This window comes from Coregonus clupeaformis, chromosome 24 (assembly GCF_020615455.1).
Source record: "Coregonus clupeaformis isolate EN_2021a chromosome 24, ASM2061545v1, whole genome shotgun sequence".
Taxonomy (NCBI): Eukaryota; Metazoa; Chordata; class Actinopteri; order Salmoniformes; family Salmonidae; genus Coregonus; species Coregonus clupeaformis.
In genome coordinates, this window is record NC_059215.1 from 51,258,338 (window position 1) to 51,330,426 (window position 72,089).

The following is a 72,089-nucleotide window of genomic DNA, read 5'->3' on the forward strand; positions in this document are numbered from 1 at the left end:
TGATTGAGAGGGGGTCAAATACTTATTTCCCTCATTAAAATGCAAATCAATTTATAACATTTTTGACATGCGTTTTTCTGGATTTTTTTGTTGTTATTCTGTCTCTCACTGTTCAAATAAACCTACCATTAAAATTATAGACTGATCATTTCTTTGTCAGTGGGCAGATGTACAAATTCAGCAGGGGATCAAATACTTTTTTCCCTCACTGTATATATAGTTGAAGTCGGAAGTTTACATACACCTTAGCCATATACATTTAAACTCAGTTTTTCACAATTCCTGACATTTAATCCTAGTAAAAATTCCCTGTCTTAGGTCAGTTAAGATCACCACTTTATTTTAAGAATGTGAAATGTCAGAATAATAGTAGAGAGAATGATTTAGTTCAGCTTTTATTTCTTTCATCACTTTCCCAGTGGGTCAGACGTTTACATACACTCAATTAGTATTTGGTAGCATTGCCTTTAAATTGTTTAACTTGGGTCAAATGTTTCGGGTAGCCTTCCACAAGCTTCCCACAATAAGTTGGGTGAATTTTGGCCCATTCCTCCTGACAGAGCTGGTGTAATTGAGTCAGGTTTGTAGGCCTCCTTGCTCGCACAAGCTTTTTCAGTTCTTCCCACACATTTTCGATAGGATTGAGGTCAGGGCTTTGTGATGGCCACTCCAAGACCTTGACTTTGTTGTCCTTAAGTCATTTTGCCACAACTTTGGAAGTATGCTTGGGGTCATTGTCCATTTGGAAGACCCATTTGCGACCAAACTTTAACTTCCTGACTGATGTCTTGAGATGTTGCTTCAATATATCCACATAATTTTCCTTCCTCATGATGCCATCTATTTTGTGAAGTGCACCAGTCCCTCCTGCAGCAAAGCACCCCCACAGCATGATGCTGCCACCCCCGTGCTTCACGGTTGGGATGGTGTTCTTTAGCTTGCAAGCAACCCCCTTTTTCCTCCAAACATAACGATGGTCATTATGGCCAACAGTTCTATTTGTGTTTCATCAGACCAGAGGACATTTCTCCAAAAAGTAAGATCTTTGTCCCCATGTGAGTTGTAAACCGTAGTCTGGCTTTTTTATGGCGGTTTTGGAGCAGTGGCTTCTTCCTTGCTGAGCGGCCTTTCAGGTTATGTCGATATAGGACTCGTTTTACTGTGGATATAGATACTTTGTACCTGTTTCCTCCAGCATCTTCACAAGGTCCTTTGCTGTTGTTCTGGGATTGATTTGCACTTTTCGCACCAAAGTACGTTCATCTCTAGGAGACAGAATGCATCTCCTTTCTGAGCGGTATGACGGCTGCGTGGTCCCATGGTGTTTATACTTGCTTATTATTGTTTGTACAGATGAACGTGGTACCTTCAGGCGTTTGGAAATTGCTCCCAAGGATGAACCAGACTTGTGGAGGTCTACAATTATATTTCTGAGGTCTTGGCTGATTTCTTTTGATTTTCCCATGATGTCAAGCAAAGAGGCACTGAGTTTGAAGGTAGGCCTTGAAATACATCCATATGTACACCTCCAATTGACTCAAATTATGTAAATTAGCCTTTCAGAAACTTCTAAAGCCATGACATCATTTTCTTGAATTTTTCAAGCTGTTTTAATGCACAGTCAACTTAGAATTGTGATACAGTGAATTATAAGTGAAATAATTTGTCTGTAAACAATTGTTGGAAAAATTACTTGTCATGCACAAAGTAGATGTCCTAACCGAGTTGCCAAAACGTTTGTTAACAAGAAATGTGTGGAGTGGTTGAAAAACGAGTTTTAATGACTCCAACCTAAGTGTATGTAAAATTCTGACTTCAACTGTATATACACATATATTTAAATTGAATATTAAAACATACAATCTACTTGCAGTGAAGCCGCTCAACATTTACATTACATTCAGTCATCGAACAGACTCCCATCCAGAGAGACCCACAGAAGCAACAAGGGTCAACGCTCTGCTCAAGGGCACGTCGACAGATCTCTCAAAAACAGGGACCCGAACAAGCGACCTATCAGTCACCGGCCCAAGCTTGAAACAGCCAGGCCACCAGCCCTCCAAGGCTCCCCGAGAGTTGCCCTTCAACCATCCAATAACCCCCCCGCCAACCCACAGTCCCCCCGAGAAAATAAATCACAATAAAATCAAACAAAATAATTCCATACCCCAGAGACCCCCCACCAACCCAAGCCACCGTCCCCCACAACCAAGAAAATTAACAAAAGAGAAAAAAAATAGATAAAAAAGAAAACAGAAAACAAAAGACATTAAGGAATCAAAATTCATAACAGCTGAATACATTTGAGTGCATGTATGGCACTATTTACGTGTGTGTGTCCGTGCATGTGCATGTGGAAAATAAATACATGTGACTGCATGACAACATGTTTGTTTCCAACATTAGGGCTGTTTTCCTAAAGATGTTCAAGCCGCTTCACGTTTCGTTTCCTTGTCACAATACACTAACGAGCATCACGAAACTGTTATCGTCCCGGCCCTAGTATAAAGTAATCTGCATTACTCAGTTATTACTACGATAGTCTGAAATATTGAATCCAAATGGATGACATACGGCGAGCTACTGGTGACTTGTAGAGGTCCCGTTTCTTGCACAGGAACCTATGATGTATTACATAAATTAGGATTGCTATAGCAACTAAAACTGACTAAATGACAATAACAACATTGAATTCTTTAGCCATAAAATGAACAATTTTTCACTCACTAGAAATCATTTTTCAGGAAGAACTAACTTTGACAGTGGATTTGCTTTCATAAATGTTATAAGAGGGTTTTATACACTGCTCAAAAAAATAAAGGGAACACTAAAATAACACATCCTAGATCTGAATGAATGAAATAATCTTATTCAATACTTTTTTATTTACATAGTTGAATGTGCTGACAACAAAATCACACAAAAATTATCAATGGAAATCAAATGTATCAACCCATGGAGGTCTGGATTTGGAGTCACCCTCAAAATTAAAGTGGAAAACCACACTACAGGCTGATCCAACTTTGATGTAATGTCCTTAAAACAAGTCAAAATGAGGCTCAGTAGTGTGTGTGGCCTCCACGTGCCTGTATGACCTCCCTACAACGCCTGGGCATGCTCCTGATGAGGTGGCGGATAGTCTCCTGAGGGATCTCCTCCCAGACCTGGACTAAAGCATCCGCCAACTCCTGGACAGTCTGTGGTACAACGTGGTGTTGGTGGATGGAGCGAGACATGATGTCCCAGATGTGCTCAATTGGATTCAGGTCTGGGGAACGGGCGGGCCAGTCCATAGCATCAATGCCTTCCTCTTGCAGGAACTGCTGACACACTCCAGCCACATGAGGTCTAGCACTGTCTTGCATTAGGAGGAACCCAGGGCCAACCGCACCAGCATATGGTCTCACAAGGGGTCTGAGGATCTCATCTCGGTACCTAATGGCAGTCAGGCTACCTCTGGCGAGCACATGGAGGGCTGTGCGGCCCCCCAAAGAACTGCCACCCCACACCATGACTGACCCACCGCCAAACCGGTCATGCTGGAGGATGTTGCAGGTAGCAGAACGTTCTCCACGGCGTCTCCAGACTCTGTCACGTCTGTCACGTGCTCAGTGTGAACCTGCTTTCATCTGTGAAGAGCACAGGGCGCCAGTGGCGAATTTGCCAATCTTGGTGTTCTCTGGCAAATGCAAAACGTCCTGCACGGTGTTGGGCTGTAAGCACAACCCCCACCTGTGGACGTCGGGCCCTCATACCACCCTCATGGAGTCTGTTTCTGACCGTTTGAGTAGACACAAGCACATTTGTGGCCTGCTGGAGGTCATTTTGCAGGGCTCTGGCAGTGCTCCTCCTGCTCCTTCTTGCACAAAGGCGGAGGTAGCAGTCCTGCTGCTGGGTTGTTGCCCTCCTACGGCCTCCTCCACGTCTCCTGATGTATTGGCCTGTCTCCTGGTAGCGCCTCCATGCTCTGGACACTACGCTGACAGACACAGCAAACCTTCTTGCCACAGCTCGCATTGATGTGCCATCCTGGATGAGCTGCACTACCTGAGCCACTTGTGTGGGTTGTAGACTCCGTCTCATGCTACCACTAGAGTGAAAGCACCGCCAGCATTCAAAAGTGACCAAAACATCAGCCAGGAAGCATAGGAACTGAGAAGTGGTCTGTGGTCACCACCTGCAGAACCACTCCTTTATTGGGGGTGTCTTGCTAATTGCCTATAATTTCCACCTGTTGTCTATTCTATTTGCACAACAGCATGTGACATTTATTGTCAATCAGTGTTGCTTCCTAAGTGGACAGTTTGATTTCACAGAAGTGTGATTGACTTGGAGTTACATTGTGTTGTTTAAGTGTTCCCTTTATTTTTTTGAGCAGTGTATTAACTTATAATTACTAAGATTTGGATTTCAAAATATTTTAAACAAATAGAAATGTTGAAGTAAAATGACTTACCTCACAGAATTCATGCACTCTGAAAGTTCAGTAAAAAGAGTCATTAAGAGGAAAAACAAACTAGTTAACATGGTGAGGAAGGTATTAATGAAAATAAATTGAGACTGACCTTTCCTACGTTCAGCTGAAAACACAACAAGCGTAATCAGATTAGTAGGGGTAAAGACAACTCACCATTAATTGCATGTTTATGTATTACAATTGTAAGTTACATGACAATTACATGCCTTTAGAGAAGCGACTAATTTAGAGCAATAAAGTTAAATAAATAAAAGACTAACCTCTTGCCAGGTAGAAACAAAACAGTGTTAGGACTAATAATGGTGGAGCTATTAGAGTTTCACGACTCCTTGATGGAACTTTGTTACAGGGTTGTGGGTTCGATTCCCACAGGGGGTAATGTATGCACTAACTAACTGTAAGTCGCTCTGGATAAGAGCGTCTGCTAAATGACTAAAATGTAAATGTACAAATAACATCTTGTCTAGAATTTCCGTCTTTAGTCTTCACGTGTCCCATCACTGCACAACTGCAGAGTAAGCAACACATAAAAACGTATTTAATTAGACAGGTCAAGTACAGCATATTGTAATGTCAAGTTGTATATGGGTTAAGGGTAAATCCATTTTGAATTCAATGTTTGCCTATAGAAGAAGTGGTCAGAAAGTTATTTTTTGGACCTGAATGAGAAAAAAAACACAGGAGATAAAGGTGCTCAAATTTGACCGATTTTGCAAAGCCCACCATACCATGAGACATCCATGGCTTCATCACTGGAAAAGTTAAACCGTTGAGTTTGATATAATTTAAAAGCTTACAAACAGGGTTGTTAAACTATTTTATAATTTCTTGAAAAAGTTATTTTATTATAATAATTGACATTTAACGTCAATTATAAAAATGCGTACACTCAGATTGTTTCCATATTTGCATATATTGTAGCCTAGACCCTACTTGTAGCCTGTTATCAGTGGAGACTGAATATGCTCTTAAACAGGGTGGATGTTACTTCAATAATACAAATATAATTGATAGGGATAGGACCTATCCCTTCAGACCACTGTAATTCAAATTTTTTATTTTATCTTTATTTTATCAAGGAGTCATACTGAGACCAATGTCTCTTTTACAGATGAGCCCTGAATTATATTAAGTACAGAAAATACACACATCAAAATACATTCAAAATGCAAGTAGAAAGAAAAACATGCTCATAAAGAACAAACACATTTATCAGTAATAAGGACCTCATTCAGCTTTCTGAATTATCCTAGAGACACCAAAACATCACATTTAAGAACATTTTGAAGATTGTAACACAAATAAGGTGCAAGAACTAACAGCGGATTTACCTAACTGCGTAGAGACCAAAGGAATTTCCAGAGTTAACCATCCCTGAGATCGGGTGTGGTAACTCGTATGTCTAATGTTTAGTAAAGATGTTAGGTACTGTGGGACTTTTTGTAAAAGGGCTTTATAAATGAAAACATAGCAATGTATCAACCTACGTGACATCAAAGAGGGCCAACCAACATTCTGAGAGAATGAAGTAATGAGTACTAATTACTAACACAAAGATGGCCGCCGGTCCACCCACCGTCAAATGTCAACTTAAACGGTCATGTCTATTCTATGATCTATATTTCTATGATTTCAATAGGTTTCCTATGGAGGATTGACAGTGTAATTTAAAACAGATATTCCCATTCAAATCAACATTGTCACGGATTCAGCCGAGGCTGCCCCTCCTCCTTGCTCGGGCAGGCTTCGGCGTTCGTCGTCACCGGAGTACTAGCTGCTACCGATCCATGTTTCCATGTTCGACTTGTTCTGTCTTTATTGGTTACACCTGTTTCCCATTTTGTAGTATTGTCTTCCCTATTTAACCCTCTGTCTTACACTGTGTGTTGTGTGTGATTGTTTTATGTTTTCGGCAGTCGTTAGTGTGCGGGTTATTTCCCTCCCTGTGTGGAGGTTGTTGTATCTCAGAGTACCTTCGAGTAAAGTACGTTTTCTGTTCAGCTCTGTGTCCTGCGTTTGACTTCGCCTACCGCATTTCACTGACACCCTTGACAAACATTCACTGATGTGTGGACCTCCAACCATCTTTGTGGTACCATTTGAAAGGTGAAATTTCAATTGTATTCAGTATTTAAGTATATTTATTAGGCAAAACATTACACTCACCTTGTATTCAAGAACATGTTGAGTCTCACCCGATGGAGGGTACAACACATAAAACCTCATGACCTAAAATAGGGTCTAAACTATATGCGTTTTTAGATCATTTATGTTTTCTAATAAAACAAAAAAATATATAACGTTTTTTTTCTTCAAACAATTATCAAATTGTTAGACAACCCTGTTTTTAAGCTTTTAAATGATATCAATCTCAACCGCTCATCTTTTCCAGTGATGAAGACATGGATGTCTCATGGTATGGTGGGGTATGCAAAATAGGTCAACTTTGAGCACCTTTATCTCTTGAATGTTTTGGCATTCAGGTCTAAAAAGTCACTTTCTGTGCACTTGTTTTTTGTTCAAATCAAAAGAGGTGCTGTCAAGAAGTGAAAGAATTCAAATGGATTTACCATTAAGCCAGCCTGTAATTATATTGTCAACCAAAGCTATCTAGAGCCCATGCTATATTCAATTATCAGAATTCTGATGTCCTGTACGATATTTAGCCTCTACTTCATACTTACCAGGTGCAGTAGTGCTCTGGCCCGGTGAACATTGTGTATGTGCCACTGCAAAGCTACACTCTGAGTTGGATAAGTAGCTTCTACAGTAGTATCCATCTAGAACGTCGCAGACTGTGTTACTTGTTGTTGTGCACTCTGTCTGAGTGAAAAGGCCATGTCCTGGAAAATATCAGGGTTGATTCATTTCAGTCAGAGGACTACTTGTGAGAAGAAGGCACCTCATACCGTTTTCACACTATTGTGGTGACCTGAAACGTACGACACTGGCTTAGATATTTTCTTTTTTACATTGTACTTTCCAATTGGTGGATGCAGAACCCAGCCAGTGCAATACAACTCAGCTCAGCAGTGAAAAGGGTATGATGTGCGCAGCTAAAAGGAAAGATGGGAAGGTTTGGAAGAAAATTAAATGTACCTGGGTCACAGGGAGTGCAGGGAAAGCACTTGGTTAGACCATTGGCCTCGTTCATGAAGGTTCCTCTGATACAGGGTATGCAAGATGTGCTGGACTCCAATGTACAATCTCTGCGGACCACCGAACCTAATCATAGAAAATACAATTTAGTAAAACGTATTGAGACGTTATATTTTCTTTAAGTAGCCTAGTTTTGTTGTTTGGCTACTTGAAGAGAATTAGGGCCTATCACTCGCAGCCCACCTCTTCCAATGCATTATGGGAAAGTGTGCATCGAATTCTACTAGATGAAGAGTCAATTAGTATAACATCCTGGCATTTAAACCATACTTGATTTTCAAAAATTCACATACTATAAAACATGCGATTGAGTTGTTTCCCGCTATTGATTTCGGTAGGGTATCCCCATATCTAATTGATCAGCTGTTGTCAAAGCCGAAATGACTGACATCTGGCCATTTGAAGTATACTAGATTATTTAAATATCACATACTATATGTACGAAAGACTACTGAGAGTAAATATCAGTTCATCATAGGAGCCCTGTTTCTCCGCCCACAAGTGTTGTGGAGCACAGCATGCGGGCCAATCTTTAACTGAGAAGGAAGTAACTAGAGAAAGTACACAAACCGTGATAAGTTCCAGCCATCTCCTGTGATGACCTTCAGTTAGCATTCTTTAATTTAGCCAAGGCCAGTGTATGTCCTTCAGAAATGTGAGTTCATATTTCTTACAATTCATGTGTTGTGGACGCACTCCGTTATGCTAATTATCGTTTTTACCGCAAGTTAGCAACTGTAACCCTGCTAACCCTGTTGTTTGTCATCTCATTTCAGACATTTAGCATTTCAGTGTCGAGTGTTGATAAAACAAGTTTACTGGAGAACGGAGACCAAGTAGAGACTTTCGGACTAGGTGGATGATTGTATAATATAAGGCAGTTTATTCAGAGGTAAAGATATCTGTAAATAGCGTGCACGGACCCGTTCGTCAACCTCGTAGGGAGATATCTGAGAGCGCGCCCTAAACATTGTGTGCTGACATTTTATACAATAAAATAAAGTAGGTTGATTCTAGGAGTTCTGATCTTCTGATTGGTCCTGATGAGTTGGTCGAGGTCACTTCCATTGCATTGGCTCTGAGTCGGGTTGTCTGTCTTCAGATGTTCAGCCTAAAAGAAGGGATTTTGTGTGTGCGTGTGTTATCAGTAATAATGTGTGTGTGTGTAATAATGTGTGTGTGTGTGTGTGTGTGTTTTGTGTTTGTGTGTGTCATAGGAAAATGTTCAGCCGAAAGAGGGGATTTTGTGTGTGCGTGTGTTATCAGTAATAATGTGTGTGTGTGTGTGTGTGTTTGTGTTTGTGTGTGTCATGGGAAAACTCGTGAGTTGGAAGGACTGAGAGACCTATGGCGTGGGTGTTGTTCTTAGCCACCTGCTGACAAGGCCGACAAGATAGAAGTCTTTGTCCATTGTATTAAATCCGAAGGCCCAACACAAGATGGGTCATGCACAAAATTTTAGCCAGACCAAGCTATAACATAATATATTTACTACGACAAATCCCTCTCTTCACGTCTCCCCAGAGACGTGACCAAGTAACAGTAAAGAAGGAAAACTTAAGACGTGACACAAGCTAACAGTGTAATTGGCAAAATAGGGAAAACTTTATCAGAAGATAAAGTTTTACATTCCCCCTCTTCACGTCTCACAAGAGACGTGACATAAAGCTTAAATGCTGCAATTTGGCAAAATAGGAAAACTTTATCAGAAGATAAAGTTTTACATTCCCCCTCTTCACGTCTCACAAGAGACGTGACAAAAGCTTAGATGCTATTCATCATCCAGATATCCTTGGTCAGCATCGTCAATAGCAAGCAAAGGAAACATCTGACCGTTATCTGCAGGATGCGGATCAATAGCGGTGGTTATAATCCTGGTTGTCAGCGTCCGTATGCATGGAATGCAACAGCATCCACAAAGCACTAGAATTGCAGCAAAAACAGAGATGGATACAAGTATAGAAGAAACAAGCGTTTTATATTTACCAAACGCATCCATCCAAGAGTCCCACATTGAAGTATCCACCCCTGAGTGGCTCTTCATTTTGCCATTAAGAGTTCAGTAACCCTTCCAGGGCGACAGTCAAGCTGCCATCTGTGGCTGTATTGTTGGGAATAAAGGTACAACATTGTTCACCAAACATAGCACATACTCCTCCTTTTTCAGCCAGGAGCATGTCGACAGCAATACGATTTTGGAAAGCCATGAGAGAGGTCGCAGCCAACTGGCCATGCACCGCCTCAAAACCTTGTTGTGTCCAATTGCCTAATTTTTGAACATTAAAATGGACATAATTGATTCTGTCAACATTTTTATTAATTGTGCACCACCAGCAAAATGAAGATTCAAAACCTGCGGCTACTTGGTCAATCAATTTATACTCATCTGGTACCCCCTAGGGACCCCAATTGCATCAATGTAGGTTGGGTCCCCATGAGTAGGAGCCCACAGCGCGCCTGGTCCTGGTAGGAATTAAGTCAGACACATGGGTCACCAGCTCCTGAACACCTGTTGGATACACAGAAATTGGTAGCAAAAGAGAGACTAGTGCACAGGTGCCTGTGGCATTTCCAGGCAGTCCATCAAACAGATGAACGCCTCCACACCACCACCAGACATCAGCCCTGGAAACAGGTTTAAACTCAGCATTAGGCGTATAGATAAACCGACACCATCCAACAGGTACCATACCCAACAATGGTAGACCTTTCGTGAGATTAACACAGGTAAAGTTAGCTCTAGCCACCTGATAGGGAAAAAATTGGTTTCTTAGTTGCTTTAGTAACCAAGGGATGAACTACGTCCCCATAGTGTACAATTGGCGGAAGGGTTGTCATGTTTCATGACAGACAGGAAGCATTCTGGCGTAATGGCGGCAGGGATAATGCGAAGCAATGGCCGTGCCTCCATACAAACCACACAACTCTGATGAGTCACCTTTGCCGCTTCCTCAGTCAACAAGAGCCAGTTGTTAGAAAGGCCGGAGACACCTGTAGCGGTCAGGATTGCATCATCCAAAGTAGGTGGAGTGGTAAGTAAAATAATAGAATTATTCTTATTACCATTTTCATTAATAGCCTGTGCTTTTGTGTTATTAATATGACAAATTCGAACATTCCAATGGACTGGTGCAGTGGTACAGCTTACATAAGGAGCAAGTCTAAAGTCCTGGCAGCCTAATGCAATACCAGGATAGATAGTAAATTTGAGTCCTTTAGAGCTTTTTGTCAAAGTCAAGAGTTTCCTCCATTGTTTTCCTAATGTAGTAGAGGTGCAACTGGACCAGTCATAATTAGTCTCACATACCAAGTTTGTCCAAGTCCAATCGCTATGGGTGTCCCCCACTGTCATATACCAGTCCCAGTCACGGTAGTAGGAAAGGTCTCTGAAGTCTACCCACGGCACTGTCGCAGTAGTGGTAACATTAAAGGGTATACATAATGTGGTGCTTCTATACAATTGTCTGGGCCCACAGGAAAGGGTGTTAGAGACAACTTGTCGTTTATTTACGTGGTGGCTGTGGCTTACATTCTGATCTGGGCTCAATGTGTCGGAGTGCAGGTTGATCGGACGTATGGTTGTGGCATTGAATGTGTCGTTAGGTTTACTAGTGGGTGTAATGGGTGTCTGTGTCATGTGCTGTACTGACCAGAGTATGATTCCTAGAGTAACCCCAATAGTTACAATCAGCAAAACAAGGAGTGGAGCAGAGCACCCCAGTCTCTCCCATGGTGGTCTGTCCCTCCTCTGTCTTTCCCCTCCAGTATCTGAAGATGGGAGTCTCCTCCACATATTCAGATAGTGTTGGTGTCAAGAATTTGATCCGAATTTAATGTGATTAAATCACTTCTGACTTCAGTCAGGGTTCTGGAAGGAGTTGGTGCTGGTGTACAATGTGTCAAGTGGTGCCAAGGTGCGCCTGATTTACCCTTGACCTGGACTGAGTGTGAAGTAACCTCCTTCACTTCGTACGGTCCAGTCCACCTGGGATCTTGCCACTTTCTCTTGTGAACCTTGATCCTTACCCAGTCGCCAACTTTTACCTTCAGCAGCGCCGGATCTCCCGTCAGCTCCCCCTCTTGGACCTTGTGAATCTGTTTGGAGAGAGCTGCAGAGAGTTCCGTTAGTTTTCTCACATATTCAGACATTACAATTTGTTGTACATCAAGGGCGGGCATATGACCTCCCTCCTTGGTGGACCAGGCATGACTCTACCAGTCATAATCTCATGTGGAGAGAGATGGGTGCCTGCTCCTGGAGAGGCTCTCATGGCCATCAACGCCAGGGGCAGAGCTTCAACCCACGTCAACTTTGAACCTGCACATACCTTGGCTATCTTAGCCTTCAAAGTTTGATTGGCGCGTTCCACGAGGCCCTGAGATTGCGGCCGGTACACAGACCCAAACTTGTGCACAATGCCGAACCTCTCCTCCACCTGTCTCAGGTGTTGGTTACTGAAATGGGACCCGTTGTCGGATCGAATTTGTCTTGGAACCCCATACCTTGGTATGAGTTCAGTCTGCAGCCACTTAATGACCGACCTAGCATCCTCACGTGCTGTTGGTATTGCCTCAACCCATTTGGAGAATCGATCTACCATTACCAATAAGTACCTTTTCCCATTAGTTACATTATCAGCCCCCCATGTCAGTGTAATCTATGCTAATGTCCTGAAAACATGCATTAGGTACTGGGTATGAACCCATGGGTGTTTGGAAAGGTTTCTTTGGGTTGTGGCTGCCACAAATGCTGCACTCATCACAAAACAAGTCTGTCATGTCCTTAATGTGTGGGTGCCACCAAATATGGGAAACCTTCTGTAAAGTTTTGAGTTTCCCTTCATGGGTGGGCCCATGAGCCTCACGTATCAGCTCGGGACAGAGATTAGCTGGGGCCACCAACCTGCCGTCATGGCATCTCCAAAGTTCATCAGGTCCTTTGGTGGCTCCCATCTGTCCCCATACCGAGTGCTCATACGGGCCCGCTGTGAATTGTAGTTCCTTTATGTGTTGGTCTGTGAGTTCTGTTCTAGCTGGTTGAGTCTGCAGCACCATCTGTCTTGGAGTGTAGCCCCCAGCTTTCTTGGCTGCTTTGTCAGCTGCGTCATTTCCCTCGCTGACTTTGTTCTTGAGTTGCTGATGTCCTTTGCACTTCATGATGGCCACCTGCTCAGGTAGTGAGACTGCTTTTATCAGTCTCTCCATTTGTGCCTTGTGTTTGATCGGAAGGTTTCCTGTTGTGGTGAAGTTACGTCTGACCCATTGTGGTCCATCTGTATGGACTGCTCCATGAGCATATGCTGAGTCAGTGTAGATGTTCACAGTCTTTCCTTCAGCCTTTTCCAGGGCTTGAGTCAAACCAATGATCTCAGCTAGTTGGGCTGAGGCAGGTTGTGGGATGATGTCTGATTCCAGGGTCACGTGTGACCCGTCTGGAAGCTGCTGTACCACTGCATATGCTGCTATGTTCCCTTCTTCTCCTCTATAGCAGCATCCATCGGTGTACAACCATAGATCAGGATTGGTAAGGGGGTTCGTTTCCCAAGTCTGGTCGCAGTTTCAGTTCCTGTGCCGCCCTCTCTTCGCAGGAGTGTGCCAACCCTTCTTCTGCATTGAGTGCGTCTGCCATGTTTTTGTCGGTGTTGACAAAAGTAATGTGTGATTGGGTGCATTTATTCTGGATTTTGTTCTTTCTTTCAGCGCTGAACGTGAATTCCTTGCTCATCAGATATGCTGCAACCCCATGGTGCGTATGGATTTCCAATTTGTGGCACATTACCAGGTGGGCGGTTTTTTCAATAGCTTTTGCCACTGCAGCCACGTACCTGGAACATGTTGTCTGACCTGCTTCAATATGGTCCAACTTAGAGGAATGATACATCAGTACTCTTCTCTCCCCCTCTTGTTTCTGAAAAAGGATGGAAGAAGTGAACCCCTCCTTTTCAGAAACATCAAGATGAAATTTGTTTTTGTAGTCGGGTGCTGTCAGAGCTGCTGCCACCGAGAGATCGGTTTTTAGGAGAGCAAACGCTGTTGATGCTTCAGGTGTCCAGGTAACTCTCCTTCCTGTCCACACACTATGGTACAACATCTGATTGTTGGTGTCAGGTGCATCATGTTTTCATCCCAGTCATCGGTATATGGGTTGACATCATTATCAGTCACATTAAGTGTACAGTGTATTTCAGCTTGAGGAGTCTTGTATGGGTGAAATGTGTAAATGAGTTGTCTCAGCTGGTTGAACTTGAATTGAACCTCAGGGGTTCCTTGGCCGGATTCGATGCACTTCAACCAGTATATTTCTTGGGTCAGGGAGAGCACTGGGGTTGGGATGATGGGTAGCATCAGCACCTAACTGGATGAACTGGTGTGGAGGTAATGGGATCAATGGAAACCTCCACACCCTTTTCGGTAAGGTAGATTGAACATTTCAGTTTGCACAATAGGTCCCTTCCTAATAGGTTGATTGGACAGTTGGGACAATATAGGAATTGATGCTTCAAATTGGAAGGGCCCCATTGGAAGAGCAATGGTATGGTCTTGTTTTGTGCTTCGGGTGTTCCTGATACCCCCACCACCTGTATTGATTCCGAAGAGAGTGGTTGACGAGATCTTATGGCAGAGTACGTACATCCTGTATCCACCAAAAATTGGTGGGTAACTCCCTCCACTTCACACATGACAGTTGGTTCAGTATGAAGTGGAAAATGCTGACCCCCATTCCCGTTCTGTGGTGGTGGGCAGCTTCAGGGCCAGGGAGGATATTCGTCTGACATGCCCTGGAAGGTAGGAGCTGGCTGCTGGTTAGGCTGTTGGTTTGGGTCTTGTTGTGGGTGGTTATATGCTGGTAGGGCAGCATGTGGCTGGTACATCGGTCTTGGGCCTCCTCTTGATCTGAAGGCATAACCTCTACCCCTGTTTGCCAGCCAGTGTTGCTGTTGAGGACTAGGTGGTAATGGACACCATCTGACAGAGTGGCCATATTGATGACAATTGTAACAGGCCCCCCCATTACCTTGTGGCCTTGGCCGTCTCCATTGAGTCTGGTATTGTGGGGGTCCTCCCCTTCCTCTACCTCTCCATTGTGGTGTACCTCTGCCTCTTCCCCTCCATTGGGGTTGATGGTTAAATTGTGGGTATTCCTTACAATCACGCCTAAAATGTCCAGCTCCTCCACAATTGTAACACAGGTAGTTCCCTCCTTTTGGAGGACCTAATGGGGTGCCCTGCTGAGGCCATGGTCGTGGTTGTGGGCCAAAAGTCATGGTGCCTGTTAGGCTGTATAGTGAGGTGGGGCCAGGAGTGGTGCTGGCACTGGCCTCTGGGGAAGCTGCTTCAGTGGCCACACACATCGTATCTGTTTTCTTTGGTTGCACCCTCCTGCTCTCCACTATTGCCCATGTCCCTATTCTCAGCTCTTCCTCGGCTTTCTCAACTGCCACCTCTAGTCCTTTCTTCATAAAGGTGAGTTGCCCTTTAGGCGGGGCACCCCCGCTAAAGTAACCTGCCTGTGTCCATTTGAGTTTCACTCCCTCCCACACTTTCTTTACTGTCTTATACTGTTCTTTCCCTCCCGCTCTATCCTGTATTCTTTGATCTAGATATTCATTAAATTTGAGTTTTGGGACGGTAGTGGTTGCCATGGTTATACAGTTTATTAGACTATCTTGGTGCTCTTAGCCCGTCACTGGCCGAATCCAGCAATGTATTCTTGGCGCTGACTGAGATTTATCTCTGATGTCCCACCCTCGTACACAAAAAATGTTCAATGCTTTATTATTAGGAATTATTTTGCAAAAGGTATTATTGTTTTTCAATTATTCGAATTATTATATATTTTCCCAAAAGGTATCAGAACCGCCCTTTTGGAACAATATATTAACAAACTCGAGCGCTTCCAAAATAATTATCAATTTAATTTTAGGAATTATTTAGCAAAAGTTATTATTGTTTTTCAGTTATTCGAGCTATTATATATTTTCCCAAAAGGTATCAGAATCGCCCTTTTGGAAGAATACATTAACAAACCCGAGCGCTCCCAAAACAATCATCAATTTAATCCCAGGAATTATTTTGCAAAAATCATTGTTGTCTTTCAGGTACTCGAGCTATTATATACTTTCCCAAAAGGTATCAGAATCGCCCTTTTGGAAGAATACACCAACAAACCCAAGCGCTCCTAAAATAATTATCAATCTAATTCTAGGGATTTATTTAGCAAAAGTTATTATTGTTTTTCAGGTATTCGAGTTATTATATATTTTCCCAAAAGGTATCAGAATCGCCCTTTTGGAACAATATATTAGCAAACTCGAGCGCTCCCAAAATAATTATCAATTTAATTTTGGGAATTATTTTGCAAAAGTTATTATTGTTTTTCAATTATTCGAATTATTATATATTTTCCCAAAAGGTATCAGAATCGCCCTTTTGGAAGAATATATTAGCAAACTCGAGCGCTTCCAAAATAATTATCTATCTAATTCTAGGAATTATTGAAATACCAACACCGCAAGAGGGAAAAAGTTCAAGTCAGCTTTTAGCGCAGCGGCTACATAACAGGCAAAATAGGACTCGGTGGTCCTCTTAAAAGTTATCAACTAGTTAGTCTCATGAAACGGCCAATCTTACACAACATTCAGGTTATCATTTCAACAATTACATTTTTCATTACATATCAGCATCAACACGAATTCAGTTTAAGTTCCTCACAGTACATATAGTTGAGTGCCACGTCAACCAAATTGCCCGACTATCTGAACTTGTATTTTTATTATTATTTTTTGATTCTCCTCAAGGAGACTCCCAGTCGTTTAAACCATTCAACTGGCGTCTAGTCGGGAGAACCTTTTCTGGACTTGGATTCTCACGGAATTAACTCAACCCGACTATCTGAATCTTTTTATCAAGTCACCAGATCCTTCTCTTGTGGATCAAATAAAAGGGTCCATCGCTTGTGAACCAAAAACTGTAATAGGCTTCTCACTAGAAAGCCGCATTTCAACAGGAAATAAAACCACTGTAACTAGACTTCTTCTCTTAGAGTCACATTTCAACAGTAAAAACCTAAGATTTCAGATATCAACAGCAAAAAATAAAAGGGTCCGTCTCTCGTGAACCACAACCTGTAACTAGACTCCTCCCCTAGAGAGTCACATTTCAACAGTAAGAACCTAAAAATGCAGATATCTTTACATATGTGCCTTTTGAGTCATAATAGATATGTTATAAATTTATCAGTAATCCATACTCACGCCCAGTACTACTGATCATAATTTGGGTTTATCCTACAATACAATATGCAGATTTTGTTTTAACAGGTTCTGCTTACCTTTGTATTGACGGCCGTCTAGATCAGTTTCCTGAGGCGAGCTGGATTCCCGGCTGCTCCTGCGGACAGGTCACCCGTCCTTTCAGATCCGTCTCTTACTTGTCTCCTGTCTCTATCAACTTTTATGGACCGAATTCAGAGTTAGAAAACCCTCCTCTGCTACCAAGTTTTGTTGATAAAACAAGTTTACTGGAGAACGGAGACCAAGTAGAGACTTTCGGACTAGGTGGATGATTGTATAATATAAGGCAGTTTATTCAGAGGTAAAGATATCTGTAAATAGCGTGCACGGACCCGTTCGTCAACCTCGTAGGGAGATATCTGAGAGCGCGCCCTAAACATTGTGTGCTGACATTTTATACAATAAAATAAAGTAGGTTGATTCTAGGAGTTCTGATCTTCTGATTGGTCCTGATGAGTTGGTCGAGGTCACTTCCATTGCATTGGCTCTGAGTCGGGTTGTCTGTCTTCAGATGTTCAGCCTAAAAGAAGGGATTTTGTGTGTGCGTGTGTTATCAGTAATAATGTGTGTGTGTGTAATAATGTGTGTGTGTGTGTGTGTGTTTTGTGTTTGTGTGTGTCATAGGAAAATGTTCAGCCGAAAGAGGGGATTTTGTGTGTGCGTGTGTTATCAGTAATAATGTGTGTGTGTGTGTGTGTGTTTGTGTTTGTGTGTGTCATGGGAAAACTCGTGAGTTGGAAGGACTGAGAGACCTATGGCGTGGGTGTTGTTCTTAGCCACCTGCTGACAAGGCCGACAAGATAGAAGTCTTTGTCCATTGTATTAAATCCGAAGGCCCAACACAAGATGGGTCATGCACAAAATTTTAGCCAGACCAAGCTATAACATAATATATTTACTACGACACGAGTCTTATATATCCTGTGGTTATATGGATGTATTCTGTATAAATTATGTGGGTATTTTGTTAGCAATGAGCCGTGTGGATGCATTATACATTCAAGTTCATGCACGCATGACTGTAAGTCGCTTTGGATAAAAGCGTCTGCTAAATGGTGCTGCTCAGTAGTGCTGTGTGGTTGCACTCCTCTGACCACTCCCTTTTTCAGAACCACACACAAACTCTTGGTTAACACAATTGTCAAGCCATACACTATCTACATTCTTCCAATAAGAAAGCTGTTAAAACAATCAATATGTGTGTATCTTTTAAGGTATTTGTATAATCTGTAATTTGTTATACAGGCTAGCAAATGTTATCATTGTCTGTTTGTATACTTCTTGTAGGTATGCTGATGTTTCTGCAATAACAAAATAACAAAATATTAAAAAGGACTACTGTTGCCAGGAAATGTCCCGCCATCACATGATCCTTCTGAGCCTGTGTAGTGAACTGATTAAACAAAAAAGCAGGTTGATTTAGTTTAATGAACATTTCGTCACTGATAGTTTGTATGGAGTTTTTATTTTTTTAATCCGCCAGTACAGTAGGTGGCGGAATGCAAATATAATTTTTGCAAACGCCATTACACCAAATAAGGAGAAGGTGGGAAGGGTTAAAAAAATCTGAGCACTAACCATGGAAAGGCCCTCATAATCAAAGTGTAAACTAGTCCGAGTTCATCAGGACAGGTAAGACTTCTCTGTTACATGTGTAGGAAAAGTGTATTCAATATTGATTAAATATGTGTAATATCGTATTTTGCAACATGATTTTCGTGTTCGAAATGAAACGTTAGCTAAAGTAGTATTTAACGTTGAAGTTGGTGCTAGCCCTAAAGGACACACGCCACGGTTCATTGAAGTGCATGCACTGTCCAGACGTTTGTGTAGCCAAGACAAATGGTAGTTTATCAAAGTTACATTATTGTACCTTCATTATGCTAACCTAGCTACTTTATTGGCTATCTACATACATGATAAAATACAAACACCAAGAGGCTGGTCAGCGTTGTTTTTTTTAGCTACATACAGGCTTAAAGGGTAACGTTAGGTAGCATAAACGTAACTACATGTAACATAGGTGACCCGACCGGCTCGATTCGGTCGTATGCAGTGGTGTAAAAAGTACGCAATGGTCATATTTGAATAATTGTAAATATACCTTAATAGAACATGACTCAAGTAAAAGTCAGCCAGTCAAATACTACTTGAGTAAAAGTCTAAATGTATATGGTTTTAAATATACTTAAGTATCAAAAGTAAATGTAATTGCTAAAATATACTTAGGTATCAAAAGTAAAAGTAGAAATGATTTCAAATTCTTTATAATAAGCAAACCAAAAGGCACCATTTTCTTTTTCTTTTTTATTTACGGATAGCAAGGGGCACACTCCAACACTCAGACATAATTTACAAATGAAGCATTTGTGTTTAGTGATTCCGCCAGATCAGTGGCAGTAGAGATGAACAGGGATGTTCTCTTGAGAAGCATTCAAAATGTAATGAGTACCTTTGGGTGTCACGGAAAATGTATGGAGTAAAAAGTACATTATTTTCTGTAGGAATGTAGTGAAGTAAAAGTAGTCAAAAATATAAATAGTAAAGAACTACTTAATTAGCGATGGTGTAAAGTACTTAAGTAAAAATGCTTTCAAGTACTACTTCAGTAGTTTGTTGGTATCTGTACTTTTACTATTTTTATTTTTGACATCTTTTACTTTTACTAACCTACATTCCTAAAGAAAATAATGTACTTTTTACTGCATAGATTTTCCCTGACACCTAAAAGGACTTGTTACATTTTGAATGCTTAGCAGGACAGGAAAATGGTCCAATTCATGCACTTATCAAGAGAACATCCATGGTCATCTACTGCCTCTGATCTGGCAGACTACTTGAGAGCTCTTCTTTGTCTACACCCATTCAGCATCATTCACACCCTCATAAGCCTTAGCCCCACCATTTCTTTAAATGTGCTATACAGAGTGAGTACAGTAGTGTATTAAACAACCAAAGATTGCAAGACTAAAGGCTGGTTTATACTACGTCTATCAACATATCTGTAGACAGTTGTCGCAGTGACATCATGAACATTCTATTGTGGTCCAACATCAAACTTGTTGTTATGAAAAAGTATAAACACAAAAAACGACAGGCTGCATGACTGGTGTATTTTAACACCAATAAACCCATCCATATTTAAAAATGAATTTGGTTTATGTCAATCTAGCAAACCAGGCAACTAAAAGCAACTTTCTAAACAATTATTTGGTTAGTTTGTAGCTTGTTGGCTAGCTAGCTAACTTTAAGTTAGCTGGCTAGCCAGTTCAAATAATGACCATATTCTACTGTATACCTGACATCTTAACTTTAACTAATTTGTATTTGTTATTACGTAAAATAAACTCACAAGATCATTATTTACAAGTTAATGGCGAGCTAATTACAGAAAATAGCTTACAGTTGTGAGTTTTACGAAATAAAAGCAGGGCATTCTACCGGAACATTTTAGAACTTGGACACTGTCTCGTTGGCCTAACGTCTTATCCGAATTTGACTTTGGTGCAGGTCATGTTAGCTAAAGCTAACCAACTAGCTAGATTAAATGTTAGCTAGCTAGCTAACATTAGGCTATAATTAGCAATGCAAATGGCTCTGAGATACGAATAATATTACTACACAGATCATACACGTAATGTTAGCTAGTGAGCCAGCCAGCTAATGTTAGTTAGCTAGCTAACAGTACACTTTAACTTACAATTACAAAATTAGAAACGTATAATATCTGAAAATGTAGCTAGCTAGACTCTCTTACCCGTATACATGGATGAACGCTTCTCCCTCTCTGTCATGGATGCCATGGTTGCCCTTAGTTTGAAGATGTAATCCGGAGACAGGTGTTTTATACAACAGCCTTCTTATGTGTGTTCTCTTTTCGACTCCCTCCGCATTATTTGCAATCAAACGGCTGAATTTTCTCCATCTCCTTAGCTATCATACTCTGCTTCCACCGGGCATTCAACTGATTTCAAAACTCGGTCCTCCAGAAAGTGGAGCACATTAGCAACACTTATGCAGTTCTTCGTGATATCTTTCAATATAGCCGTGTAAGAAAGGATTACCTACACATACTGAGCAGGTTCATGTTATAGACAGAAGCGTGCTACATGGCAGACCAATCCGAACTTATATCACGGCATGTCCAGCCCATCCATTATCTCAGCCAATCATGGCTAGCAGGAAGGTTCCTGTCTTTTTCCGTGGCTAAACCAACTCGTAATTGAACAATTTAATTCGTATTTACAGATTGCATACAAGTTTGTTATTGAAAGTTCACATGTTCCAGCAGGCATTTCTGCCAAAAACGTATTTCGATAAAAAATAAATGTTTACATTCAAATGCCTCTCCTGTGCAGTAGTGTCGAATGACATTGGCCTAGTTTCCTGAAACAAGTCACATATGGCTTTGCGTTAGTATACACATCAAAAGTCCCAACGCACCACTCAGCCCGTACTCTGCCTGCGGCATAACCAATCAGAGCTGCAGTAGGCCTATATGCAGATGGTCCTGTGCCATTTACTTTGAACTGGACTGTTTACACTATGAGCCGGTTGTGAGTAGATGCAGCTCTCGCTTTAATCTCAAAACAAGCGCATGTAGCCACGTGTGCACATTTAGTTCATATCCTTTACTAGTTAGTGAGTTATTAGCCCAGTTATAGATAATTTGCAGTCAGCAATATGGGAGTGATGGCTTTCTACAAGAGCACAAAATGTGTACATTTCTAGACATCTTTGAAAAGCAAGTCAGTTAAAGTTTTTTTGCCTTAAAAGGGGCAGTGTTGTATTTTGAGACAGGCTTGAATAAGCCAAGTAGCCAATTGGCAGAGGGTAGCATAATTTGTCTGATTCTCTGTAATAATAGTGCATTTTGTAAAGTTGTTTCTTGCATCAAATAACACATTTTCAGTCACCTCTTTGTCTGAACGACAAGTGGATAAACAGGTTAATGTCAAGCCCTGAATGCTTTTTTCCAAAGTCTAATGGAATGTAGGTCTACATTGAACACCACACATTGGCTGCTACTGTAGGCTGAATGATAACAGCTATTGCCATGTTAAAATGTTATGGGATGCATTTTCTCCATTGTTTTTGATGGTAGGCCATTCTGGTAGGCCTACATTATGATCAAATAGCCACAGTAGCCTACGTGGCCACTGTTAAAACTGTAACTGAAAGCAGGTACAGCCTCAGTGTTGCACAGAATTTTCACAACGTTAAAGTTTGCGCTCAGCAGACCTGAAATTAGTTCAGTGCCGAAAAGTGAACATTGGTGTCAACATACGTTGTGTGTGTATATATAGTGTATCTTTTCCATAACCAAAAATATTGTATTTTCAGCAATTTGAAGCTGGTGTACAAAAACGAAAGTAAAATACGCAAAAACTAAACTTAAGAACGGGAAACATAGAAATAGCTCTTCTTAGACTTCTGTTCAATGAGAATGACAGATCTATAACTCACATTTCTATGTGAATTTGGTCGGGTCACTCAAAAAGTTACATATTGCAGCTTTAAAAGCGTGCAGACTGAGTTAGCGAACAAAGCCAGGGGGAGGCGGTGCTTCACTGGCCGATGACGTGTCGGGGTAATCCAAAACAGATTCTAGATGTCAGCTAGCGTGCTAGCACTAAGCCAAGGTGGAAAAAGTTACAAAACTCCCGTAGCCTACTTCACAGAGAACATCCCGAAAAGTTGACAAAACAAAAAAGACGAGGTACTACACAATAAGAGCAAGCAGGTATGATTTTCTCTTTCGTTTTGAGCCCACTGCAACAAGGCACCAGAGCCTGCTGTGCTAACAGGTTCCCACTAGATAAGTGACAAAGTCTGAAGAGCATGCTGCCAAAGATTTTTATAACTAACCAAGATGGACCACATCTTGTCATTTCCAATGGAAGCAAATTAATCATAGTGGGCAGAACAAGCAGGGAGGTGGGCAGAGCCAAGCACGAGCTAGCGAGATTCTATTGGCGCGTTCGAGCATGTATTTGCATATTTCTGTTAGGGAACGCCTACTCTGTGAAGTGCACGTGTGCAATAACTTTCACTCCTTCTGAACAACGCAATTAAAAAATAAAATAAACTTCGGCAAAGGGTAAAGTCTACAAAACGTAGTCCACTCTGTTCATAATAGGTTCTAGTTTTGGGAACAGAAAACTGTATTGAGATCAAATGTTTCATTGATGAGAAAATTAGCAGAATGTCGGCCAAAATCCATCTCGCTCCATCTTCTCCCACTGCCGGCCACTGGGTTTCCTCTCATCACCATATTTGGTAGTGAGTGGAAATGCCAACCGGATGCTTCAGATTTATACATCAGGTAATTAATCTGGCTCATTGTTCTATCTGTGATGCTGCCTGGCCGAACGTGCTCCTTGTTTACATCACACTTCCTGTGATTGATGGATTACCTGATGTATATCTTGCTCATCACCGCCAACATTTGGTCTGGAATGTAATTACATGCTAGCATGGCTAGTGGCTACTGTTAGCCAACTTGAACTAGCATATGAACCAAGGGGCCAGGGTTCCGGTCTAGAAGGACGGTTTCGACTGCTCCTACAGTTTTGCTTTGGTACTGCAGTTTAACTGACGCCCGGCCCAGAAAGACAATTTCCATACACGGCCGCATAGAGATGTCAGATTAGAAAATTCCTAATGAGACACTTTATTCATCACCTTTGTGCACAAAACATCCCATTGAATTATTCAAATAATTGTTGCTGAGGCCGTGTTTTTTTTTTTCATCACTCAGATATTAACATATTGCGTTCATCCAATGTATGCCATGTTTTTGGATGACGTGATGACATCGGCGCTGCTCCCGAATGCTAGTGCCATGTGATGTTGGTCCGTATAAACTGGATGCAATCCGAGTATAGACGGTCCATGAATTGGCGTATGTGAATGTGAGTAGATTACCTTGAAAACAACGGGCGGACATCTTGGACGCAGTCTCCAGTTCTTATTATACTTCAGTGATACGAACTATGTAGTTTAAATTAGTGGATTCGGCAATTTCAGCCACACCCGTTGCTGACAGGTGTATAAAATGGAGCGCACAGCCATGCAATCTCCATTGACAAACATTGGCAGTACAATGGCCTTACTGAAGAGCTCAGTGACTTTCAACGTGGCACCGTCATAGGATGCCACCTTTCCAACAAGTCAGTTCATCAAATTTCTGCCCTGTTAGAGTTGCCCCGGTCAACTGTAAGTGCTGTTATTGTGAAGTGGAAACGTCTAGGAGCAACAATGGCTCAGCCGCGAAGTGGTAGGCCACACAAGCTCACAGAACGGGACCGCCGAGTGCTGAACCACATAAAAATAATCTGTCCTCAGTTGCAACACTCACTACAGAGTTCCAAACTGCCTCTGGAAGCAATGTCAGCACAATAACTGTTTATCGGGAGCTTCATGAAATGGGTTTCCATGGCCGAGCAGCCTAAGAACAAGCCTAAGATCACCATATGCAATGCCAAGCGTTGGATGCAGTGGTGTAAAGCTCACCGCCATTGGACTCTGGAGCAGTGGAAACGTGTTCTCTGGAGTGATGAATCACGCTTCACCATCTGGCAGTCCGACAGACAAAATAGGTTTGGCGGATGCCAGGAGAACGCTACCTGCCCCAATGCATAGTGCCAACTGTAAAGTTTGGTGGAGGAGGAATAATGGTCTGGGTCTGTTTTTCATGTTTCGGGCTTGGCTGTCCTGCACAGAGCCCTGACCTCAACCCCATCGAACACCTTTGGGATGAATTGGAATGCAGACTGCGAGCCAGGCCCAATCGCCCAACATCAGTGCCCGACCTCACTAATGCTCTTGTGGCTGAATGGAAGCAAGTCCCCACAGAAATGTTCCAACATCTAGTGGAACGCCTTCCCAGAAGAGTGGAGGCTGTTATATCAGCAAAGGGGGGGACCAACTCCATATTAATTCCCATGATTTTGGAATGAGATGTTCAACGATTAGGTGTCCACATACTTTTGGTCATGTAGTGTATGTAATAACAGCAAAACATAACTATGTTTGTACTTATAGGTAACCAGATCGTGACTACAACTACGTCTTTGACCACATTGTGTTGTTACACTGGTGAGTAAAAACTCATGCTTCCTACCCTTTAAATGACATTGCATTCTATATTGTTGGCATTACATTCTATATTGTTGGCATTACATTCTATATTGTTGGCATTACATTCTATATTGTTGGCATTACATTCTATATATATATACGTAAAAATGTATGCGCACATGACTGTAAGTCGCTTTGGATAAAAGCGTCTGCTAAATGGCTTATTATTATTATTATATTATTATTATATTGTCATTACATTCTATATGTTGGCATAACATTGACATATACGATAAAATTCCCTTGAACCAAAAATGATCAGTTCTAATTTAACATTTTGTTAGATATTGTACGGCAAATATTTAAATATTGTATGGTATTAAACTTTTCCAATAATTGTATTAGTGTGTGACTCTCAAGGTCTACATGAGGAAGGACGACAACAGAGATGTTGCCATTGTGATAGTTAAAAAGTAAGAATCCAGGGTGGTGGACCTTCTTCCACTGAGATGTTGAGGATTGGAGAACCATGGCTCGGTTTCAAAGCTCGATATGGACGGTAAGTTAAACGTTTTTGGTTTTGTAAGCTTAGTAGCTTGGCATCATTTCACGCTACAGCAGTACTTGGCACCAGATAGGATACACCAATGATGTAGAGTGGGGAAAAAAGTATTTAGTCAGCCACCAATTGTGCAAGTTCTCCCACTTAAAAAGATGAGAGAGGCCTGTAATTTTCATCATAGGTACACGTCAACTATGACAGACAAATTGAGGGAAAAAAATCCAGAAAATCACATTGTAGGATTTTTAATGAATTTATTTGCAAATTATGGTGGAAAATAAGTATTTGGTCACCTACAAACAAGCAAGATTTCTGGCTCTCACAGACCTGTAACTTCTTATTTAAGAGGCTCCTCTGTCCTCCACTCATTACCTGTATTTAGGCACCTGTTTGAACTTATCAGTATAAAAGACACCTGTCCACAACCTCAAACAGTCACACTCCAAACTCCACTATGGCCAAAGAGCTGTCAAAGGACACCAGAAATTGTAGACCTGCACCAGGCTGGGAAGACTGAATCTGCAATAGGTAAGCAGCTTGGTTTGAAGAAATCAACTGTGGGAGCAATTATTAGGAAATGGAAGACATACAAGACCACTGATAATCTCCCTCGATCTGGGGCTCCACGCAAGATCTCACCCCGTGGGGTCAAAATGATCACAAGAACGGTGAGCAAAAATCCCAGAACCACACGGGGGGACCTAGTGAATGACCTGCAGAGAGCTGGGACCAAATTAACAAAGCCTACCATCAGTAACACACTATGCCGCCAGGGACTCAAATCCTGCAGTGGCAGACGTGTCCCCCTGCTTAAGCCAGTACATGTCCAGGCCCGTCTGAAGTTTGCTAGAGTGCATTTGGATGATCCAGAAGAGGATTGGGAGAATGTCATATGGTCAGATGAAACCAAAATAGAACTTTTTGGTAAAAACTCAACTCGTCGTGTTTGGAGGACAAAGAATGCTGAGTTGCATCCAAAGAACACCATACCTACTGTGAAGCATGGGGGTGGAAACATCATGCTTTGGGGCTGTTTTTCTGCAAAGGGACCAGGACGACTGATCCGTGTAAAGGAAAGAATGAATGGGGCCATGTATCGTGAGATTTTAAGTGAAAACCTCCTTCCATCATCAAGGGCATTGAAGATGAAACGTGGCTGGGTCTTTCAGCATGATAATGATCCCAAACACACCGCCCGGGCAACGAAGGAGTGGCTTCGTAAGAAGCATTTCAAGGTCCTGGAGTGGCCTAGCCAGTCTCCAGATCTCAACCCCATAGAAAATCTTTGGAGGGAGTTGAAAGTCCGTGTAGAGGAGATCTGCATGGAGGAATGGGCCAAAATACCAGCAACAGTGTGTGAAAACCTTGTGAAGACTTACAGAAAACGTTTGACCTGTGTCATTGCCAGCAAAGGGTAAATAACAAAGTATTGAGAAACTTTTGTTATTGACCAAATACTTATTTTTCCACCATAATTTGCAAATAAATTCATTAAAAATCCTACAATGTGATTTTCTGGATTTTTTTTCTCATTTTGTCTGTCATAGTTGACGTGTACCTATGATGAAAATTACAGGCCTCTCTCATCTTTTTAAGTGGGAGAACTTGCACAATTGGTGGCTGACTAAATACTTTTTTCCCCCACTGTACGCAAGGTAGATGGATTATTTTAAATATGTTATTGGACCATAAACAGTTATGGCTCATTAACCTTTACGGACCAAATAATGATGATCCACACTTCTTTGACAATATATAATAAATTATCAACCCTGCAAGCAATTCAAGACAATATTATTATGGTGGGGGATTATAATACTGTTTTAAATAGCTCAATAGACCGTAAAGGAAATCACACCACAAACAATCACCCTCATGCTCTTAAGGAAATTGTGAATGTCATGGATACATTAGAACAAGTAGATATATGGAGGCTTAAATATACTGATCTAGTGAGATATACATGGCGGAGACTCAATCAAGCTAGTCGTATTGACTTCTTTCTTATCTCATTCTCGTTGGCACCAAAAGTTTAAAAAGTGTTGATAGGGGACAGAATGCGGTCGGACCATCATATAATTGGCATATACATTACTCTTACTGAATTTCCACGTGGGCGAGGATATTGGAAATTTAATCAAAGCCTATTGGATGATAATTTATTTATAATTAGCATGTGCCTTTAGAGGCCATGCAATTCAGTACTCATCTCGAAAACAAAAGCAATTTAGGTCAAAAGAGTTTATACTAACAAAGGAAATAGAAAGTCTAACAGAACAGATAGATGGCAATAAAAACTGTAACATAGAGGCTCAGAATAAATTAGAGGAAAAACAAAAAGAAATGGAGAAACTTATTCAAGAAAGATCAAGTGTAATATATTATAAAAATAAAGCAAACTGGATGGAATATGGGGAAAAATTCACAAAATTATTTTCTAATCTTCAACATAGGAATGCTACCAAAAATAACTTAATGAAACTGGTTACAATTGACGGAGTCACCCATGATTCACCAAATGATATTTTGAAGGAGGAAACAAAGTACTTTAAGCATATGTTTTCTTTTCAGTCGCCTCCATCTCCTCTAACTGAAGCTAATTGTAGAGATTTTTTTCTATTGATAATGTAAAATTAACAGCCATACAGAAAGACTCATGTGAAGGTGAAATTACAGAGGAGGAACTTCTGGATGAAATTAAAGACTTTAAGTCTGGGAAAACTCCAGGGTTGGATGGCATACCAGTCGAGGTATACCAAACCTTTTTTGATATACTAAGAGGACCGTTATTAGCATGTTTTAACCACTCCTATGTAAATGGTAGATTATCTGACACTCAAGAAGAAGGTCTGATCTCATTATTACTGAAACAGGATACAAGTGGAAAATATAAAGATTTCGAGATGAGTACTGAATTGCATGGCCTCTAAAGGCACATGCTAATTATAAATATATTATCATCCAATAGGCTTTGATTAAATTTCCAATATCCTCGCCCACGTGGAAATTCAGTAAGAGTAATGTATATGCCAATTATATGATGGTCCGACCGCATTCTGTCCCCTATCAACACTTTTTAAACTTTTGGTGCCAATGAGAATTGGAGGTCCCTTAAAAAATTGGAGGCCCCTTACACTTCAGTGTTGTGATGCAAAATGTATAGCGCATAGAATTAAAAAGGTATTGTCGGATATTATTCATTCTAATCAGACAGGTTTTTTACATGGAAGATACATTGGAGATAACATAAGGCAAGTATTGGAAACAATAGAACACTATGGAAAATATGGGAAACCAGGCCTGCTATTCCTAGCAGACTTCGAAGAGGCATTCGATAAAGTACGACTGGGGTTTATATATAAATGCCTGGAGCATTTCAATTTTGGAGAATCTCTTATAAAATGGGTCAAAATCATGTATAGTAACCCTAGGTGTAAAATAGTAAATAATGGCTATTTCTCAGAAAGTTTTAAACTGTCAAGAGGAGTGAAAAAAGGTTGTCCACTATCGGCATATCTATTTATTGTGGCCATCGAAATGTTAGCTATTAAAATCAGATCCAATAATAATATCAGAGGATTAGAAATCCAGGGCTTAAAAACAAAGGTGTTATTGTACGCTGATGATTCATGTTTTCTTTTAAATCCACAACTAGAATCCCTCCACAGCCTCATAGAGGATCTAGATACATTTTCTAACCTATCTGGATTACAACCAAATTATGACAAATGTACTATATTACGTATTGGATCACTAAAAAATACAATTTTTACATTACCATGTAGTTTACCAATAAAATGGTCTGATGGTGATGTGGATATACTTGGAATACATATACCAAAGGAAATAAATGATCTCACTTCAATAAATTTTAATAGAAAGTTAGTAAAAATAGATAAGATCTTGCTACCATGGAAAGGTAAATACCTGTCAATTTGTGGAAAAATCACCCTGATTAACTCTTTAGTATTATCCCAGTTTACCTATTTGCTTATGGTCTTGCCTACGCCTAGCGAACAGTTTTTAAAATTATATGAGAAAAAAATATTCAATTTTATTTGGAACGGCAAGCCAGAAAAAATTAAAAGGGCCTATTTCTATAATGAATATGAATTCGGAGGACAGAAATTATTAAATATGAAAGCATTAGACCTATCACTAAAAGCTTCAGTCATACAAAAGTTATACTTAAATCCGAACTGGTTCTCAAGCAAATTAGTAAGAATGTCTCACCCAATGTTCAAGAATGGCCTTTTTCCCTTTATTCAGATTACAACCTATCATTTTCAGTTATTTGAAAAGGAAATCATCTCCCAAATATCACTATTTCTAAAACAAGCCATAGAAAGTTGGTTGCAATTTCAATTGAATCCTCCAGAAACGACAGAACAAATAATGCAACAAATATTGTGGTTAAATTCAAATATACTAATTGACAAAAAACCTTTTATTTTTTAACAGAATGTTTAAAAAAGGTATAATCTTCGTAAATGATATCATCAGTAGGACTGGTGGAGTTATGTCGCACATGCAGCTAACAAAAATATATGGAAATGTCTGCTCTACCCAAAATTACAACCAAATAATTGCAGCCTTACCGCAAAAGTGGAAGAGGAAAGTGGAAGGGGGAGAAAGTAAGGAACTTGTCTGTCGGCCTTGCATTAAAGAACATAAATGGTTAAGGAAAACTGTGATAAATAAAAAAAGTATATCAGTTTCACTTAAGGACCAAATGATTGACAGCCGTCCCATATAAATTGCAAAATAGTTGGGAAGAGATTTTTGACGTACCGATCCCATGGCGTAGTGTTTATGAACTGACACGCAAAATGACACCGGATTCAAAAATTAGAATCTTTCAATTTAAATTATTATATACAATTCTTGCTACCAATAGAATGTTATTTGTACGGGGGATACAATCTTCCCAGCTCTGCAGATTTTGCTGTGAAGAGACAGAATCATTAGATCATTTGTTTTGGTTCTGTCCATTTGTAGCTTGTTTTTGGACACAGGTCCAGGAATGGCTAAAGGATTGCAATATTTACCTGGAGCTAACCTTGCAGATAGCATTACTGGGTGATCTTAAAAGTCATAGTCAATCGATCAATAATATAATAATACTTTTAGCAAAAATGTTTATTTTTAATTCACAATCTGTAGAAGCAATGAGAATAGAAAGGTTCAGAAGTTTTGTAAAACATCACAGTACGGTTGAAATATATATGGCAAATAGAAATCCTATATGGATGGTGTTAGATAGATGAAGATAGATGGGAGGTATTGAATGGAGTTGAAGGATGGGACTAATAACAAATAACAATAAATAATAACAAGATAACTAATAATGTAAGCATACTGTGTCCATAATAAGTATATAGGAAGTATATAGGTTGTATGTTGGGAGCTTTTGGGAAAGAGCACAGTTAGAAAGATATGGCATTTAGAAGCAAACCGGATGGACATCATGAAAATGATCGGAGAGGTTGAGAGTAGAAGAAGTTCAGGAGCAAAACAAATAAAATAGAATTATTGTAAAATTGAATGTAAGGTGTAGATAGTAAGTATAGGCTGGAAGTAGAGGCCTGGGCATTGTTGTTCACTAATTTACTCCAAGTAGGGAAAGGATGGCGGGGTTGAAAAGTAATAAAGGGGAGTATATATATAAAAAACACGGGGGATTGGAAGTGATGCAGACAATTACATTGATGGAAGTTACAATCTTTCTGCAATATTAAGCTGATCTATCCCCCCCAAAAAAAAAATAATAAGAATAAGAATAAAACATTTATTTCCTGAATAATAAAAACATGGAAATCTTAACTATGCTTTCTCTCAATTTGAAACTGTCAATCGCTCCTCAATCTGAAATCTCCTCCTCTCACATCTCTACTCTAACCCCAAACTCTCTTCAACCCTGCTTTGCCAATGTGTGACCCCTCCCCCATTTTTCAACAGTGGTAATGTGTTACATTTACATTTACGTCATTTAGCAGACGCTCTTATCCAGAGCGACTTACAAATTGGTGTTAATTTTCTCTATTTACAGATAGACCTACCAATCATGTTGACGCTTCTAAACATTGAACTCTCTATCGCATGTGGTAGAGCAGAGTACAGAATAGTTGATAGGTGCTGTCCTATGTGTTCGCCAGGTAAGGACCAGTTCTGTATACTATATGGATTATTATGAAGAAAATACATTGCAATACCAATCAATCCATGACACTGACCTTCTATCCCACAGGAAACCAGGTACATAAACACTGTACAGAATTTACAAGTACTTCCTGTGTCCCCTGTACCGACTCCACTTTCCTTGATGAACCCAATGGTCTTACGGCATGCATACTGTGTACCAACAACTGTGACCCAGGTTTTGGCTTAACGGTAAAGCAGCGATGTACACCTTCATCAGACACTGTCTGTGGGACACTGGAGGGGTTCTACTGTCTAGACCCAACTAAGGATGGTTGTAGAGCAGCCCAGAGACACAGCAGCTGTAAACCTGGTCAATACATCAGCCACACAGGTTGGTCTTCTGTCTCACTCATTATACTAATTGTGTTGTCATAATTCAATTGAGTCAAGTTGGTAACTTGAGTGTGAATAATCATTACAGTGAATGGAATTAAATAAAAATGAATTTTTCATTAACGTTTCAACATGTATTTGTGCAGGAACAACATCTACAGATACTGTGTGTGTTGACTGCCCTGGTAAAACGTATTCAGATGGATCATTAACATCTTGTCAACCACACACAGAGTAAGTGTGGACATTATTAGTTAGTTGAAATGGTTATTCCACTGAAGATATAAAAATACAATCATTATTATGCTCAAATAGAATCTTTAAAAAACTATATTTATGTCTTTGACATAGATGTGAATTCTTGGAAATTGAAGCAGGAACTCCTTGGTCGGATTCAGAATGCGGAGTAAACTCACTTCCCACAGCTGGAATCATAGCTGGTGTTCTGATATGTTTCCTGATAGCCACCATAGCTGGTGTTTGTTTATTTATAGTGAGAAAAAGACACAATTTAGGTAAGATTACTGGAATTAATCTGTACCATTCATTGTTTTCATTGCCTGAGATATTCAGTATACTCTGTAAATGCTACATGTTCTACTTCTCATAGTGTAGATTACTGTTTGTTAACGTCATGGTTACATATGTTTATTACAATATTGGACATCTTGACTTTTTTATAGGCCCCCAAATACTGACACAGGTATGTTTGGAAATCTATTAATATCTTTCATCACATTGTGTTACTAAGTGATCTCTTCTGGCTGTGAGATTTGAATTTAATGGGCCAGTTTCCCAGGCATAGGTTGCGCCTAGCTTTGGACTAAAAAGCACTTAAAATTGACCTCCAATGTACGTGCTTCTTAGTCCAGGTCTGGGCTTAATCTCTGTCTGGGAAACTGGCCCAATGTGGTTTACTAATTACTGATTCTGTCTGATAGGCATTCCCAGATCAGGAAATACCAATGCTGTCTGAGGAAACTGTAAAAGGTAAGGCAAACTTTCAAGGTTTTCTAAATATGTGTACGGAATAGTTTTTGAGTTAAAAGAATTTCAAACATATTTATAAGTAAATGTATATGGTTTATTACTTCATCAAGTCATCAATGCAAAGACATGATATGATCCAAGAATAAATTACTCTGGATACAAGCAATTGTTCTACAAATCATTGTCCAGAACGTAAATTAATTACTGATGAATTACAAATGACTTCTCTCCCCAGATTCAAGCCCCCATCACAGTCAGGTGACTCAACATTCTGTAATATGTGGTCCGCTGGCTGGTCCAGCCATCAATGGTGTATCTTAACACTACATGTTAAATGTGATATTGTAGAATCTGGTTGGTATAAAAACAGGATTCTACAGCACGTTCAAAGAATATGACCTCTGGGTAGAGGATCACTGTGCATTGACAATGACTATTATGTGGCTTAGTGTATGAATCATACATTAGCTTCCACCCACACTGGAACATGGCCCCAAATCCCTCAAAGTACAGGCTTGGTTGAAGCTCAACATTCTACATGTGAACAGAAGCCAAACTGAAGCCATACCAAGTTGTCACCCCACACTTTCAAGTGCATCCACAGCCTGATTAGCCAAGAATATTCCAGAATGCACTATATTAAATCTGGTCCAAATAGCTATAAAGTGCCTTTCTGTATGCTGTCCTCTCTGTTCTAGACTGATGATGTAAAAAGGGCTTTAAAAATATATTTATTAGGCTTTATAAATGAATTTGATTGATTGTCCTTTATTTTATTTACCCATAGCTAGAGCATTGCGTTACCTCTAGGCCGATACAGCGCCTTCTCACATAATGTGTGAAACAATTGTAACGTCATTATCCAATTAGTCAAAAATAAGTTCCCAACCATGTTGATTGACTTCAAATTAAATGTCTGCCGAAACTCACAGCATCGTTCTCATCAGCAGGCTACACTAGGACCGGACACAACCTCTAGCCACATAGGGCCTACAATGTTTTATCCATCAAAATAAATACCATCGTAAAAATAATGAATTGATTGTGTTAAACGCACATATCTTTTTCCAACATGAGGCATTAATAAGTAGTATTTTTAAATAATCAATGGGTATTCATTAATTTATAAGTCCAAAAAAAGCTGTCATCTATTTGATAGATCACGTAGATTCAATTGACAAGTCATCACATCCGTCATTCAGTGGATCATACAGTTCAACATGTTGCACTTTATATACAGTTGAAGTTTGTCCAATTATATCAGTACGTTACTGTACTGTGTTGCACTGACTGTCCTCAAACATGTGAGGTAAAAGCTATCACGTTTACTATGTCCCAGTTAAATCAGTTCAACTGAAGAGGCTAGTTGACGAGGAGAAATTAAACTACTGGTTACAAATAGATAATCATATTTCTGGCACCATTTAGCCAAGATGATTGTCCATCACAGTCTTTATCAGTTAACTTTACTACAGGTTTCGCTACAATCTTTTGTATCCCCAACTGTTTACAGAAATATGAGGTAGGCCATAAGATACACTAGAGCTTCTGCTGTGACTTCAAAATCACCAAATGACCTGGGAAGATGTCAACATTATCCAGCAAGTTCTTTACAGAATAAAAAGTGGTATAACCAAAGTTTTACACTGTGCAATACTCCCAATTGGAATAATATCCATTTTATTTAGAGATGAATGTTGTCTAATGATGAGGGATTTGTACAAAGACTGAGTCAATTTTAGAGGCCAATTTGTCCTGGAAATGAACACGACAAAAAGGAGTTGGAAAAATTGGTAATATGATCTCACAAATGTTTATGTAATGGATGTACTTGAAGGTTGAATATAATGCTGTTAAATTCAATGCAGTTTTGCTAAACAATGTATGTGCTGTGTTTATTATTTAAAATGCATGGATGACATCTACAAAACCAAAACAGCAATATTTCATGCAATGTTTTAAAGCTTCCAAATTGTAATGCCCACCGTTCATGGGTAAAGGCTTCCATTAGCATGGGAAATTACCATTTTTATTATTTTAGTAAATATTGTCAATAGCACATTTTAGAGCTCTACTGAACTGTAAATTAAAGTACAACTATTACACCAGACTGCTATAACATTATTGACCTCATGACCTCCTGAATGTCACTATTCTATGAATCCAAGTAAGAGGGTTATTAACCGAGACTCATTCTGCAAAAGCATTTTAATGTCATTCTATGTGTACTAATAACAATACATGACTGCCCTCTAGAGGTTACCGCAAATGAAATCAGTGGTAAATAACAAGGCAGGAGGCATGTGAAAGACAACCGTTTAGAATGGCCTGGAAGAGATGGATAACTAAACTAAACGGGTGTCAAGATATGTTTGGCAACCAAGTTGCATGTTAGTTATTGTACACTTACACATGAAACCCAAAACCCTACGTAAAGACAGCACTTTAGTTAAAGTGTATAGGCTACCGAGATATTGAGTTTGATGGTATGACTGGTACATTGTAAATTAACTGGTTTTACTCAAAAAGTGATTAGGTTTTTAGTTTGTAAAAAAATGATTTAGCTGTGTGACTTAAAGGTCACCTAATCACCAATAAATATGTCAACAGTTGCGCTATAAGACATAAGAAAATGGAAATAGGGGACTATTGTAAATCTCTCAGTTACCCAGTAAAGGAATGTAATAGATGTACATTTCGTTAGTGAAGAACTGGATAAAACAATGTGCAGTTGCTGTGTTTATTATTTGAAATGCATGGAGGACGCCATTAGATCATCTTCTGTGGTGTTGAAGATTCTGCTTTCTCTCATTAGATCTTCTTCTGTGGTGTTGGAGCTGCTGCTTTCACTCCCCCCAGTCTCCGCTTTAGCTCCTTGTACCTCACAGAGTCAGAGGAGGGATGTTCTCTCCTTTCTGCTCCAGTTTTTGGTAGAATTTGAACGCTCATCAATGATTTTCTAAAATTAATACAAATATTTAACATATAAAGCTCCCAAAATGGAATGTCCACAGTTTATGGCTATATGCTAGGAAAGGCAACCATTAGTCAGGGTGTCATAAAACGTGGGTATCTGGTAAAGGGGTGTTTCAACAGTGGGTAGCTTATCTGGTATTCCGTTGATTCAAGGGTTTTAACCTTTTAGGAATCTAGTATCTACAGGGTACAAAAAAATGGACCTGGACATATACACAGCTTGTTACACAGTGATTTGTCCCAAACTGTCCCCAGACCGAAACTCCCCAAAGGTACCTGCATGGTGGGGGGAAGAGCCTGATCACTGACTTCAGTCTGGGGTTGTTTGGCTCCAGGAGAAGAGAACACCGCCTGGATGATCTTCAATCTCAGCCTCTCATGCTGGAAGACATGGAACCAGGTTTAATTATGACTTAATAAACAATAAACCTATAATTAGTAGTTGATCTACTTAACTCTTTATAAATCCTTCATTAAGTATGCCTTACTATTAATACCTTACATGATTGCTATAGAAACGTTTGTGGTCATACACACATCCTTAAAAAGGTAGGTGCTGGGCTAATAAAGTATAGATAAAAACAGGATTGAAACGTCATTAAAGGTGGTAGTAAAGAGCATATACATTGTTAAGGCCATTCTGTTATTTTTATAACTACATCATTGGTGACTACATCATTGGTTACTACATCATTGATCACTACATCATTGATCACTACATCATTGGTTACTACATCGTTGGTGACTACATCATTGGTGACTACATCATTGGTGACTACATCATTGGTAACTAGATCACTGGTGAATACATCACTGGTGACTACATCATTGGTGACTACATCATTGGTCACTACATCATTGATCACTACATACAGAACCAGTCAAAAGTTTGGACACACCTACTCATTCAAGGGTTTTTCTTTATTTTTAATATTATCTACATTGTAGAATAATAGTGAAGACATCAACATGATGAAATAACACATATGGAATCATGTAGTAAACAAAAAAGTGTTCAACAAATCAAAATATATTTTATATTTGAGATTATTCAATGTAGCCAACCTTTGCCTTGATGACAGCTTTGGACACTCTTGGCATTCTCTCAACCAGCTTCACCTGGAATGCTTTTCCAACCGTCTTGAAGGAGTTCCTGTGACAGGTTAAAGGACATATTCATAGCCTGTTATACACTAAAAAGTATTAGTAAGTTCATGGTATGTAAGGATCTTAAAATATCTAAGGTTAAAAAGATTATGCATCCAGTACTAGTTCATAGAGATTGATAAAATGCATAAATGTGTTTAAAATCCGTCAAGAGTCAAAGGGTTAATATTGTAAGAGGAATGTGTAAATGTTATATTGACTACTTTATTTTGTGGTGCCTAATTTAAGGGTAAAAGTGTTCATCTGTGATCTACTAAATGCTCTTAATCTATGAGCCTGAGATCGATTGCTCTGGTCTCCACCCAACTTCCTGGGGGAATCGCGGTCTTTTTCTCATTACACTAAATTTGTCAGTGAGGAAACATAACTGCGTCACGTTCGTGATTATTTCTTCCCTTTTTCAGGGGTGTAACATTTTGGAGGCTCCGCTGAGATTGCTGCTCAGATGTCCGGCTTCCACATCCTGGTCGCTGAATTCCGAGCCAGCTAAATCCCTACATAACAACCCAGGCAGGCTGCAGTGAGGAAAGTGTTGCTGTTCGAGGGGAGCTGGAAGTTGGGGGGTTAAGTACGTGTCAACTGAGGCCGTTGAGAGACCATCAGAGACAGTAAGGACCATCTAATTCAGAGTCAACTCCTGCACAGTAAAGGTTCCTCCTGTCCTGTCAACATGACAACCGCCTTGGAAGAACTACAGGAAGAGGTAGTAGGAGAATTGCAAACCCTGACTAAAGACAAGTTACTAGACGTATGTGATTTCCTTGACATATCAGGCGAACAGAGAAGAGTTGTTCAAGACAAATCCCGCATATCATTGATGACTCACATTATGATGTTCCTTGAAAGAGAGGAAGTTGCAGAGTTAGAAGATGGCGGCATGTCGGAATTATTGTTACTTAAAGACAAAATGACAGAGATGATCAGTGGCATAGATAGCAAGACAGGGCAAACTGACCATGATATTGAAACAGCCAGAACACATCACAGAATAGAGGGACTGAGAACTGTAACCCCACAACAAGGGGTGGGAAATGAGCAGAGTACTGCAGACCAAGCCAGTGATTCTCTGCGCCAGCCCCAACCCCTGCCCATCTTCAGAGGAGCATGCAGCTCTCACCCAGTGCACAGCCCGGCTCATACTGGCGCAAAGAGTTAAAAATTTCTGGTCAGATAGGTGAACCGGGCCAGAAAGATAAACTGACTTTTTCCAGCCTTGCCCATCAGATTGAGAATGGACTTAACAGAGGCTATCCTGAGGTAGAAATAGTAGACGCAGTAATCAGGGCTATTTCTCCAGGCTCACAGCTACGCAGCTACTTGGAAGGTAAACCCCAGCTAACTCTTCCCACACTTAGATGCATCCTGCGTTCCCACTTCCAAGAGAAGAGTGCAACAGAGCTTTACAAACAGCTAGCTTCAGAAGCACAGCATAGCAAGGAGACCCCTCAAAGCTTCCTGATGCGCGTCTTAGATTTGAGGCAGAAAGTACTATTTGCGTCCCAGGAGTCAGAATCAGGGCTTAAGTATGACCCTGCCCTAGTCCAGCGCATGTGTTTACACACAGTCCTTACAGGTCTCCAGAGTGACAGTATCAGGATAGACATGCAGCCTCTCCTGCTTGATAGCGAAACATCAGATGAGGTTTTGCTAGAGAAGCTTAACATTGCTTGTGCTAATGAGTTAGAAAGACGAAACAAAAAGCGTTTTAATGCCCCACAGCCTGCTACAACTGTAAGTGTAGTTCAGTTAGAAGATACGCCATCTGCAAAGTGTCCTGTGAAGGAAGCCAAAGCTAAGATACCCGCAGAACTGTTAACAGAGTTAGCTGAACTTAAGACAGGTGTAGCTTCCCTAAAAGGTCTCAGTGCAGAGATTGCTCAGATTAAGGAGACATTACAGCAGCCTATGTTTCAGTCATCGCCTTATGCCCATGCCCCACTTCCAGTTAGGAGGCCAGATAGGGACCCCCAGCCACCTGTTTCCCAGCAGCAGTATTACCGCAACTACAGTCAGCCCCATGCACCTGACCCTGCGCAGTATCAATATGCACCTAACCTGTATACCAACCGCTCTGCTCAAGCTCCAAGGAGGTGTTTTGTCTGCCAGCAGGCCAGAACAGATGCACGCTGCACACACTGCTTCCGATGTGGGAGTGGAGAACATTTTCAAGCTGGATGTAAAATCCGGGGAGTCAGACCATCCAAAGAGGCCCCTTTAAACGGGAAGGGTTACCGCTGAGGGACAAGTGTTAACCGTAGCTACCAAAAAGTCCCAGAAATGTGCAAATTGTGCCAGAGAAGATTCATTTGAGAACCTGAAACAATGTTCATCATGTAAAGAGACACTGTACTGTTCCAAAGGATGTCAAAACCAACATTGGACTAAACATAAGGAAAAATGCACTCACCTGAAAATTGACTCTACCTGTGAAAAGCTTTCCTGTACAGCAGAAAATGCCCACTCTTTACCATCCCTAGCTCAAGGTTGCCACCCCCATAAGGTCACCTCGCTAGTCGGTAGACAGTGCCTTGTTGAGTGTCACCTGAATCGCCACCACCTCCAAGCTCTATGGGACACAGGCTCTCAGGTATCGGTCATTGATGAACGATGGAAAGCGGAATCTCTCCCAAACGCAAGGCTGAGGGATGTTTCAGAAATTCTGGACTCACCTGATGATCTAAGATTGACGGCAGCAAATGGGACTGAAATGCCGTACCTGGGATGGATTGAAACAACTTTTCGGCTAGCCTCTGAAACTGACCAAACGAAGGAACTGATCATCCCAGTGCTGGTAATGAAAGGCTGTCACCTATCTCATCCCATCATAGGTTTCAATGTTATTGAGCACATCCTGACAAGGACCGAAAAGACTAAACGGTACAGCACAGTGAAAAAAGCTTTCCCAAGCCTCAAAAGAAATAAGGTGAGGGCTTTTATACAGGCTGTTAGCGCAGAACAGACAGATGAATACGCAGTGAAAACCAAGAAAGAGAAGGTTGCTGTACCAAAACACAGTAGCATTCAGATTGAGTGCCGTGTAGCTTCCCAGCCTTTCAAAGACGACATGACAATGCTTTTCCAGCCAGACCTGAACCCGCAGTGGCCAGATGAACTTGAGTTCTTTGACACACTAGTCAGAGTTAAGAAAGGTGTTTTTCCAGTTATCATGCTTGATGTCTCTAACCCCACTGACCACGACATTGCCCTGCTAGGACGCACCATAATCGGTACAGTACAAACCATTATGACTGTGTTACCTGCCCAAGTCTTTGAAAAAGCAGCCACAGTGAATCACACCAGTGTTCAAACCCCATGTACTGCTACTGAACAGTGGGATCCACCAGTAGGTTTAAGTCACCTAACCCGAAGAACAGAGAGAGGTTGTTAGGAAAATGCTTAGAGAAGAGTGTCACTCCTTCTCCAGATCAGACAATGACATTGGCTGCATTGAACGATTGAAAATGACTATTTCTCTAAAGGACTCTGAACCAGTCAAGCGCACATACATGTCAGTGCCCAGGCCACTGTATCAGGAGATGAAGGGTTACCTTCATGACCTCATAGCCCAGGGTTGGGTTAGGAAGTCAAACTCTTCATATTCTTCACCTGTCGTGTGCGTTAGGAAGAAGGACGGGACCCTCCGGTTGTGTATAGATTACAGAGACCTGAACAGAAAGACACATCCCGACCGCCAGCCCATCCCTCGGGTCCAGGACATCATGGACAGTTTAGGTGGTAATTCCTGGTTCTCCCTTTTAGATCAGGGAAAAGCATATCACCAAGGGTTCATCTCTGAAGAAAGCAGATCACTGACAGCATTTGTGACCCCATGGGGACTCTATGAGTGGATACGTATGCCATTCGGCCTCATGAACGCTCCTGCAGCTTTTCAGCGTTGTATGGAGGAATGTTTAGAAGGGCTCCGGGACAACATCTGCATTCCTTATCTGGACGACACGCTAGTTTTCAGTAAAACTTTCGACAGCCATGTGAATGATGTGCAAAAGGTTTTGCAGCGTCTCAGAGAGTATGGCATCAAACTCAAGCCAAGTAAGTGTGATCTCTTTAAACCCCAGGTCCGTTATTTGGGCAGAATAGTGTCTGCAGACGGCAGCAAAGTTGACCCAGCCGATTTTGAAGCAGTAAGAGCATTGAAAGAGATCAGACCACAGACTGTGGGCCAGCTCAGAAAAATGCTTGGTTTACTCACTTACTACAGACAGTACATCAAAGACTTTTCTAGGAGGGCCAGCTGTCTGTATGACCTCCTGAAAGCAGATTCAGAGAAAATACCTGACCACCCACGGAAAGCAAAAACAAAGAAAGTAAGTCATGTGGTGCCCTCAAACAAGCCAATCCTGTGGACTGACCAGCATCAACAGGCACTTGAACAGCTGATTGAGTGTCTGCTTCACCCACCAGTCTTAGGTTTCCCTGACTTCACTCAGCCATTTGTTGTACACACTGATGCGTCACACCAAGGCTTGGGAGCAGTTCTTTATCAAGAGCAAGATGGGAAGCTTAGGGTCATTGCTTATGGCTCTCGAACCTTAACAGCAGCTGAGAAGAACTATCACTACCACTCTGGCAAGCTAGAATTTCTAGCTCTGAAATGGGCAATCACTGATAAGTTCCATGATTATTTGTACCATGCTCCGACCTTCACTGTATACAGTGATAACAACCCGCTCAGCTACATTCTGTCTACTGCAAAACTGAACGCAACCACTTCCAGGTGGGTTGCAGAATTGGCTGATTTCCACTTTACAATAAAGTACAGGCCAGGCAGAGAGAACGGTGATGCAGATGCTTTGTCGAGGATGCCACTGGATGTAGAGTCACTGATGAGAGAATGTTCTGAGGAGCTTCCACCAGACACCATTGCCGCCACTATACAAGCAGTAGAGGTACAGAAAGAGCCTTTTGTGCCTTGGTCAATTTCAGCTGCATCTATGTCAGTATCAGCTGAAGGTGAGACAACTACAGCAACAATCAGCTCGATCCCAAAAGAGGGGATAAGAGAGGCACAAGAGTCTGATCCGGTCATCCGTCCTGTGCTCGATTTCAAGCTGTCTGGTTCCAAACCGCCAGTTAAAGAGCAAAAGGAATTCAGTCCAAAGACAAAATGCCTATTCAGAGAATGGGACAAATTGACAATCGACAGTGATGGTATTCTTTACAGAATCACTACAGCCCGCAAGCAGTTAGTTCTACCAGAGCAGTACAAAGGTAAAGTGATGGAAGAGTTGCACAATAACATGGGACACCAAGGTACTGACCGCACTGTATCACTAGTACGTGACCGCTTCTTCTGGCCTTATATGCAATCTGACATTGAGCACTATGTGACTAAAACTTGTAGCTGTGTCAAGCAGAAAAAGCCAGGCCATGAAACAAGAGCTCCTCTGACAAACATTGTGACAACACAGCCATTTGAACTGGTATGTATAGATTTCCTCCATCTCGACAGATGCAAAGGGGGATATGAGTACATCCTCGTGATTGTTGATCATTTTACACGTTACACTCAAGCCTACGCCACCACATCAAAGTCAGGAAAAACTGCTGCAAATCTCATCTTCAATGACTTTGCCCTGAAGTTTGGGTTCCCCTCCCGCATCCACCATGACCAAGGGGGAGAATTCGAAAATCAGTTGTTCCATCAGTTAAAGAAACTCAGTGGCATGGCGGGGTCCAGAACAACACCCTATCACCCGATGGGGAACGGTCAAGTGGAACGAATGAACAGAACATTGTTGCAAATGCTAAAGACACTAACTGAGACACAAAAGTCAAACTGGAAGGAGTCTCTAAACAAACTGGTTTATGCCTATAACTGCACCCGTTCGAAGTGACTGGCTATTCACCATTTTATCTTCTGTTTGGGAGATCCCCCAGGCTTCCAGTTGATATGTTCTTTGGATTGTGCACAGAGGCAGGTTCCAGTAACCAGCGAGACTACGTGGAGAACTGGAAACGAGGAATGGAAGAAGCATACGCCATTGCAAATGAAAATGCTCAGAAAGCTGCTGAAAGAAGTAAAAAGTACTATGACACTAAAGTTAGGAGTTCAGTGCTACAGCCTGGCGAGCGAGTTCTGATTAAAAACCTGACACCAAGAGGAGGACCAGGCAAACTCCGTAACTATTGGGAAGATCAAATTCACACAGTAGTGAGACAAATGGGTTCAGACCTGCCGATTTATGAGTTGAGACCAGAAAAGGGTAGGGGACGCTCCCGGGTCCTGCACAGAAACCTGCTCATGTCCTGTGACCACTTACCTTTTGAGAGACAACCAGAAATGACTAAAGATGACAAAAGTAAGAAAAAGAGACATCAGCCTGGATCACAGCCTCTAGATTCTGATGAAGACAGCGGGGATGAATATGACCTTCATCATGAGCCGCTACAGGTCCCCACATCTCCTACAGTACCTGAGAGGTATGCTGAACCAGCGAGAGAGTCGGAAAACAGGCCCCCACCAGTGAAACAAACAGTTGCGGTGCCAGTTCCTGATATGCTACCAGCACAGCCGCTTGTTGAAAATCAGCTGGAGGAGAAAACAACAGTTAAAGAACTACCTGCTGAGGAGATGAACTTGCCTGCTGAAAATGTGCCTGATGGTCGTCCACTAAGTGCCTTTCCTTCATTAACTGCTGCTGCTGAACCTGAGGAACCAGCTTACCAGCTGCCACAAAGAGAGAGACACCCTCCAAGACGTATCACCTATGATCAGCTTGGTATCCCTTCCTGCTACAGTATACAGCCACAGCCACAGTTGTTCCCTGTCTACCCTGCACCAGGACTGGTTCCATGGCTGCCATCACTACAGCGATATTACCTTCAGCCACCCTACATGTATGGACTTCAGCAAACTTGAGGCCACAGACAGAGTTGACATGTTTGACCATGGACTACTGACTGATTTCACAGACTTTCACAAGACAATTAGCAGACTATGCATATAGATCATTAAAACTGATGGACTGTTGACAATAGTATGAGAAAAGACTGCTTATGGACTGTTTATACAGCTGGTCAACAGATATGGACTGTGAATATAACTTCTTGGTTCTATTTGAACTGTGAACTTTGACCTCTGCTCAAGGACTAGCTTACAGAAGAGGATTTTCTACGTCCAGTGCTTATAGACTGTTTAAGAAGATAATGTTGGTAATGTTGGGACAACATTTATTTTGTCGGGGAGAGTGTGACAGGTTAAAGGACATATTCATAGCCTGTTATACACTAAAAAGTATTAGTAAGTTCATGGTATGTAAGGATCTTAAAATATCTAAGGTTAAAAAGATTATGCATCCAGTACTAGTTCATAGAGATTGATAAAATGCATAAATGTGTTTAAAATCCGTCAAGAGTCAAAGGGTTAATATTGTAAGAGGAATGTGTAAATGTTATATTGACTACTTTATTTTGTGGTGCCTAATTTAAGGGTAAAAGTGTTCATCTGTGATCTACTAAATGCTCTTAATCTATGAGCCTGAGATCGATTGCTCTGGTCTCCACCCAACTTCCTGGGGGAATCGCGGTCTTTTTCTCATTACACTAAATTTGTCAGTGAGGAAACATAACTGCGTCACGTTCGTGATTATTTCTTCCCTTTTTCAGGGGTGTAACATTCCCACATATGCTGAGCACTTATTGGCTGCTTTTCCTTCACTATGAGGTCCAACTCATCCCAAACCATCTCAATGGGTTTGAGGTCAGGTGATTGTGGAGGCCAGGTCATCTGATGCAGCACTCCATCACTCTCCTTCTTGGTCAAATAGCCCTTATACAGCCTGGAGGTGTGTTGGGTCATTGTCCTGTTGAAAAACAAATGATAGTCCCACTAAGCGCAAACCAGATGGGATGGCGTATCGCTACAGAATTCTGTGGTATCCATGCTGGTTAAGTGTGCCTTGAATTCTGAATAAATCACAGACAGTGTCACCAGCAAAGCACCCCCACACCATCACACCTCCTCCTCCATGCTTCATGATGGGAACCACGCATGCGGAGATCATCCGTTCACCTACTCTGCGTCTCACAAAGACACAGCGGTTGGAACCAAATATCTCAAATTTGGACTCATCAGACCAAAGGACAGATTTCCATTACACGTGTTTCTTGGTCCAAGCAAGTCTCTTCTTATTATTGGTGTCCTTTAGTTGTGGTTTCTTTGCAGCAATTCGACCATGAAGGCCTGATTCACACAGTCTCCTCTGAACAGTTGATGTTGAGATGTGTCTGTTACTTGAACTCTGTGAAGCACTTATTTGGAATGCAATTTCTGAGGCTGGTAACTCTAATTTTCCGGATTGACTGATCTTCATGTCTTAAAGTAATGATGGACTGTCGTTTCTCTTTGCTTATTTGAGCTGTTCTTGCCATAATATGGACTTGGTCTTTTACCAAATAGGGCTATCTTCTGTATACCAACCCTACCTTGTCACAACACAACTGATTGGCTCAAACGCATTAAGAAGGAAAGAAATTCCACAAATTAACTTTTAATTAGGCACACCTGTTTATTTAAATGCATTCCAGGTGACTACCTCATGAAGCTGGTTGAGAGAATGCCAAGATTGTGCAAAGCTGTCATCAAGACGAAGGGTGGCTACTTTGAATAATCTCAAAAATAAAATATATAATGATTTGTTTAACACTTTCTTGGTTACTACATGATTCCATATGTGTTATTTCATAGTTTTGATGTCTTCACTATTATTCTACAATGTAGAAAATAGTAAAAATAAAGAAACTGGTACTGTAAGTGGTGACTACACCATTGGTCACTACATCATTGATCACTACATCACTGGTGACTACATCATTGCATTCGGTGACAGCATGATAAGGATGGCTATGAATGAGGAGAGAGGTCAGTCATACCCTGGTCTGTACTCCAGATTACTATGAATGAGGAGAGAGGTCAGTCATACCCTGGTCTGTGCTCCAGATGACTATGAATGAGGAGAGAGGTCAGTCATACCCTGGTCTGTACTCCAGATGACTATGAATGAGGAGAGAGGTCAGTCATACCCTGGTCTGTACTCCAGATGACTATGAATGAGGAGAGAGGTCAGTCATACCCTGGTCTGTAATTACTCCAGATGACTATGAATGAGGAGAGAGGTCAGTCATACCCTGGTCTGTACTCCAGATGACTATGAATGAGGAGAGAGGTCAGTCATACCCTGGTCTGTATCTACTCCAGAGCCACTAGGCTGTTGTTGCTCTGCAGGTTCAGAGAGTCAATGGACTCCTGGCAGACCTGGACCTCTCTCCTCAGGCTCCTCTGGGCTTCTCTCTCCACCTTCAGCGCCTGGCTGAGCTACTTCGTCTGACCTTTGACCCCAGCTACTTCCTTTTTCCTCTGGGACACTTCCTCCTGGAGCTGGACTACAACCTGTAGTAGAATCACAGGGTACATTAGAGTATTTTGTGTAGATCAGTGACAAAAAGTGTTGATCAGTAAAATAATAAAAATAACATTTCATCCATATTCATCCCAATGTGTTAGTCCAATTTGTTGTCAGAGATTGCTCCAGTGAGAAACCTAAAAAGCGTTCCACAGGGATGCTGGCCCATGTTGACTCCAATGCTTCCCACAGTTGTGTCAAGTTGATTGGATGTCCTTTGGGTGGTGGACCATTCTTGATGCACACAGGAAACTGTTGAGCATGAAAAACCAAGCAGCGTTGCAGTTCTTGACACAAACCGGTGTGCCTGGCGCCTACTACCATACCCCGTTCAAAGGCACTTAAATCTTTTGTCTTGCCCATTCACCCTCTGAATGGCACACATACACAATCCGTGTCTCAATTGCCTCAAGGCTTAAAAACCTTTCTTTAACATTCTTCAACAATGCTTAGGCCTCTACTTCATGCTTATACATACTATATAAATTTTATGGACACAGTCAATAATTATATTTTGTTTGTTTTTACTCCTGAACTTCCTCCGATCATTTTCATGATGTCCATCTGGTATGCTTCTATATGCCATATCTTTCTAACTGTGCTCTTTCACAAAAGCTCACAATATATAACCTATATACTTATTATGGACACAGCATGTCTTACACTAGTTATCTTGTTGTTATTAGTTGTTGTTATTAGTCCCATCCTTCAGCTCCATTCAACACCTCCCAACTATCTCTTAACACCATCCATATTGGATTTCTATTTGCCATATATTTTTCAACTATACTGTGATGTTTTACAAAAGTTCTGAACCTTTCTATTCTCATAGTTTCTACAGTTTGTGAATTGAAAATAAACATCTTTGCTAAAAGTATTATTATATTATTGATCGATTGACTATGACTTTTCAGATCACCCAGTAGTGCTATCTGCAGGGTCAGCTCCATGCAAATATTGCAATCCTTCAGCCATTCCTGGACCTGTGTCCAGAAACAAGCTACAAATGGACAGAACCAAAACAAATGATCTAATGATTCTGTCTCTTCACAGCCAAATCTGCAGAGCTGGGAAGATTGTATCCCCCATACAAATAACATTATATTGGTAGCAAGAATTTTATATAATAATTTATATATATACATTTTGAATCCGGCGTCGTTTTGCGTATCAGTTCATAAACACTATGCCATGGAATCGGTACGTCAAAAATCTCTTCCCAACTATTTTGCAATCTATATGGGATGGCTGTCAATCCTTTGGTCCTTAAATTAAACTGGTAAACTTTTTTATTCATCACAATTTTCTTTAACCAATTATGTTCTTTAATGCAAGGCCGACAGACAAGTTCCTTACTTTTTCCTCCTTCCACTTTCCTCTTCCATTTTTGCGGTAATGCTGCAATTATTTGGTTGTAATTTTGGGTAGAGCAGACATTTCCATATGTTTTTGTTAGCTGCGTGTGCGACATAACTCTACCATTCCTACCGATAATATAATTTACGAAGATTATACCTTTTTTTATTTTTTTATCAAAAAATAACGTTTTTTTTATCAATTAGTATATTTGAGTTTAACCACAATATTTAAATTGATTAAATTGAAATTGCAACCAACTTTCTATGGCTTGTTTTAGAAATAGTGATATTTGGGAGATGATTTCCTTTTCAAATACCTGAAAGTGAGGGGTTGTAATCTGAATAAAGGGAAAATGTCCCTTCTTGAACATTGAGTGAGACAATCTTACTAGTTTGCTAGAGAACCAGTTCGGATTTAAGTATAATTTTTGTATGACTGAAGCTTTTAGTGATAGGTCTAATGCTTTAATATTTAATCATTTCTGTCCTCCTAATTCATATTCATTATTTTACATTTTAGTTATTTAGCAGACGCTCTTATCCAGAGCGACTTACAGTTAGTGAATACATTTATATTTTTTTTATACTGGCCCCCCGTGGGAATCGAACCCACAACCCTGGCGTTGCAAACGCCATGCTCTATCAACTGAGCTACATCCCTGCCGGCCATTCCCTCCCCTACCCTGGACGACGCTGGGCCAATTGTGCGCCGCCCCATGAGTCTCCCGGTCGCGGCCGGCTGCGACAGAGCCTGGATTCGAACCAGGATCTCTAGTGGCACAGTTAGCACTGCGATGCAGTGCCTTAGACCACTGCGCCACTCAGTTTATATAAATAGGCCCGTTTAATTTTGTCTGAATTGCCGTTCCAAATAAAATTGAATATTTTTTTCTCATATAATTTCAAAAACTGTTCGCTAGGCGTAGGCAAGACCATAAGCAAATACGTAAACTGGGATAATACTAAAGCGTTAATCAGGGTGATTTTTCCACAAATTGACAGGTATTTACCTCTCCATGGTAGCAAGATCTTATCTATCTTTAACTAACTTTCTACTAAAAACATTTTTTGAGTGAGATCATTTATTTCATTTGGGATATGTATTCCGAGTATATCCACATCACCATCAGACCATTTTATTGGTAAAATACATGGTAATGTAAAAATTGTATTTTTTATTGATCCAATACTGTCACGGAATCTGCCGAGGCTGCTCCTCCTCCTTGCTCGGGCAGGTTTCGGCGGTCGTCGTCCCCGGAGTACTAGCTGCCACCGTTGTATGTTTCATGTTCGTTTGGTTTTGTCTTGATGTTGTACACCTGTTTCTAGTTAGTGCTCATTAGTGTCCTATTTAGTTCTCGTTGTGTGTGTCAGGTGTTGTGTGTGATTACGCTTCTGTTTGGTGTTCTGTGCTACGTGTTTCCCTCCGTTGTTTTGGAGAGGTTTTCGCACATGTTAGTGCGCCTTTTGTTTGACGCCTGTGTGCGCCTTTATTTCGCCTCCGGGCCTGTTGTGCTCGTGTACTACGTGAATATTTCACTAAAGTCTTTTGGACTTAGTTTCTGCGTCCTGCGCTTGATTCCTGCACCACACCCACCTTCAGCACTCGTGACAGAATCACACACCTCTTATAATGGAATCAGCAGGAGCAACAACCACACCTGAGTCGCTGGAGGAGCATGTCCGCGGCCAGGATGACCAGATCAGACAACTGGGGACCGCTCTACAGGATGTCATCAACACCCTGCACCGATGGGAGTCCAGAGGGGTACCCACACCTCCACCTACCTTGCCAACGCCATCGGCCGGTCCACCAGTCCCAGGTCCGGAACCCAGGGGGATTCGGCTCTCGCTCCCGAGGGCGTATGACGGCACAGCTGCCGGGTGTCAGGGGTTCCTCCTGCAGGTGGAGCTCTACCTGGCCACTGTACACCCGGTGCCCTCGGGACATGAGAGCGTTTCCGCCCTCATCTCCTGTCTCACGGGCAAGGCGTTGGAATGGGCCAACGCCGAGTGGAGGAGGATGGACGCCACCAACATCTCCTACACGGAGTTCTCCCGTCGCTTCAAGGCCGTGTTCGACCATCCACCTGAGGGTAAAGCGGCGGGGGAGCGGCTATTCTACCTGAGACAGGGGAGGTGGAGCGCACAGGCGTTCGCTCTGGAGTTCCGGACTCTAGCGGCAGACGCAGGGTGGAATGAACGGGCCCTCATCGACCATTTTCGATGTAGCCTACGGGAGGATGTTCAACGTGAGTTGGCCTGCAGGGACACCAATTTCACCTTCGACAAGTTGGTCGACATGTCCATCCGTCTGGACACCCTGCTGGCCACCCGTGGACGTCCCGAGTGGGGTCCGTCCATTCCACCCTCCAGCACCTCCGAGCCGAGCCCTATGGAGCTCGGGGGTGCTGGCGCTAGAGAAAGGAGGAGGAGGAGCCCGAGGGGGCCTGTCCCCTGCACCAATTGCGGTCGTGGAGGGCACACTGCGGCCAGGTGCTGGGGAGGGTTTCCAGAGGGAGGAGACAACAGGCCACGCACTGGGGAGCCTTCCAAGGTGAGTAGATGCCCCACTTACCCAGAGCTCTCTGTTGTGCACTTCTGTATACCTGTGCGATTTCCACAGGTTGCACCTCATTCCCAGCAGAAGGCGCTAGTAGATTCAGGCGCAGCTGGGAATTTTGTTGATCGTAAATTTTGTTTAGAGTTAGGGATTCCCCTACTTCCTGTTGACATCCCATTTCCTGTTCATGCCCTAGATAGCCGTCCGTTGGGATCCGGGTTGATCAGGGAGGTCACAGCGCCACTTAGGATGTGTACGCAGGGGGGTCATGAGGAGACTATCCAGCTATATCTTATCGACTCTCCTGCGTATCCGGTGGTGCTGGGTATTCCCTGGTTGAGTACCCATGATCCCTCTATTTCGTGGCAAGAGAGGGCTCTTAAGGAGTGGTCTGCCCAGTGTGAGAGGAGATGTTTGGGTGTTTCCGTGGGGGCGACCTCGGTGGAGAGTCCAAACCAGGTGTCCTCACTGCGCATTCCCACTGAATATGAGGATTTGGCGCTTGTGTTTAGTAAATCGAGGGCGATGCGTTTGCCTCCTCATAGACAGGGGGATTGTGCGATAGACCTCCAGGCAGGAGCAGCGCTTCCGCGGAGCCATGTGTATCCTCTGTCCCAAGAGGAGAAGCGGGCTATGGAGACTTACATAGCCGAATCTCTAAGACAAGGATACATACGGCCCTCCACTTCTCCTGCGTCCTCGAGCTTCTTTTTTGTGAAGAAAAAGGATGGAGGGTTGCGCCCGTGCATAGATTACCGTAGTCTCAATCAGATCACTGTGAAGTACAGTTATCCACTCCCTCTGATTGCGACCATGACGGAGTCATTGCACGGAGCCCGTTTCTTCACGAAACTGGATCTCAGGAGCGCGTATAACTTGGTGCGCATTAGGGAGGGCGATGAATGGAAAACGGCATTTAGTACCACCTCGGGTCATTACGAGTATCTCGTCATGCCATACGGGTTGATGAATGCTCCTTCAGTCTTCCAATCCTTCGTGGATGAAATTTTCAGGGACATGCAGGGGCAGGGTGTGGTCGTGTACATTGATGACATCCTGGTTTACTCGCCTACCCGAGACGAGCATGTAGCCCTGGTGCGTCGTGTGTTGGGTAGGCTGTTGGAGCACGACCTGTATGTCAAGGCAGAGAAATGTCTGTTTTTCCAGGAGTCGGTCTCCTTTCTGGGTTATCAGTTGTCCGCGTCAGGGGTGAAGATGGAGGTTGACCGAGTGTCAGCCGTGCGTAATTGGCAAACCCCAACTACCGTGAAAGAGGTGCAGCGGTTCTTGGGTTTTGCGAATTACTACCGGAGGTTTATCCGGGGTTTTGGACAGGTGGCAGCTCCCATAACGTCTCTTCTGAAGGGGGGTCCAGTGCGATTGCAGTGGTCAGCGGAGGCGGACAGGGCATTTGGGAGACTGAAGGCCCTGTTTACCTCGGCTCCAGTGCTTGCGCATCCGGATCCTGCCTTACCATTCCAGGTAGAGGTAGACGCGTCTGAGGCCGGTATAGGGGCCGTGCTATCACAACGGTCCGGTACGCCACCTAAACTCCGCCCCTGTGCCTTCTACTCTAAAAAGCTCAGCCCGGCGGAGCGGAATTATGACGTAGGAGACAGGGAGCTGTTAGCCGTGGTTCAAGCCCTAAAGGTGTGGAGACATTGGCTTGAGGGGGCTCAACACCCTTTTCTCATTTTGACTGACCACCGTAACCTGGAGTACATTCGGGCAGCTAGGAGACTGAACCCTCGCCAGGCTCGGTGGAACATGTTTCTAACCCGGTTTGTATTTAAAATCACGTACATCCCTGGGTCCCAGAACGGTAAGGCAGACGCCCTGTCCCAGCGGTATGACACAGAGGAGAGGTCCGTTGAGCCCACTTCCATACTGCCAGAGTCTTGTCTAGTGGCACCGGTAGTGTGGGAGGTCGATGCGGAAATCGAGCGGGCGTTGCGTACCAACCCTAGCCCTCCACAGTGTCCGGTGAGTCGGACGTACGTTCCGCTCGAGGTTCGGGATGGACTTATTTATTGGGCTCACACGTCACCCTCCTCTGGACATCCAGGTATTGGCCGGACAGTGCACTGCCTTAGCGCTAAGTACTGGTGGCCAACGTTAGCCAGGGATGTGAGGGTGTATGTCTCCTCCTGTTCGGTGTGCGCCCAGTGTAAGGCGCCCAGACATCTGCCCAGGGGTAAGTTACAACCCCTGCCCGTTCCACAACGACCCTGGTCTCACCTCTCGGTGGACTTTGTTACAGACCTTCCCCCCTCTCAGGGGAATACCACCATACTGGTCATTGTGGATCGGTTCTCTAAAGCCTGTCGTCTTCTCCCAATGCCAGGTCTTCCCACTGCCTTGCAGACCGCTGAGGCACTATTCACCCACGTCTTCCGGCATTACGGGGTACCCGAGGATATAGTGTCTGATCGAGGTCCCCAGTCTCGGTGAGCCTTACCTCGGGGTACCATCCGGAGAGTAATGGGCAGGTAGAACGTGTGAACCAGGATGTGGGTAGGTTTCTGAGGTCGTATTGCCAGGGCCGGCCGGAGGAGTGGGTGAGGTATATTCCCTGGGCAGAGATGGCCCAGAATTCTCTTCGCCACTCCTCCACCAACCTAACCCCTATCCAATGTGTGTTAGGTTACCAGCCGGTTCTGGCACCGTGGCATCAGAGCCAGATCGAGGCCCCTGCGGTGGATGAGTGGGTAAGGCGCTCGGAGGAGACGTGGAATGCTGCACACGTCCATCTGCAGCGGGCCATCCGTCGACAAAAAGCGAGCGCCGATCTCCACCGCAGTGAGGGGCCGGTGTACGCACCTGGAGATCGAGTCTGGCTCTTGACCAGAAACCTACCCCTCCGCCTGCCCTGCCGGAAGCTGGGTCGGCGGTTTGTAGGGCCCTTTAAAGTCCTGAGGAGATTGAATGAGGTGTGTTACCGGTTACTACTACCTATTGAGTATAAGAATATTAACCCCTCGTTCCATGTGTCTCTTCTCAGGCCGGTGGTAGCTGGTCCACTCCAGGAAGGTGAGATAGCAGAGACTCCTCCGCCCCCATTGGACATCGAGGGGGCTCCGGCGTACACAGTTCGGTCCATTTTGGATTCGAGACGTCGGATGGGGGGTCGCCAATATCTCGTGGAGTGGGAGGGGTACGGCCTGGAGGAGCGGTGCTGGGTGCCGAGGAGGGACATCCTAGACCCGTCTCTCCTGACTGAGTTCCACCGTAGTCACCCTACGCGCCCTGCACCGCGTCCTCCTGGTCGTCCCCGAGGCCGGAATATTTCACTAAAGTCTTTTGGACTTAGTTTCTGCGTCCTGCGCTTGATTCCTGCACCACACCCACCTTCAGCACTCGTGACAAATACGTAATATAGTACATTTATCATAATTTGGTTGTAATCCAGAGAGGTTAGAAAATGTATCTAGATCCTCTATGAGGCTGTGGAGGGATTCTAGTTGTGGATTAAAAAAGAAAACATGAATCATCAGCGTACAATGACACCTCTGTTTTTAAGCCCTGGATTTCTAATCCCTTGATATTATTGTTGGATCTGATTTTAATAGCTAACATCTCGATGGCCACAATAAATAGATATGCCGATAGTGGACAACCTTGTTTCATTCCCCTTGACAGTTTAAAACTTTCTGAGAAATAGCCATTATTTACTATTTTACACCTAGGGTTAATATACATGATTTTAACCCAATTTATAAGAGATTGTCCAAAATTGAAACGCTCCAGGCATTTATATATAAACCCCAGTCGTACTTTATCAAATGCCTTTTCGAAGTCTGCTATGAATAATAGGACTGGCTTCCCAGATTTTTCATAGTGTTCTATTGTACTTGCCTTATATTATCTCCAATGTATCGCCCATGTAAAAAACCTGTCTGATTAGAATGAATAATGTCCGACAATACCTTTTTAATTCTATGCGCTATACATTTTGCTAGAATTTTTGCATCACAACACTGAAGTGTAAGCGGCCTCCATTTTGTAAATGGACTGGATCTTTATATTTCCCAGTTGTGTCCTGTTTCAGTAATAATGAAATCAGACCTTCTTCTTGAGTGTCTGATAATCTACCATTTACATAGGAGTGGTTAAAACATGCTAATAACGGTCCTCTGGTATATGAAAAAAGGTTTGGTATACCTCGAATGGTATGTTATCCAACCCTAGAGTTTTCCAGGACTTAAAGTCTTTAATTGCATCCAAAAGTTCCTCCTCTGTAATTTCACCTTCACATGAGTCTTTCTGTATGGCTGTTAATTTCACATTATTAATAGAAAAAATCCCTACAATTAGCTTCAGTTAGAGGAGATGGAGGCGACTGAAATGAAAACATATGCTTAAAGTACTTTGCATCCTCCTTCAAAATATCATTTGGTGAATCACGGGTGACTCCATCATTTGTAACCAGTTTTAGTAAATTCTTTTTAGTAGCATTTCTATGTTGAAGATTTTAAAATAATTTGGTGCATTTTTCCCCATATTCCATCCAGTTTGCTTTATTTTATAATTCATTCCACTTGATCTTTCTTGAATAAGTTTCTCCATTTCTTTTTATTTTTCCTAATTTAGTCTGAGCCTCTATGTTGCAGTTTTTTTGCTATCCATCTGTTCTGTTAGACCTTGATGAAAGTGTGAGCCAGTTTCATCATAGCGCTTGATGGTTTTTGCGACTGCACTTGAAGAAACTTTAAAAGTTCTTGAAATGTTCTGGATTGACTGACCTTCATGTCTTAAAGTAATGTTGGACTGTCATTTCTCTTTGCTTATTTAAGCTGTTCTTGCCATAATATGGACTTGGTCTTTCACCAAATAGGTCTATCTTCTGTATACCACCCCTACCTTATCACAACACAACTGATTGGCTCAAACGCATTAAGAAGGAAAGAAATTCCACAAATTAACTTTTAACAAGGCACACCTGTTCATTGAAATGCATTCCAGGTGACTACCTCATGAAGCTGGTTGAGAGAATGCCAAGACTGTGCAAAGCTGTCATCAAGGCAAAGGGTGGCTACTTTGAAGAATCTCAAATATAAAACATATTTTGATTTGTTTAACACTTTTTGGGTTACTACATGATTCCATATGGGTTATTTCATAGTTTTGATGTTTTCGCTATTATTCTACAATGTAGAAAATAGTAAAAATGAAGAAAAACCCTTGAATGAGTAAGTGTGTCCAAACTTTTGACTGGTACTGTATTTTATATAATTGTAAATATAACATCAATATGTTGATAATCAGATTTCCCCCAGTGGCATATATTCATGGCTGCTAAGGGAAGCCAGGCTTCTGTAGTATATGATGAATGGTGGTCATCATTGCTGTCAACAAAAGAGTCCATCTATGCTGCATCGTGTCAGAAGTTTTTATTCATACCACGAGGTTACAGCATAAATTACAGACACGCGTTGTCTGGAGAACGGCTCCCCAGATTGCTATGGCCGTTCTGCCGTCTCATCGTTTACCCCCTATTTATAAACAATGCAAAAAGAGGAGTGACTCCCCTCTTCTGGCCAATCACCAGTCTCCCTGGGGCATCACCCTCCCAACGCTACATTTGAACTAAGATCATAAAACAACATTCTTTGTTCCTCCAAAACATTTAACAAAGGCATAATCTTCAGATACGATATTCCCCCCTTTCGAGACGAAATAAACGTCTCGAAAACAAACAGAATAAGATTATGACTATTAACCATTTATCTTATTGAGTATCTTTAACATTAAACCAAACACATTCTCCTCTAGAGTGTAAATACCTTTCTATGAAATACCTGTTTATGAAGTGTGAATACATTACTATGACATATGAAGTGTGAATACATTACTATGAAATATGAAGTGTGAATACATTACTATGAAATATGAAGTGTGAATACATTACTATGAAATATGAAGAAATCTCTATGGAGTGTAAGAGCGAAAAACTGTCCAGCAGCCATCCATCCATATCAATCAAGACAGTAAAATTCTCTCACGGTCCCTCTGCCCCAGGCAACCACCGTCGGTACTCCAGATAACCTCATTAACCATGTAAATGCATTTGAAACTATGATGCAATTAAATACACATGTAAGCCCCTGCAAACATGCAAACAAAATCCTATCCATAAACATCCATTGTACGGCTGGTCAACCCATAGGACCGGACAATGAAACTCTCCCTTCCTAGCCTCTCTGTCCCTAAACATTCACCGAAATAAACAAAAACATCTAAGATCCTTACATGTAATCAATAACATCAAACATCATTCTATAAAAATTAATCCCTGAGGCTATTACACAATTATGTATTACACATGTCTATATTTCATTGCAAACACTGGAATGTAGTCCACTACACTTCATCTCCCTGTAGTGTCCTCTTCCCATGGACTTGTTGATGATGGAATCAGCCACACCCTCCTTGTTTCATCTCCTCCAGTCATATTGTCCCTTCATATTGTCTTTGTTTGAGTATTCCAATCTCCACATGTTCTCCCAAATACTTCTGGAATGACAAGAAAATAAACGACCAAACAGTATCTTTTGCAAAACAACATTTTCAAATTAAACCTCAACATCAATTTAAGAATATAAAAATGACCTATAAATGATGTATGAATCACATTAACCTATCCCCCTTGATTCATAAATCATACCAACATCACCCTACTATTGAAAAAAATTCGAAAAATAATCAACTCATAAAAAAATGATATTTATCCATCAGTAGTCCATCCATCTTTATCCAGATCAGGAACAGTCAACACCGGCATCTGAGTGTTGTCTCCAGGAATCACTCTCCCACCTATCTCAATATCATAGCTTTCTCAAAGGTCAGTAACAAATTACAAACATCACACAGTGTTATCAAAGCTGAAACTAAAATCTGACCCATCACTGCCCCTACTGGCCTAATTGATCTTGCAACCAAGTCTTCCAAATGCATCCCTTATAATGCATCTATAACCCCAATATTATCTGAACTATCTGGACTCAAAGTCTAACTAATATTTATCAATATGATCTTCCCAAATGTTACACCATACCATGAATAAAGTCCCCCCTTCTCCCTTAGACTTATTCTTCAATGATAGGCTTGAAGACTATGACATGTCGCCATGTCACCCTTTTAACCCTAGATTTAGCTGTGTCCAATGCTATCCCTCTTATAATGGTAAAACCTCATATGGAAGCTTCAACGTTGACATGTAACCAAATCCTGTCCATCCCTAATATAAGTATATATATGCTTTATCACCCCCAAACCCCTAAATATCTCTAAAATTCCCCATAGTCACATTGTCAGTCAAAAGCTAATCGTTTAACCATCAAAGTCCTACTCTTCTTACTACCTGGTATATTAAAAATTACATTATATTTGTCATCTCTAACCTTATGTTCATGCTAATCCAAAGTTATCATATAACATCCCAATCTGATATTCCCATAAACATACCCTTATATCCTATATTTTATAAAACAACTTTTAGCCCTCAATGTTTCACCTGAATACTTCAGGGTTCCGTTGTTACCTGCCTTTCCTTTCCCATTTAACAATTCCCATATTAATTCACTTAACCCAATTCCACCTAACCCTAGGCTTAAACCACTGTTCTGACAACGACATTATTCTATATGTCAATGACTGTTGCTGATACCACAGTCATGACAAATCATAAGACTGAACCACACCTGATAGAGGCCGCGCGACCGTCTAACATGTCTGGTGCTGGAATCCTCAACAGACATGGACCTTCAAGATTCCTCACTGATCTTACAGAATGAGTTAATCTATCTCTAATTTCCACAACAGAAGAACGAGCGGTACTGATCAGATACCTCTCCCTGTCTGTCATCAAAATCAAAGATCTCATCCTGTCCTTTCATGATGAATCTATATTCTCTCTACTACTATCTGTTCTCCTATTTTAACCCCATTCGTACTATCATTGACAGCACTCTCCATCCGTAACATAACCCATGAGTCTACAATCCCCCATTTAATTTCAGAAAAGTTGTTGTCGATGTCATACTCCCTCTTTTGCTATTGCCATCGTATCACTAATCCCTTCCAAAGTTACCATTAAAGTAGTTGATTTAGCTGCTGTATCAACCCTAATTACTTCTAGTGCAAAAGTTCCCATTCCCATTATCCTCTGTGTCTTATCTATTGTTGGAGTGACTGTAATCTACTCTTCCTGAACTCCTTTGGTGACTGTGGAAACTTCTACAGACTTCAAATCTTCCATTATAAGCGTTACTTTATGAATTACATAGCCCTTTAACCAATAATTCCTAACCGGAACAAATTCTAATGCTTGCCCTAAATAAGTACACATATATTCTCCCTGACCTTTCTCTGTAACATTACGCAACATAAGTGAACAGTCACTCCTAACCCTCTTCTAAACTATACCTCCTTTTACTCCTGGTCCTGATAACAATACTTATTCTCCATAATTATCTCTCCATATGGGAGAAACGTCCCCATCCTAAACCCTAATAAGTATTTTTCCCCCTAAAATTGGTGCTGTATTGGTTCCCTTATAATCAAATGCGATATATTTATGACTTTAATACCTATCAATGTTGAAAGAGTTAACTTGCTTCTCACTGTTGTTATAATAGACTGAAGTGTGAATGTCCTTAGTTACTCCTAGTTTTTCCCCCAATATAAAAGTTGTCTTTGCTTGTCCTTCCATCTATCACCACTAGTGTCACTTTTTCCCCAAATCTCAGTCCTATCTCTAAATCCCTGACTTTCAAACTTTTGATTACACAAAATACACCTATAATGACCTTTGATCTCCCTGCTGGAAACTGTAAATATAGATACTCCATCACCCTCAAATCATTCAGCAACACATACTTTCTCAATGCATCTGCTCCTAACCGATCTAAACTCCTACCCTATCTTCCCACTAAACTTTAAAATGTCCTTCCTCACTGTTCTCTCTCTGTCTTACTACTAACTTTGAAACTTAGCTTACTGTCTTAGAGTCCCTTCAACCTAACCTACCCCTAACTTATTTTAATCTAATCTTTTCTCTCATAACATTTAAAACCTTTTCCCCTGATTTATTGACAAAATCTCTTACCACCAAATTTTTGGAATATGTGATTGGGAAAGTTCCCCACCTGCTTCTGACTCATTACACACAGACTTGGCAAAACGACTAACCACTTTTTAGCCTAGCCTGAAATCCCTTAATGTAAGAATGTAACCCAGAATAACAGTCACCCTATTAAGTTTATTTTCCCAGACAGATTGTCTAATAGGCAATCTAATAGATTATCATCCTTCCTATGATATTATCTTTTTAAGCAAATGATTCCCAAAAACCCTACTTTTTAAAATATTCTACCAGACAGTCAGTCGTCTAGTGTACATCTTATTGTACGCTTCAATTTACACCATGCATCTCTTTCCCAACAATGCCATAGGTATATTGTCCTAATATTAGTATGTCTCTTTTACTTCCTCTTTGACTTTTATAGCAGAGCTCAATTGATTCCCTAAGAGTAATTAAACTGTTTTACTACATCAAACCCCTATCCTACCCTAATTAATTTTACATAGTGAGATGTTTAACCTCTTTAGGCCTAAACCCAAATAAGTTTTTCCCCTATTCACTATCACTTCTAATGGCCGGTTGTTTCAACTGTTAGCTATTTTCTCTTCTCCTCTAATCGAGGCTCTCAGCAATGCACCCCCCTTTCGGATCTTCTAGACACTAACAGGTGCCATTATGTGTCTGTCCAGAAACTGGCTTTGGATATGAATCAACTGGTACCCCCTTGGCTGGTACAATTGCATTATCAATATTGTTCAGTTGAAGCTGTAACAGTGATTGTTGATTTGGTTCACTCTGATTCTTCATAACCAAAACGTATCTTCTCCACCCGTTGTATGATTGAGTTTTCAGAGTTTCTTCTTCTCCAATTCTTGGAATCCTCTCAGCAGTTTTCTTAGTCCTGTTCCTTCTCGTCGTTGACATATCAGTATTCTTCAACCTTAGTTCTAAGTTCTGTCCTCGAAATATCATCTTCCATCATCTTCTTACTTTTCTTCTGTGCCAGTCCTTGTAGGACAAACTCCTCTTGAAAATAAAGCACCTTTAATCTCCAAATCTTCATCGCTTTCTTCATCTTCAACTTCCATCAGAGATCAAATCTCGTGTACCCTTCTTCGTTTCTCTCTTGCCAACTTCCTTCTGATCACAGAGTCATATCCACCCATGACCTCTCTCAATCACTCTCATCTTCATCATCCTCTTCTCCTTCACGTTCCAGACCTCTCATTTTCTTCCGTCTTCTGGATTCATCTTCATCGTTGTTTCTGCTGGTACCCTATCTATTATTTGTCTATATTTCTGATGCAATAATCACTCCTGGATGATCATTGTAAGCTGAGAATAAACATCCCTAAGCTCTACTTTTTAAACCTATCTTATCGCTGACATATTTTATCAATTTCTGTTTGAGAATGAAGGGCAACTTTTGTTTCACTTGCCGGATACCCTAGCAACACTTTAATTAAAGGATTACCACTATTTCAACCCGTGTAATGACTTTCATAGTCCTGATATCTTTTTCCCCATTGTAACAAGCCTTTCTATTCCTTTATTGTGAACTATCCTATTTTAGACTATATAAGTTATATAGGCTTCCCCCCTGTAATTCTTAATATAACCTAAACAAATCCATTAACAATCCTGAATAATTAACCCCAATTCCTATTCCTATGTCACCAATATCAATTAGTGTTAGCTATCTTACCACAACCCATCAACTGCAAGTAAATGCAAGTTAGTCATCTTCAGACTAAAATACCCATAAACAAAGCCTTCTAACCTTACAACCCTCCAATACTCCAATTCCCATAACCCCTTGCTCTATTACCGTATTGGTCCGAATATAAGACGGCCTTTTTTCCCCTCGAAATAGGTCCAAAAAAGTCGGGTCGTCTTATATTCGGGGTCTAGTATTCAGAGCGCAGTTTCTCTTCTTCGGCGCTCCCTTTAAATGTCAATACACATTCGCGGGCACAGATGGCGCCAAAAATTCGTTCCGGACGGAGGGAAGAGGCGTCCTTAACAACCAGCCCGTTACCGGTGTTTAAAGATGGAAAGACAGGCTGACCATTTAGAGACAAGTGGCTCAAAAGTGGGCCAGGTCAATAAACAACAGCGGAGGAGCTATGATGCCAATTTCAAAATAATGGTTGTCAATAAGGCAGAGTCATCTAACAACTGCCAAGCTGCCAAGACATTCGGGGTCACTGAGTGTAATGTAAGAAGATGGCGAGCAGAAAACAACGTCTAAAAGATGCTAACAGTCAGCGAAAATCCTTCCGTGGTCCTCAAAGTGGTCGTTTCATTGAGGTTGACCGGAGGGTTTTTGAATATGTCAGGGAAAAAAGAAGTGAGGGAATGCCCATTACCAGAGCTGTCATCCAGGTTAAGGCCCTGGAAATCGCCAGAGAGCTCAACATCACTGGATTTAAAGCCAGCCTCGGCTGGTGTCGTAGGATGATGCGGCGTAATGGACTGTCACTTAGACGGAGAACGAGTTTGGCCCAACGCCTGCCGTCAGACTTCGGAGAGAAGTCTACTGTGTGAATGGATCCTGCATGCATGGGATGCTATTCCCTCACAGAGCATCATCGATGGCTTTAAAAAATGTTGCATCTCAAATGCATTGGACGGCAGCGAGACGACGTGCTTTGGGAGGAGCCGGTGGAAGCGGAGCAGCTGGGGAGCGATGACAGCGAGAGCGAACACAGCGGGGCAGAGGACGTGTGTGAGGGATAGAGAGACATCGGAGGAGAAGTTTGGCGAATTTTTGTTAAGTTTAGTTAAATGTGTGGCCTGTATTTTCTCTGTTATTTAAAAATGTTGCTTTATTATTGCTTGATATTAATTTTGAATCATACTGTACATAGTTTGCCTTTGTGTTTAATTCACTGTGTTTTTAATATTGTTATTTTAAAATAAAATGAAGTTCTTTGTTCGGCAAATCTAGTCTGCAAATCTGTTTTTCTAAATGTTTGTGTTGAAAAACGGGGGGTCGTCTTATAATCAGGGTCGTCTTATATTCGGACCAATACGGTAGCTCTAATTATCTTAAATTTACAGAACAATCCTCAATCCATCCTTGATTCCCAACACATCTGTAATCAAACCCCAGTGATACACAGAGCCACCAAAATACAATTTTTTATGAAATAGTATTTGCCAAGCCTATGTAAAATTGTCATAACATCACATATTCTGTTAGGATGATTTTGTGTACTAGCCTGATCCGATCCTCTCGTCTGCCTCGTCACACCTTGTTCGTGACGCACACGTCAGCCCCTTCTCTCTCTCTCCTCTCGTTCCATGTTCCTCTCATATTTCACAAAAACATAGAAACACACACGATTTCAGCAGTTAATGCAATCACTGAGTATTTCCAACCATTCAATATTCATTCGTTCTACATTATTCACTCTAAGACTAAACTCAGAACTAAATAGATCGCTCACAAACATTTTGATTTTAATCCGTCATTTAATTATTTAATTCAATCTATTATAATCCGTTATCATATATTTAATTTATAAATTCAATAGGTCCCAAAACAAGTTTCATCTTAACCCACCGCCGTTTAAACTTATAAGATTCGTGTTAAAATCTCTTTATGCGTATTTGTTCCGTCGTCTGTGTTCCTCTGTCTCCCCCTGCAGTTTAACCAATGTGTTGTTTTGCAGAATCCCACGCATGCGCAAATATCATTTTAACCTCATGCTTGAGTTTTAGCATCCCCTCGTGGTGTCGTTTAGTGCCGTAAAACAAAACGTTCCCTAATCTCGTACCATAAACTCCCCTTTCTGTAGTGTAGTGTCGCAAAATTAAACGCATGCGCACATCCATTCAAAAACCCGTTTTCACCTCCACTAAATGGATAACAGTCCAGCTGTACCTTTCGTTCCCCTCCTAGTCAAACAACATTTAACAGCGCTCACAAAACATACAACCTGACTTACAGACAGTGACAAGTTTAAGAGACTTTAATCCATCGCAATGGAATCTCTAAGGATATCCGTTAGCATGCATCACGCAACACAATTAGCCTTTAGCCTCGAACCACGATGTACCATGTAGCATGAAACAATCAAGCATTAGCTTCAGCCTCCAGCCAACTGCGGCCTACTAGCTATACAAATGAACACCCCGCACCGCGGCCAAATCATCATCATCGCAATTATCTCCGTCTAACTTTTTGTTGCCGTAAGTTCTGGATAATCATAGAGAGGTTACCCCATGCATTATAGTTCGTCAACCATACGATGAGTATATAACATGCATATAATTCGTCCAGCTTAATAATTCCCAGAATTAACCTTCCACCACCTAACGCGTTGCAAGGATTTTATGGCCCATTCCTAAAGAATCGCCTCGCCTCGAGGTCTTTTCCAGATTCACGGTGCTCTAACTATGCAGACATCTTCCAACATTTATTCTCTACCAATCCATTGTCACCCGTTACCAATGAAATATACACTTTCCACTCTAATTATCATTGTCTATAGTTACCAATGAAATCACATTTTAGCAGACTCCAGTCGACCAGCAACAACGCCACCCGAAACACGGTCGTAAGGGTACACTCCTCCAGTGTACATAAGCAGTAACAAAACCAACAACTTAGCTGTATCTAGTCGGGTCATGACTCCAGACCAAAGTCAGCTTGAGTTAGCCTGGCGACTCCAAATGCAGCAAAGAAGGATTGCATCATCCCTCCTGGCTAGCTCGCCATTATGTAGTATATGATGAATGGTGGTCATCATTGCTGTCAACAAAAGAGTCCATCTATGCTGCATCGTGTCAGAAGTTTTTATTCATACCACGAGGTTACAGCATAAATTACAGACACGCGTTGTCTGGAGAACGGCTCCCCAGATTGCTATGGCCGTTCTGCCGTCTCATCGTTTACCCCCTATTTATAAACAATGCAAAAAGAGGAGTGACTCCCCTCTTCTGGCCAATCACCAGTCTCCCCTGGGGCATCACCCTCCCAACGCTACATTTGAACTAAGATCATAAAACAACATTCTTTGTTCCTCCAAAACATTTAACAAAGGCATAATCTTCAGATACGATACTTCCCCAAAAAATTTACCGGCCAAAAAATTAACAATTATATTTTGTCTCTCTGTGTTTCATAATTTTCCTTCAATTCATAAAAGTCTGAATGTATCTCACCGGAGGAAGCATCTGAGTGAGCGAAACAGCGCCCCTCTGTCTCTGTATGTGTAGCCCATCTATCTGATGCTGTCTGGTCAAATAGTATGACATTGTTGCCGCCCGTAGCATTGAATGCAAGGGAAGCTAGTGAGCATTTGGCCTCCCTTGATTAAAAAAAAGTATAAAATAATAGCCAATCAGCGTTGAGCTAAACTGAGTGAGCTCAACTGTGAATTGTTCTGGTGCACCCAAAAAAATGTGTCAATGGAAGCCAGTTTAGATTTGGCTTCAACTGAAAAATGTTTTTGTCTTTGTCATCCGGTGGCTAGCTAGCTAGTTAAAATCAGCCCTTTCCTAAATTAGTCATGGATGGAGATAAGGATTTGGACTTGTGGTTTTACATAATTCTCCGTAATGGCCAATGATTATAACGGTGATTCTGATCCAACCATTAATTCATTGTGCCTCTGGCCTGAGAGGATGGAAGATGTGGTAGGCTATACCCACCTAGCAAAATGTAGTTGAAAAGATGACTATGCCCGACGTACAATCTATGTTTGGTTTTGGTTGAAAGTTTCAACGACTTGAAAACAACTTAATTTCAACGTACTTACAGCCTCAAATCAAATCAAAATCAAATCAAATGTTTATTTGTCACATGCCAAATACAACAGGTGTAGACCTTACAGTGAAATACTACTTACAAGCCCTTAACCAGCAATGCAGTTTTAAGAAATAATACTTTTTTTTTAATCACAAAAAAAGACTATATGAAATAATACGAAATAAAAGTAACAAATAATTAAAGAGCAGCAGTAAAAATAACAATTGCGAGGCTATATACGGGGGTACCGATACAGAGTCAATGTAGTGCCTTGCGGTCGGCGGCCGAGCAGTTGCCATACCAGGCAGTGATGCAACCAGTCAGGATGCTCTCGATGGTGCAGCTGTAGAACCTTCACCCCTCTGGACATCGAGGGGGCCCCGGCATACTCTGTCCGTTCCATCCTGAATTTGAGGCGTTGGGTGGGGGCCTTCAGTACCTCGTGGAGTGGGACTGATACGGTCCAGAGGAGCGGTGCTGGGTCCCGGTGAGGGATATCCTCTATCCCACCCTTTTGAGGGATTTCCATCTTCGCCATCCGGCTCGCTGCTGGCCATCCAGCCTCCTGTCCGTCCCCGAGGCTGGTGTCGGCGCGCTGCTGGAGCTGCGCGTCAACGGGGGGGTACTGTCATGACTTCCTCCGAAGCTACCTCCTCTCCTTGTTCGGGCAGGCTTCGGCGTTGGTCGTCACCGGCCTTCTAGCCACTGCCGCTCCTCATCTCATCATTCCATTTGTTTTGTCTTGTTTACTACACACACCTGGTTTCCCCTCATCATGTGTAAGTGTTCCCTCTGGCCCCTTGTCTTTGTGTGTGATTGTTTATTGTGGAGGTTAGTTTAGCTCGGTGGAGCTCTTGAATTTTGTATCGCCGGGATATTCACCCATGTGCCTTGCTGTTTCCAGTGCACCGTATATTTCCGCACTGGAGTGTTTGATGCATTGCTGCGTACCGCTGTGTCAACGGAATAAACCTGTTATTCTGTGAATTACCCTCCTGCGCCTGACTCCTTCAAATCACATCACCACACTGAGTCTGGGTTTGATTATGATACTGCTATCTCTTACCTATCCAGCTCTGAGTCTGGGTTTGATTATGATACTGCTATCTCTTACCTATCCAGCTCTGAGTCTGGGTTTGATTATGATACTGCTATCTCTTACCTATCCAGCTCTGAGTCTGGGTTTGATTATGATACTGCTATCTCTTACCTATCCAGCTCTGAGTCTGGGTTTGATTATGATAATGCTATCCTTTACCTATCCAGCGCTGAGTCTGGGTTTGATTATGATAATGCTCTCCTTTACCTATCCAGCGCTGAGTCTGGGTTTGATTATGATAATGCTCTCCTTTACCTATCCAGCTCTGAGTCTGGGTTTGATTATGATACTGCTATCTCTTACCTATCCAGCTCTGAGTCTGGGTTTGATTATGATACTGCTATCTCTTACCTATCCAGGTCTGAGTCTGGGTTTGATTATGATAATGCTATCTCTTACCTATCCAGGTCTGAGTCTGGGTTTGATTATGATAACGCTATCTCTTACCTATCCAGCACTGAGTCTGGGTTTGATTATGATACTGCTATCTCTTACCTATCCAGGTCTGAGTCTGGGTTTGATTATGATAATGCTATCCTTTACCTATCCAGCGCTGAGTCAGCTCCTGATTTCTGGGACCCTGAAGCAGACTGGGATGGTACTGCCTGAGAGGGTACAGTCTGCCCTTTGACCTCTTGAGGAGGATCCAATGTCATCAAGCGGCTTCTCCTTTCTTTCATTGTCACTGATCTGAACAGGAGATAAGTGAAAGCATTATGGTATTTGTTTTACCATCTGTCTGAGTAGTCTTGAGAAATTAATCATAACAATACTGCTAAACTGCAAATAGTTATATTGTTGTTGGACTAATTTAACTTTAAATCCATTTGTCCAGAAATTGAAAACAAGAAGAGGGGGGAGTTTTATGAGGAAGGAAACCTTGGCCTACAGCTTAGTGTTAAAACCTCATGTACAGTTGTGTAACAGGGACTGTTAGGGATGGGTACGTTTTAAAAGTCCATTGCTCTTTCATTTGTTCAGTTAGATGATTTGCATCTAGTCGTAGGTTATAACTATGTGTTTTGTAAGGGGATGTTAAGACTGTCAACTGTAAATGATATGTCTATGGTAATTCAGTAAAAAGGTGCTTTTGGGTGAATATGATTCCCTCAGAACTGTGGATAGAAGTGTATTTACTTGCTGGAAATAGAACAGGTTTCACAAGGGAAAAAAAGAAGTGATACTATCTAGGCTACATTTATATGGCCAATTCAGCAGAACATTTTTGAATTCATGCATATCGTGCAGTTGAAAGTCATGCTGACAAACAACCTTAATGATTAGTACAACTTGTGTTCTAATTTTGTATTGTGCAGGCGCCACGTGTGGGTTCAGTGGCCTTTTAGTGTTGTCCTTCTCCTTTCCCAGGGTTCCCAGTTTACCTCAAGTTTCCATATTTAATCACTGTCACCATGCAGGCTACCAATTTCTGTGGAGATGTCTTATAGTTAAAAGCAGGGCTTGAATTGAGGGGGTATGTGAGGATATATGCCTAACTCTTGTTATAGAGACGGGCTAAAAGCATATGTACCCCTTGTTTGCTCAGCCTTAGAAAAAAACAACAGTCCAGATTATATAAAGCGATCTAGGCTATGATTAACTCAACAATTTTTGTTGCATAGTCCACTAGCCTATCGAAGGTCTTGCCCACCCTCAACATGGGTTCTTGGTAGGCCTATAGGCTAATGAAAACATTCACTTTTAAATGAAAAGCAAGTGTCATTATCACAGGAAAATATGGTTGTTTTATTAAAGTCTCCGCAATTTAGAATATTAGTGGTAGGCTATGCCTATAGCAAAATACCAAAAAGATAGACTCGGTATAGAAGCGGTATTCATAGACCAAACAGTTTAACAGATAAACACATGTTTTTATTCTGGAGAATCGCATTAAATCAGGCTATTCATTTCAGTGCAGTTGCGTTCTTACGCATACCCTTAGCCTAAACGGAACCGGAAACACCCCAGCCTATTTTGATCACAGATCATGACAAAGCCTGCACATTTCAGCTCTATTTCTCATTGATTTAGCCCACTGTCGCCTACACATTTGATACACATGAAGGCCTATATTTAATCTGGATTTCACAAACGATAGCCTGACTAGGATCCTTTGACCTTTCCCCTCAGCCATATGTGTTCACAATTAGGCTCAATGTAGTCTTATTAATAAGCTTAGAATGTTTTCCTAAAAATTTGCATAGGCTAACCATTGGGATTAATTATATTTACTATCTTCTGCTTTGTATGAATAAACAGGCATCGGTAATTTTTTAAATAATCAATTGGTTTCGATGCTCCGCATGGGCCGTTAGATTTTTCTTTAGTTTTCCATAAATTACTACTATAGTGGAAGAATGAGAGAAGGTGATATACTCGCGATTGGTGACTGGCTGGCGTGCGAGGCCCAGCATGATGACTCAATCACGATTTATGAAATTGTCTGGATGGCAGACCATCTGTGGACTATTGCAAGGTTCAAACATACCTTATCTGTGGTGATCTCTAAGAAGAGACATTCCCATCAACACAATCTCACACTCAATTCGTGCAAATATGTACAAAAAGTATTGCAGCAGATTTGGTGTGTTTTGTGCATTGTTGTGTGGCTTAATTTGTGTGAAAAGACACGCATTTCGTGCGACTTAATTCATAGGAAAATACACAAATTTTTGTGCAACTTAATTCATAGGAAGAAAAATAATTCTGGGGGCAAACTTCGGAACAATCTTTTGAACGTTATTGGAGCAATGCATGATGGGCAATGGTGTTCTACACTGCCTTTTTTTGTGTCCCACATTTATTTATATAAAAAAACGAATGTGTTAACAACCCAATATTGTTAATTAATCAGGTTGTCACCGAAATAATTATAATATAATAGTAGCCTTACGTTTTATTTTTATTCATGCTGTTTTCTATGTTTGTTTTTGCTTAATACATTGGGCTACTAGTCCACTTGTAGTGAGAAAGGCCCTTTTTTCGTATAGGCAGCAGTAGCCCTACACGATTTTCTTCATAATGCAGTTCATATTACAAAATGTTCTTCTAAATGCATTTAATACAAGGCTATGACAAATTTTATGAGGGTTTAGTTAATTTTTTGGTATCGATGAAGGTATTTGATTGGGGAATGGGGATAAATGTTTATGCTGGGAAATGATAATACACACCATAATACACACACACACTGTCACGCCCTGGCTCTGGGACTCTTATATGTTGAGCCAGGGTGTGTAGATTCTATGTGTTTGTGTTTCTATGTTAGGATCTAGTTCATGTGTATCTATGTTGGCCGGGGTGGTTCTCAATCAGAGGCAACAAGAATCAGCTGTTGCTTGTTGTCTCTGATTGGGAACCATACTTAGGCAGCCTGTTTGGCACAGTGTATTGTGGGATCTTGTTCCGTGTTGGTTTGTGTTTGTTACCAAGGACTTCACGTATCGTTTTGTTGTTTTTGTTCGTGTGGTGAATATATAATAAAGTATGTTCGCATTCCACGCTGCGCATTGGTCCAATCCTTTTGACGATCGTGACACACACGCACAAAACACTTACACACATATACACACACTCACTTTGTTTGTCCTCATGTTACAGCCAACTCTTGACTTTTGTATCAATTATTTATTATAAAATATTTGTATGTAGTTGTCATGTATTCTTATATTTAACTGCTTCAATGTTTGTAGTTTGCATGTTTCAGTAATGATTAACATGGTTAAATGGTTGTAAATCAATGCTTGATTTAGCTTTTGTTATATTTGCCATTTTTACATACAGTACTAGTCAAAAGTTTGGACACACCTACTCATTCAAATGTCTTTCTTTATTTTGACTATTTTCTACATTGTAGAATAATAGTGAAAGACATCCAAACTATGAAATAACACATATGGAATCATGTAGTAACCAAAAAATATCAAAAAATATTTTATATTTGAGATTCTTCAAAGTAGCCACCCTTTGCCTTGATGACAGCTTTGCACAACTCTTGGCATTCTCTCAACCAGCTTCATGAGGTAGTCACCTGGAATGCATTTCAATGAACAGGTGTGCCTTGTTAAAAGTTAATTTGTGGAATTTCTTTCCTTCTTAATGCGTTTGAGCCAATCAGTTGTGTTGTGACAAGGTAGGGGTGGTATACAGAAGATAGCCCTATTTGGTAAAAGACCAAGTCCATATTATGGCAAGAACAGCTCAATTAAGCAAAGAGAAATGACAGTCCATCATTACTTTAAGACATGAAGGTCAGTAAATCAGGAACATTTCAAGAACTTTGAACACTGTCGCAAAAAGTTAACCATCAAGCGCTATGATGAAACGGGCTCTCATGAGGACCGCCACAGGAAAGGAAGACCCAGAGTTACCTCTGCTGCAGAGGATAAGTTCATTAAAGTTACCAGCCTCAGAAATTGCAGCCCAAAGAAACGTTTCACAGAGTTCAAGTCACAGACACATCTCAACATTAACTGTTCAGAGGAGTGCGTGAATCAGGCCTTCATGGTCGAATTGCTGCAAAGAAAGCACTACTAAAGGACACCAATAAGAAGAAGAGACTTGCTTGGGCCCAGAAACACGAGCAATGGACATTAGACCGGTGGAAATCTGTCCTGTGGTCTGATGAGTCCAAATTTGTGATTTTAGGTTACAACCACCATGTCTTTGTGAGACGCAGAGTAGGTGAATGGATGATCTCCATAAGTGTGGTTCCCTCCATGAAGCATGGAGGAGGAGGTGTGATGGTGTGGGGGTGCTTTGTTGTCGACACTGTCAGTGATTTATTTAGAATTCAAGGCACACTTAACCAGCATGGCTACCACACCCATCTGGTTTGCGCTTAGTGGGACTATCATTTGTTTTTCAACAGGACAATGACCCAACACACCTCCAGGCTGTGTAAGGGCTATTTGACCAAGAAGGAGAGTGATGGAGTGCTGCATCAGATGAACTGGCCTCCACAATCCCCCGACCTCAATCCAATTGAGATGGTTTGGGATGAGTTGGGATGAGTTGGACCGCAGAGTGAAGGAAAAGCAGCCAACAAGTGCTCAGCATATGTAAGGAAACTGTTGGAAAACCATTCCAGGTGAAGCTGATTGAGAGAATGCCAAGAGTGTGCAAAGCTGTCATCAAGGCAAAGGGTGGCTACTTTGAAGAATCTCAAATATAAAATATATTTTGATTTGTCAAACACTTTTTGGTTACTACATGATTCCATATGTGTTATTTCATATTTTCATGTCTTCACTATTATTCTACAATGTAGAAAATAGTTTTAAAAGATAAAGAAAAGCCTTGAATGAGTAGGTGTGTCCAAACTTTTGACTGGTACTGTATATGTTTGGCAACCAAGGTGCATATTTAGTTATTGTACACTTACACATGAAACCCAAAAGCCTAGGTAAACACAGCACTTTGATAAAAAGGTATAGGCTACAGAGATATTGCGTTTTATTCTATGACTGGTACATTGTAAATTGACAGATTTTTTGCTTGTAGTTTGCTGTGTGACTTCAAGATCACCAACTCTTGAATCAATCTGTCAACAGTTTTAATATCAGACA

At 41.5% G+C, this 72,089-nt stretch overlaps 1 protein-coding gene across 4 annotated transcripts; it reads left to right on the plus strand.

Annotated features, from left to right (window-relative positions):
• Positions 1 to 8,192: 8,192 nt before the first annotated feature.
• LOC121560512 (tumor necrosis factor receptor superfamily member 14-like) lies at positions 8,193 to 35,200 on the plus strand. 4 transcript variants are annotated; one of them, XM_045207321.1, is made up of 10 exons: positions 8,193 to 8,291; positions 24,976 to 25,029; positions 25,417 to 25,570; positions 31,623 to 31,728; positions 31,821 to 32,105; positions 32,254 to 32,341; positions 32,459 to 32,622; positions 32,791 to 32,810; positions 33,049 to 33,097; positions 33,333 to 35,200. In XM_045207321.1, exons 3-10 carry the CDS (start codon positions 25,541 to 25,543, stop codon positions 33,416 to 33,418), a joined length of 828 nt encoding a protein of 275 aa, XP_045063256.1. In that variant the 5' UTR covers positions 8,193 to 8,291; positions 24,976 to 25,029; positions 25,417 to 25,540; the 3' UTR covers positions 33,419 to 35,200. The 4 variants fall into 4 exon arrangements, with proteins under 4 accessions (XP_045063256.1, XP_045063258.1, XP_045063255.1 ...); XM_045207323.1 differs by having other exon boundaries at positions 25,432 to 25,570; XM_045207320.1 differs by lacking the exon at positions 8,193 to 8,291 and adding an exon at positions 18,467 to 18,561.
• Positions 35,201 to 72,089: the final 36,889 nt, after the last annotated feature.

Bases quoted from the DNA above. Each gene is read 5' to 3' on its own strand.
- LOC121560512 (XM_045207321.1), top strand. From the start codon at position 25,541: ATGGCTCGGTTTCAAAGCTCGATATGGACG. The intron at 25,571-31,622 runs GTAAGTTAAACG...CTCTATTTACAG, and splicing joins TTCAAAGCTCGATATGGACG to ATAGACCTACCAATCATGTT. The intron at 32,623-32,790 runs GTAAGATTACTG...ACTTTTTTATAG, and splicing joins GAGAAAAAGACACAATTTAG to GCCCCCAAATACTGACACAG.